This window comes from Nicotiana tabacum, chromosome 8 (assembly GCF_000715075.1).
Source record: "Nicotiana tabacum cultivar K326 chromosome 8, ASM71507v2, whole genome shotgun sequence".
NCBI classification, from domain to species: Eukaryota; Viridiplantae; Streptophyta; class Magnoliopsida; order Solanales; family Solanaceae; genus Nicotiana; species Nicotiana tabacum.
In genome coordinates this window covers 101,933,381-102,005,469 of record NC_134087.1, presented here as the reverse complement: position 1 = coordinate 102,005,469, position 72,089 = coordinate 101,933,381, and the positions used below count along the sequence as shown (strand labels likewise).

The following is a 72,089-nucleotide window of genomic DNA, read 5'->3' as shown; positions in this document are numbered from 1 at the left end:
TTATGCCGTGGCACTACCTCCTTATGCGGTGATGAACACGCGACCTTACACGCGGCCACAATATCCTACACAAAACCGAGCTCCACCTCCCATAAATGCCCATCATTACCAAGCTCCATATAATCCCCAACCAAATGTTCCTCAGTACAATCCTCGCCCAAGAGAGCCTTTCAGAAAGAATCAGTTCACCCCTATTGGTGAATCGTATTTAAGCTTGTTCCAAAAACTAATCAAGCTAAATCTATTGCAGCCAGTTGCCCCGAACCGGTCAAACCCCGAGTCCCCCTCGCACCGAGCTGATGCTAGATGTGAATACCACTCTGGAGCAGTGGGACACAATACAGAGGACTGTTGGACCCTCAAAAGGGCAGTTGAAGATTTGATTGAAGCACAAAGAATTGTTTTTCGGGATGAAGAAGCTCTTAATGTGATGAACAATCTGTTGCCTACCCACAACATCGGGCCAATAGTCAGAATAATTTGTGAAGATGAGGAATTTGATCCGGCACTGAAGGCTATTGCAGCCGTTGCCGAGACAGAAGAAAAGCCGAAAGACGGTCGCCATGCCTAAAAGTTCCCCATCAGACGGGAGTCTCGGTAGCCAGTCTTGCTATCCTTTCTGTGCCCAGATTATCTTAGGGTGTGATCTGAATGTTTTAATTTGTTGTCTTACTTTCCGATGTAAACCCTTCTATCTTCAAAAATTGAAAAAAATCAGTAAATCAAAAATCAAAAAATCAAATGAAATTAATATTTCATTGTCCAGGAATATCTCTTTTCTTAATCTTATCACTTTTCTTATTCTCTTTTTAGTTCCGTTGAAATGCAGATTTATATAACATTACATGCTTGCGGACTTCATGCCCAGATCATGAAACGCTGTTAGACCTCGGAATAATGAATCAAGAATTAGATTGCAATGAAAATAGATCTAAGGAAATAAAACAAAGAATCGGAATAGCTAAAGGAAAATTGGCTTCAGTTTGGAAAGGTCCATACATTGCAACCAGAGTATTGCCAAAAGAGTGCATTGTACTTGTGACACATCGAAGGAAATGTCCTTGAAACAACTGTCAATCCAAATGCAGTCAAAAGGTACTTTGTTGGATCATCTATATAGCATTAATGTTCTCCGATTGGGATGAAAAAGGCTTTCTTTCTCACTATCAAAATATTCAACCCTTTGCAAACTCTTTGAGCTGGCTCCCATTCTTTGATTACCCTATTTGGAACCTGGAAGTTATTATTGAAAAAATGATGAATGAAAAATGGAAAAAATTGAAAAGAGAAGAAAAGACAAAGAAAATGAAATGAAAAAAAAATGATGAAAAAAGATAGAAAAAAGGAAAGGAAAAATAAAGAGAACAAAACAAAACAGAAAAAAGAAAATAAAAAAAAAGTTCCCTGAACTACGTTCGACTTGATTCTGAAAGGATACGTAAGCAACCTCTCTTTGGGGTTCAGTCACACCAAAATAAAAATCCAAAGTCCCCCAATAAGTGAAACCAGGGCAGATGTTATAATAGTTCGGCGATGATCCCGCCCAAAAGGTTCCAAAGTTGTAACTTAATCAAAATCCTTTTTACCCAAACCTTGTTCAAGTCCTTCCAATCAATCGGTGAGAATGTTCAAGGACCAAGAATATAGTTACTTGGATCCGATACAGTAAAAATGAGAGAAATAAAATGTGAGAGTCTTATTGGTGAAAACCCACACGGGCACCTTGAGGCGGCAGTAAGCAAATAAATCAAAATGAGAGAGTCTTGTTAGTGAAAACTCACAAAGAGCACTATGAGGCGATGGTGAGAAGAGAAATGAGAGAGTTCAGTTCGTGAAAACCCGCAAAGGGCGTCCTTGAACGAAAAGAGGATCCTCACAGCCATCGGCATCGACAGAGTCCTGACAAGGTTTTCGATTTTGAGGCAAAAGTTGTGATGAATTTCTGAGAGCCGGACAGTTTACACAAATCAGGCATCCAGTCCAAAAGGCATGTCAAGTTCATTGAAGTCCGCATGTACTCCAGATAAGTCCTTCTTTCCTTTCCCCAAAAAGGGATACCTCTTGTCTAAATTCATTTATCAATTCCTTTGTTTGTTTTTCCTTTAAATCCCTTTCAGTCTAACTCTATTCCCAAACTGAGACAAAGAAGGGATGACAAGGCTGATTTACAGGGCTTTCGTTTGACATAAGCTAATGTGCAAAAAGGCACCCAGCCTCGTTAGGGGCATCAAGTCGACCTCGACTCGCCATGGCTACCGATAGTTCAAAATCAAAACTCTTCGAAGGAGAAAATCAAATTGAAGTTCCTATAAAGGCAAATGAAGTTGAAAAGATTGAGTGCCAAATGGCTAACTGTCTCGACAAAGGTTTGAAAAGCCAAGGTACCCAAATGATCTGAAATTAAAGTTTGAAGAAAGAAGCTAGAAATGAAAGGCCTACGAAGGCGAAATAAAGTTGGAAAAGGTTAAGTCTCACGCGACTAGCCATTGCAGCAAAGTTTGAAGAGCCAAAAAGTTCCCTAATACGCCAAGCCCAATGCTCCGAAGAAAAGGAAAAAAAGGAAAAAAAAATCAGAAGGAAAAGGCTACGAAGGCAAGATAGTGTCGAAAAGGTTGAGTTCCACCAACCAATCATCATGGCAAAGTCTGGAAAAGCCAGGGTTTATCCAGGTTCAGAAATGCAATCAATATTCAGGAAGCAACCAGTTGCGGTTGAAAGGGCCAAGAACAATTGATTGAAATAATCAAGGCCACAAAACCAACCACCGCTTCAAACTAACAAATTTTTCTTTGTTAAAAAAAAAACAGAAAACAGGTGCAATCCAAAATCAACCTTGCATGAAGTAGGTGCAACCAAAAGAAAGGGCGCAAAGGCTAAAAAATAGCTCTGCAGCAACACCTCCAAAAAAAAGAGAAGTCTCCTCCAAAATTCTTTCCCGCATTTACTCATTCTCTGAAAAAAATGATGATGATGTTGAATTGAAATGAAGAGAAAGAAAAGAGGAAAAATTCAAAATCATGGTAGCATAGGTTCCCACTCTCTAGCCGATACCAGCATAACCTGTTAACCTTTTCCCAACATAGGGTCTTATTCCCTAGTCGCTGCCAGCATAACCTTGTAGTCTTTTTCCAATATAGGGTCCCACTCCCTAGTTGATCCCCAACATAATCCGTGGACCTCCCCAGCATAACCGAAGGACTATTTTCGGCATAACCCGATGACTTTCCCGACATAACCCGTGGACCTCCCCAGCATAACCCGAGGACCTTTTCTGGAATAACCCGATGATTTTCCCGGCATAACTTGTGGACCTCCCCGGCATAACTCGTGGAATTCTCCGGCATAACCTGAGGACCTTTTCTAGAATAACCCGATGATTTTCCCGGCATAACCCGTGGACCTCCCCGGCATAACTCGTGGACTTCCCATGCATAACTCGAGGACCTTTTCTGGCATAACCCGAAGACTTTCATGGCAAGACCCGTGGACCTCCCCGGCATAACCCGAGGATATTACCGGCATAACCCGATGACTTCCCTAACATAACTCGAGAACCTTTTCTGGCATAACCCGATGACCTTCCCCGACATAACCCGAGGACCCTTTCCCGCATAACCTAATGACCTTCCCCAGCATAACCCAAGGACCTTCCCCGGCATAACCCGAGGAACTTTCCGGCATAACCCGAGGACCTTCCCCAGCATAACCCGATGACCTTCCCCGGCATAAACCGGGGACCTTTCCGGCATAACCCGATGACCTTTTCGGCATAACCCAAGAACTTTTCCGGCATAACCCGATGATTTTTTCCAGCATAACCTGGTAATCTTTTCCAACATAGGGTACATGTCACGACCCCGGTTCGCCCTCCGTGAACCATCGTGATGGCACCTAGTCTTTACGGCTAGGTAAGACTAACAATGCGGAATATAAACAACAATCGTGGAAGAAATAATTTAAAAACCGAAAAAGTGAAATAAAAATAGTGTTTATAATGCCTCTCGGCATACACAATAACAACTCTCGAAAATAATAATATTTCCCAAAACCCGGAATCTCATGATCATAAGCCTTTGAATGTCTACAAGCATCTAACTCTAGAATGTCTAACAAAGAAATGAAAGTACAGAAGGGCTAATACAAAAGGGAGAGTAGAAAGGGACTCTTCGGTCTGCAGATGCGGCAGATATACCTCGGAGTCTCTACAAGCGCCTCGTCTCAAGCGTGATAAGTCTGAGTGGAAGTACCTGGATCTGCACATGAAACACATGCGCAGAAAGGGCATGAGTACACCACAGCGGTACTTAGTAAGTGCCAAGCCTAACCTCGGTCGGGTAGTGACGAGGAAGGTCAGGGCCCTACTAAGGTTAAATAAAATATAAGGCTCAACAGTGTAGAACTAGACAGTATAAGTAAGTACAATAGTAAAAGTAACACATGATATAAAGGACAACAACAACTACTATAGAGGCAAAGTAAACACAAAAAGAAATACAGCTCAACACAAAGATAACAAACGGGGATCTCCCAGGATACCGTCCTGTAGTCCCAAATGTAAATATCCAGTGGATCTCCCAGGATACCATCCCGTAGTCCAACTCATAATGTGAGGAGATCTCCTGGAATACCGATCTGTAGTCCCAAATGTAAATACTCGGTACAGGAGGAATCTACCAAGTGCAGTCCTGTAGTTCCAATGTAAATGTGCAGGGGGATCTCCCGTAATACCGTTTCACAGTCCCAAAGTAAACATACAGGGGGATCTCCCGGGATATCGTCTCGTAGTCCCAAAGTAAACACACAACAACAACAAGAAGGGTACACAGTTCAATTCAAGTTCCATACCAAGGTAGAACATGTATTTTCTAACCTAGCGTGCTACACGTGATCCAAATAAGGTAGTTTGAGCAAGTAAGACAATTAAGTCAATTAGACATGCTTTCCTAAACTAACAACAAGCTTAAATTGCAAGTAGTATAAATAGGAAAAGAAACATACTATTAATTACTTAATGAAAATCGGATTTTCAACAATTAGCACAAGTACGCACTCGTCACCTCATGTACAAGCATTTCAATTATCAATAATACCAAATCCTAAGGGGAATGTCCCCCACACAAGGTTAGGCAAGCCACTTACCTCGAACCAGCTCAAAGTCAACCCGAAACCACATCTTTGCCATGAGTACTCGACTCCAAATGGTCCAAATCTATTCAATTCAATTGCATAATTTAAATAACACTTCAAGTGACTGATTCTACAAGTAAATTTTAAGCTAATAAGCATAATTAGGTAAAATGACCAAAATGCCCTCGGGCCCACATCTCGGAATCGGGTAACATTTACATTTTTCATAACCCTCACACTCTCACGTGTTTAAAAGTACCAAAATTGGACCTCAAATGGTCCCTCAAATCATCACTAAAAGGTCTTTAATTAATAAAGCCCTAACCCTCAATTTACCACTGATTTTCCTTAAATTTTCGTGCTTAAAATGATAAAATCACCATAATAACGAGTTTAGGTTCCAAGAATCTTACCTCCTCGAAGCTCCCTTGAATTCCCTCTCAAAAATCTCCCCAAAAGCTCAATTCCCAGATAAAAATGGTGAAAGAATAACCCAAATTTGCGAAGGCAACTATTTATATGTTCTGCCCAGCGAATCCGCTTCTACGGCCATGGGACCGCACCTGCCGTTCCGCTAATACGGAAAAACGACCGCACCTGCGAAACTCATTAAAGTCCCAAAAACCACACCTGCGACCTACTTACCGCATCTGCGGTCACGCAGGTGCGTGAACCCTTCCGCACCTACGGCTCCTTGCTTTTCCTCAGCTGGCCGCTTCTGCGGCTAAATTCCGCATATGCGGCCTCTCAACCGCAGATGCGGTTATGACAGTAGCCCAAAGAACTTCAGCTGCAAACTCCAAGTTCCAACTTCCCGTTAACCATCAGATATCATCTCGAGGCCTCCAAGACCTAACCAAAAGCTCAAACAAGTCATATACTAATATGCAAACTTATACAAATCTTCCAAACACCTCAAACAACATTAAATCAACCAATTAGCATCGTATTCAAGCCTAAGAACTTAAAAAACTCTCAAAATACGCTTTCAATCAAAACGTCTATCAAACCTCTTCCGAATGACCTAAAATTTTGCACACACGTCACATTCAACACTACAGAGATACTCCAACTTCCAGAATTCCATTCTGACTCACGGATTAAAATCTCACTATCGAACCAAAAACTTCAAAAATTTAACTTTCGGCATTTCAAGCCTAAATTAGCTACGGACCTCCAAAACACAATCCGAACATGCTACTAAACTCGAAATCACCCAACGGAGCTAACGGAACCATCAGAATTCCATTCCGAGGCCGTCTTTATACTATTTCGACTACAGTCAGATTTCTAAAACTTAAGCTCTCATTTAGGGACTAACTGTCCCAAAACTCTCCGAAACTCCAAATAAACCCTCCCAACTCACAATAGCAGAAACAAACACGGGGAATGCAGTTAATAGGGGATCGGGGCATTAATTCTTAAAATGACCGGCCGGGTCATTACATCCTCCCACACTTAAACATTCGTTCGTCCTCGAACGAGCATAGAGACATACCTGAAGTGGTGAAAAGATGAGGGTAACGGCTGCGCATATCCTGCTCGGTCTTCCAGGTCGCCTCCTCGACCGGCTGACCCCGCCACTAAACCTTTACTGATGCAATGTTCTTTGACCTCAGCTTTCTAACCTACCTGTCCAATATTGTCACTAGCTCCTCGACATAAGATAGATCCTTGTCCAACTGGACTGAATTGAAATCGAACACGTGCGATGGATCACCGTGATACCTCTGGAGCATTGAAACATGAAATACCGGATGAACTCCTCCCAAGCTGGGAGGTAAGGCAAGCTCAAAAGCAACCTCCCCAACACCCCTCAATATCTCAAAAGGGCCAATAAACCTCGAAATCAACTTCCCCTTCTTCCCAAATCTCATAACACCTTTCATAGGCGAAACCCGAAGCAGAACCCACTCTCCAACCATATAGGAAACATCACGAACCTTCCAGTCCGCGTAACTCTTCTGTCTGGACTGGGCTGTATGGAGTCTATCCGGAATCACCTTGACCTTCTCCAAAGCATCCTGAACCAAGTTTGTGCCCAATAATCTAGCCTCACCCGGCTCAAATCAACCCACCGGGGATCTACACCGCCTACCATATAAAGCCTCATACGGTGCCATCTGAATGTTGGACTGATAGATGTTGTTGTAGGCAAACTCCGTCAATGGCAAGAACTGATCCCAAGACCCTCCAAACTCAATCACACACACGTGGAGCATATCTTCAAGTATCTGAATAGTGCGCTCGGACTGCCCATTCGTCTGAGGGTGAAATATTGTACTCAACTCCACCCAAGTAGCTAACTCATGCTGAATGACCCTCCATAACTGTGATATGAACTAAGTACCCCTATCTGAAATGATGGAAACTGGGATACCATACAGACGAACAATCTCCCGGATATAAATCTCCGCCAATCGCTCCGAAGAATAAGTAGTACACACAAGAATGAAGTGTGCGGACTTGGTCTACCGATCCACAATCACCTAAATAGCATCGAACTTTCTCAAAGTCCATGGGAGCCCAACTACAAAGTCCATGGTGATCCGCTACCACTTCCACTCCGGAATCTCTATCTGCTGAAGCAACCCACCCGTTCTCTGGTGCTCATACTTCACCTACTGACAGTTGAGGCACCGAGCTACAAATCCAACTATATCTTTCTTCATCCGCCTCTACTAATAGTGTTGTCTCAAATTTTGATACATCTTCGTGGCACCCAGGTGAATGAAATACCGTGAACTATAGTCCTCCTCTAGAATCAACTCCCGAAGGCCATCAACATTGGGTACACAAATCCGACCCTACATCCTCAATACCCCGTCATCACCAATAGTTATATCTCTGGCATCACCATGCTGAACCTTGTCCTTGAGGACAAGAAAATGATGGTCATCATACTGACACTCCCTAATAAGATCAAATAAGGAAGACCGAGAAACCATACAAGCTAGAACCCGACTGGGCTCCGAAAGATCCAATCTCATAAACTGGCTGGCTAAGGCCTGAACATCCATCGCCATGGGCCTCTCTACTGCTGGTAAATAAGCCAAACTCCCCAAACATGCTGCCCAACGACTTAAAGCATCGGCCAACATAATGGCCTTGCCCGGATAATACAAAATAGTGATAGCATAGTCCTTCAGAAACTCTAACTACCTCCTCTGGCGCAAATTAAGATCCTTTTGCTTGAACAGGTGCTGCAAGCTCCGATGATCAGTATAAATCTCATAAGGAACACCGTACAAATAATGATGCCATATCTTTACGGCGTGAACAATTGCAGCTAGCTCGAGATCATGAACAGGATAGTTCTTCTCATGTATCTTCAACTGTATGGATGCGTAGGCAATCACCCTACCGTCTTGCATCAATACCGCTCCAAGGACAATCCTTGAGGCATCACAATAGATGGTATAATACCCCGAACCTATAGGCAATATCAAAACTGGGGCTATAGTCAAAGCTGTCTTGAGCTTTTAAAAGCTCGCCTCACACTCTTTTGTTCACTGGAACTGAGCACCCTTTTGGGTCAGCCTGGTCATAGTAGGCAAACTCCGCCAATGGCAAGAACTGATCCCAAGACTCTCCAAACTCAATCACACACACGCGGATCATATCCTCAAGTATCTGAATAGTGCGCTCGGACTGCCCGTCCGTCTGAGGGTGAAATGTTGTACTCAACTCCACCCGAGTACCTAACTCATGTTGAACGACCCTCCATAATCGTGATATGAACTGAGTACCCCTATCTGAAATGATGGAAACTGGGATACCATGCAGACGAACAATCTCCCGGATATAAATCTCCGCCAATCGCTCTGAAGAATAAGTAGTACACACAAGAATGAAGTGTGCGGACTTGGTCAACCGATCCATAATCACCTAAATAGCATCAAACTTTCTCAAAGTCCATGGGAGCCCAACTACAAAGTCCATGGTGATCCGCTCCCACTTCCACTCCGGAATCTCTATCTGCTGAAGCAACCCACCCGGTCTCTGGTTCTCATACTTCACCTGCTGACAGTTGAGGCACCGAGCTACGAATCCAACTATATCTTTCTTCATCCTCCTCCACCAATAGTGTTGTCTCAAATCCTGATACATCTTCGTGGCACCCGGGTGAATGAAATATCGCGAACTATAGGCCTCCTCTAGAATCAACTCCCGAAGTCCATCAACATTGGGTACATAAATCCGACCCTGCATCCTCAATACCCCGTCATCACTAATAGTTACATCTCTGGCATCACCATGCTGAACCTTGTCATTGAGGACAAGCAAATGAGGGTCATCATACTGACGCTCCCTGATACAATCAAATAAGGAAAACCGAGAAACCATACAAGCTAGAACCCGACTGGGCTCCGAAAAATCCAATCTCATAAACTGGCTGGCTAAGGCCTGAACATCCATCCCCATGGGCCTCTCTACTACTGGTAAATAAGCCAAACTCCCCAAACATACTGCCCAGCCACTCAAAGCATCGGCTAACATATTGGCCTTGCCCGGATGACACAAAATAGTGATATCATAGTCCTTCAACAACTCTAACTACCTCCTCTGGTGCAAATTAAGATCTTTTTGCTTGAACAGGTGTTGCAAGCTCCGATGATTAGTATAAATCTCATAAGGAACACCGTACAAATAATGACTCCATATCTTTACGGCGTGAACAATGGCATCTAGCTCGAGATCATGAACATGGTAATTCTTCTCGTGTACTTTCAACTGTATGGATGCATAGGCAATCACTCTACCATCTTGAATCAATACCGCTCCAAGGCTAATCCTCAAGGCATCACAATAAATGGTATAAGACCCTGAACCTATAGGCAATATCAAAACTGGGGCTATAGTCAAAGCTATCTTGAGCTTCTGAAAGCTCGCCTCACACTTTTCCATTCACTGGAACAGACCACCCTTTTGGGTTAGCCTGGTCATAGGGGCTACAATCGATGAAAATCCCTCCACAAAACGACGATAGTAACCCGCCAAGCCAAGAAAACTGCGGATCTCTGTAGTTGAGGATGGTCTGGGCCAACTCAGCACTGCCTCTACTTTCTTTGGATCCACCTGAATATCCTCACTCGATACCACGTGGCCTAAGAATGCCACGAAATCCAACCAAAACTCACATTTCGAGAACTTAGCATATAACTTCTTTTCCATCAGAGTCTGGAGCATTGTCCTTAGGTGCTTCTCATAGTCTCCTCGACTCCGGGAATACACCAGAATATTATCAATAAAGACAATGACGAACGAGTTAAGATATGGCCGAAACGCATTGTGCATCAAATGCATAAAGGCTGTTGGGCATTGGTCAGCCCAAATAACATAACAAGGAACTCGTAATGCCCATACTGAGTCCTGAAAGCAGTCTTTGGGATATCTAGCTCTCGAATCTTCAACTGATGGTAACATGAGCGCAAGTCAATCTTAGAAAACACTCATGCGCCCTGGAGCTGGTCAAACAGATCATCAATACGAGGAAAAGAATAACGGTTCTTTACTGTAACTTTGTTCAACTGGCAATAATCAATACACATACGCATATATCCATCCTTTTTCTTCATAAACAAAATAGGAGCACCCCAAGGTGACACACTGGGCCGAATAAAACCTTTATCAAGCAATTCCTGTAACTGATCCTTCAATTCCTTCAACTCAGGAGGAGCCATACGATACAGAGGAATAGAAATAAGCTGATTTACCGGCAACAGATCAATGCCAAAATCAATATATCTATCGAGCAGCGTGCCCAGAAGGTCAGCTGGTAACACATCAGGAAAATCCCGTACTACTGGGACTGAATCAACTGAAGGGGTATCAATACTGACATCTCTTACATAAGCTAGATACGCTTCACACCCCTTATGAACCATTAGCTGAGCCTTAAGGAATGAAACAACTCTACTGGGAGTCTGATCTAAAGCACCCCTCCACTCAACACGCGGTACACCTAGCATAGCCAGCATCACGGTTTTGGCATGACAATCAAGAATAGCATAATGGGGCGATAACCAGTCCATGCCCAAGATAATATCAAAATCTACCATGATGAGTAACAATAAATCGGCTCTGGTCTCAAAACCACTAAGAGCAACCAAACTTGACCGATAAACGCGGTCCACAACAAGAGAATCTCCCATAAGAGTAGAAACATAAACAGGGGAACTCAAAGAATCCCGAGGTACACCCAAGTGCTGAGCAAAATAAGAAGACACATAAGAGTAAATGGAGCCCGGATTGAATAGAACTGATGCATCTCAAGGACAAACCAGTATAATACCTGTGATGATAGAATCAGAGGCAACATCCTCAGTACGGGCAGGAAAGGCATAGTATCTGGCCGAGTCTCACCCTCTAGGGCGACCTCTACCTCCCTAACCTCCACCTCTAGATGGCTAAGCATGTGGGGTAGCAACTGGAGCTGTAACCATAGCTTGAGAACTCTGCGGGGCACGCTGTGGCTGAGAAGTCTATGGAGGTGCACCCCTCCTAAGTCTGGGGCAATCCCTCACCATATGGATTGTATCACCACACTCAAAACAAGCTCTGGGAGGACGTGGTGGTTGTGACTGACTCGGTCCAGGTCTGCTAGACTGACCACTGAAAGCACCCCGCATAAGAGGTGCACTAGATACTGGAGGTGCATAATAAGGCTCCTAAGGCCTAGGAGGAGCTGGAATACCACTAGCTGCTGGAAGAGCTGAATGAACGGGGCGACTCATATAACCCCTACCATGACGACCTTTAGGTAGGGCACGGGCACCAGAATAATGGCCCGACTCTCGAGACCTCTTGGCCTCCATTTCCTCTCTCTCACTAGCATGCATACCCTCAATCCTCCTAGCAATGCTCACCACCTGCTGATAAGAAATATCCATCTCCAACTCACGAGCCATGCTATACCTGATGCTGGTAATAAGCCCCTCAATAAACTGGTGAACCCCTCGCGAACAGTAGAAACCAAGGCTGTGCCATGTATAGCCAAGCTAGTGTAACAGATAACATACTCCGAGACAGTGATAGTACCTTGGCACAAATGCTAAAACTCTGCGCGCCATGCATCCCTGAGGCTCTGAGGAACAAACTCTCTCAGGAACATATCTAAAATCTGGGTCGAAGTCACTGAAGCAGCCTCATCCAGACTGTCTAACTCATAGGTGCGCCACCACTCATAGACGGCTCCTCGAAGCTGGAAGGCAGTAAAGGAAACCCCACTCGATCCTGATATACCCATAGTGCGAAGGATACGGTGGCACTCCATAAATCCCAAGGCATCATCTGATGCTAACCCACTGAATATAGGAGGATCATACTTCCTGAACCTCTCAAGTCTCCGCTGCTCATCCTCTAAAGCCACTGCCCTGTCCTCGGCCTGACCTGGGACTACAGGCTGTACAGGAATAATCTTTGGGACCTGATCAACATGCACTCACTGCTCAAGAGTGCGGGCGGCGGGAGTCTGTGCTCCTCCCCCGGCCTGAGATGTGGCTGCAGCAAGGGGAAGCAACCCTGCCTGAGCCAAAGTGGTGTACATGCACTTGAATTGCACAAGAGTCTCCTGAAGAGCTGGAGTAGTAGTAGCAGTAAGCATATCAGGTGCCTAGACTCCGGCTGGAACTGCTAGTGGTACCTCAGTGGCAGCTCGTGTGGGTGCTCTGGCTGTACCACGTGCACGTCCTAGGCCTCTACCCTAGCCCCGACCTCTGATGACTGCAGTAGGAGGCATGGGTGCCTGATAATCTCAGGTAGCACGTCTCCTCACCATCTATGAGAGAATAAAAGATAGAAGTTTAGAATTGTGACATCAAAATCTCGCACGACAAGGAAATCAAATGAAGTGAAAATTTTCCTAACAGCTACATAACCTCTCGCAGATAAGTACAGACGTCTACGTACCGATCCGTGAGACTCTAATAAACTAGCTTGTGATTCATGACTTCTATGAACCTAGAGCTCTAATACAAACTTCTCACGACCCCAGTTTTCCCTTCGTGAACCATCATGATGGCACATAGTCTCTATGGCTAGGTAAGCCTAACAATGCGAAATATAAACAACAATCGCGGAAGAAATAATAATTTAAAAACCAAAATAGTGAAATAAAAATAATATTTAAAATGCTGCTCGGCATATATAATAACAACTCTCGAAGCTAATAACATTTCCCAAAATCCGATATCTCATGATCATAAGCCTTTGAATGTCTACAAACATCTAACTCCAAAATGTCTAATAAAGAAACGAAAGTATAGAAGGGCTAATACAAAAGGGAGAGTAGAAATGGACTCTTCGGTCTGCGGACGCGGCAGATATACTTTGGAGTCTCTACAAGCGCCTCGTCTCAAGCGTGATAAGTCTGAGTGGAAGTACCTGGATCTGCACATGAAACACATGCATAGAAAGGGCATGAGTATACCACAGCGGTACTTAGTAAGTGACAACCCTAACCTCGGTCGGGTAGTGAAGAGGAAGGTCAGGGCCCTACTGAGGTTAAATAAAATATAAGATTCAACAATGTAGAACAAGACAATATAAGTAAGTACAATAATAAAAGTAATACAGGATATAAAGGACATCAACAACTACTACAGAGGCAAAGTAAACATAGAAAGAAAGATAGCTCAGCACAAAGATAACAACCAGGGATCTCCCAGGATACTGTCCTGTAGTCCCAAATGTAAATATCCAGTGGATCTCCCGGGATACCGTCCCATAGTCCAACTCATAATGCAAGGGGATCTCCCAGAATACCGATCCGTAGTCCCTAATATAAATACTTGGTATAGGGGGAATCTACCGGGTGTAGTCCTGTAGTTCCAATGTAAATGTGCAGGGGGATCTCCCAGAATACCGTTTCGGAGTCCCAAAGTAAACATACAGGGGGATCTCCCGGGATACCGTCCTGTAGTCCAAAAGTAAACACACACAAACAACAAAAAGGGTACACAATTCAATTCAAGCTCCATACCAAGGTAAAACAGGCATTTCTAACCTAGCATGCTGCACGTGATCCAAATAAGGCAGTTTGAGCAAGTAAGGCAATTAAGTCAATTAGACATGCTTTCCTAAGCTAACAACAGGCTTAAATTACAAGTAGTATAAACAAGAAAAGAAACATACTAGTAATTACTTAATGAAAAACCGAATTTTTAATAATTAGCACAAGTACGCACTCGTCACCTCACGTACAAGGCATTTCAATTATCAATAATACCAAATCCTAAGGGGAATATCCCCTACTCGAACCGACTCAAAGTCAACCTGAAACCACGTCTTTGCCACGAGTTTTCGACTCCAAATGACCCAAATCTATTCAATTCAATTGCATAACTTAAATAACACTTCAAGTGACTGATTCTACAAGTAAATTCTAAGCTAATATGCGAAATTAGGTAAAATGATCAAAACGCCCCTTGGGCCCACGTCTCGGAATCGGGTAACATTTACATTTTCAGAACCCTCACACTTTCACGAGTTCAGTCATACCAAAAGTATCAAAATCAGACCTCAAATGGTCCCTCAAATCATCACTCAAAGGTCTCTAATTAATCAAGCCCTAACCCTCAATTTACCACTGATTTTCCTTAAATTTTCATGCTTAGAATGATAAAATCACCATAATAACGAGTTTAGGTTCCATGAATCTTACCTCCTCAAAGCTCCCGTGAATTCCCTCTCAAAAACCTCCCCAAAAGCTCAATTCCCGGATGAAAATGGTGAAAGAATAACCCAAATTCGCGAAGGCAACTATTTATATGTTCTGCCCAGCGAATCCGCTTCTGCGGTCATGGGACCGCACCTGCAAAACTCATTAAAGTCCCAAAATCAGCACTTGCGACCTACTCACTGCATCTGCGGTCACGCAGGTGCGTGAATCCTTCCGCACCTGCGGCTCCTTGCTTTTACTTAGCTGGCCGCTTCTGCGGCTAAACTCCGCATATGCGGGAGTTTCATCTGCGGCCTCTCAACCGTAGATGCGGTTATGACAGCAACTCAAAGAGCTTCAGTTGCAAACTCCAAGTTCCAACTTCCCGTTAACCATCCAAAATCATCCCGTGACCTCAACCAAAGGCGCAATCAAGTCATAAACCACTATCCAAACTTATACAAATCTTCCAAACACCTCAAACAATATCGAATCAACCAATTAGCATCGGATTCAAGCCTAAGAACTTCAAAAACTCTCAAAATACGCTTTCAATCAAAAAGTCTATCAAACCTCATCTGAATGACCTGAAATTTTGCACACACGTCACATTCAACACTACAGAGCTACTCAAACTTCTGTAATTCCATTCCAACACTCGGATCAAAATCTTACTATCAAAACGAAAACTTCAAAAATTCAACTTTCGGCATTTCAAGCCTAAATTAGCCACGAACCTCCAAAACACAATCCGAACACGCTCCTAAACCTGAAATCACCTAACAGAGCTAACAGAACCATCAAAATTCCACTCCGAGGCCATCTAGTGTTCTGACTACGGTTAGATTTTCAAAACTTAAGCTGTCATTTAGGGACTATGTGCCCCAAAACTCTTCGAAACTCTATATAAACCCTCCCTACAACTCACAATAGCAGAAACAAACATTGGGAATGCAGTTAATAGGGTATCGGGGCGTTAATTCTTAAAACGACCGGTTGGGTCATTACAGTACCACTCCCTAGCTGCTACCAGTATAACCTGGTAGTCTTTTTTAGTATAGGTTCCCACTCCCTAGTTGATGCCAGCATAACCTGGTAATCTTTCCAACTTAGGGCATCCGATCCCCATTTAATTTCATTTTAGATATAGGGCTACACTACCTAATCTCTTTTCTCCCGTGGATACACAATCCTGGATTTTTATTGCTTTCAATAAAGAAGTAGTTTAGATTTTTAAAATAACTCACACAATTTTCCTAGTGAAAACTGGGGCAGAAAAATTTTGTTCGTTTGTTTGTTTTGGTGCCTGAACATGTTCTTACCTTGAGGCACAAGTTTCGAGGTAGCCAAAAGAAGAAGTCTCAATTCAAATAAAAGAAAATAATAACAAGAAAAAGAAGTGAGCTCTAAGTGTAGAAGCGAAGAAAAGATGCGGACTGCTCAAGATATGATTGAAGTCACAAGCTTCGCATGTCCCGCCTTGATCCGAAAAACTGAAGGAGAATGAACCGGCTGTTGCAGTTAATGACTATCAAGATTCAGATCAGAGTCTGCAGGAAGAACCAGTGAAGACTCAAGATCAAACTTTAGAAGGTTTATAGATAGGAATCTTGTAACTCGTAGTTGATAGACTTAGCTAGTTTAGCTTTTTATTTTTCATTTTGGTGTAATAAGGAGCTCGGCAAGCAGAAATAACAGCAACAACAGTGAAATCACAGTTTCTCGGTAGTCCCAGCTACCAAAACTTCCAGAACTACACCGACCCGATTCCTTTAAAGCCAGGATATGTAGGCAACCTCCGAAGCAAGGTTCGGTCAAACTTTTCAAAATGCTTCCAAATGGAGTTTCAAACAGGCAAAAATTGCTCGTAGTCGCTCACTTTATCTTTGCCCGAAAACTCTTCATGTTTCCGAGCAAAGAGGGGCAGCTGTGAGCACCTAATTTTTACCTTACATGAAAATAACTCCTAAAAATAGACCAAAAATAATTTTAATTAATTTTTAGGAGTTTTTCTTTATTTAGTTGCATTTCCATACATTTTTAATATTTTAAAATCATAAAAAATTATCACGTTTTAATTTCATGCCATCTTAAGTTCAATTTGCATGTGAGAATTAATTTTATAAGTAAAAATCACAAAAATGATCATTTTTACATATTTAGATTTTAGTCTTTAAAATTAGCATTTTTCTTTAGTTTTAAGTTAATTAGTTATTTTAATGTTAAAAATAAATAAAGAATTTTAATTTTTACAAAAATAGATTGATTTAGGATTTTAATTGATTAAAAAAAAGAAAAAAAAGAAAGAAAAAGAAAATAGGAAGAACATATTTTTGATCTTGCTTCTTTTAAAATTGGGCCAAATTCCTAAAATGACCCAATTAATTTTAAACACCAGCCCATTCTTGTTCAACCCAATCCAAGCCCACAACCCATTTGCCCATAGCATTCACCTAATAAAATTAGGTTTTTTTCCATCTCTAGACCTAGACCTAATTAGATGAAAGAAAGGACTCTAGAACTCTAAATAAAACCTACGCATTAGCTTCTTTCTCAAAGAACAAAAACACAGAAGCTGTTGCCTTTCTTCTTCCACCAAACATACTCCATTACTATCCAAACTTCAATTCCAAAAAGCCATGAAAATCAACCACGAAATCCATTAAAAATCAGCTCCAATTCACCTCAAATCATCTCCGAACATCCCAGAAAACGCAACTGAAGCAGCTGCAAAAACAGAACAAAAACCTAGACTAAAAAATCGGCAGCCACCACCCATCTCACCGAAAACCAACTTCATCGCACTAAATCTACACACCTCAGCCGCATACCATCAATAATTGGCGACGCACACCAATAGAAAGAATCTGCCGACTCCCACCTCCTAGAAATAAAATACTCCCAAAGTGTAGATTTCTAATTAAAAAGACACTTACATACAAGAGGGCAAAGAAAGAACTTCAAAGAATCGGAACAATGGCAGGCCCTCTCTTTTCCTTTTGGATTTAATCGTTTCAATCTCTGCTTTCCCCTTTGATGTACTATCTCAAATGGCTATTTAACCAAAGTTTTGAGTAATCAAAAATCCATCCAAATTCATGCTCGAAGTTGACAAGTTATTGCACTTTGAGTCAAACGACGAGGTTTCCGACCTGGATTCCGTTAATGAAATTTCACTTTGGCTGTCAGAACGATACTGTGTTGTACAAATTCGCCTTTTGAATATTGAAGAAAGTTTATTGATTTGAGGTTCGTTCTTATCTTCTTCTTTTTCCCCCTCTTTTCTTCAATTTTATTAAGCTACATGATTATAAGTTATTGTTAGATATTTGATGAACTGATAATTTTATAGTTTCTGTCTGTTTAAGCTTTCGAATGCGCTCATGATTAGTTTACGTAAAGCTTATGGAAATTTGGTTTAAATTGATGAATATTGCCTCTTGGTTTTGTATGCTAAACATTGGAATTCACGAGATATTTTGTCATGCCATTTTGTTTATTACATTGGTCTATGCTTATTAGGACTTTGGATTCCTTTTTTTGTATGTTTCATGGTTTTTGCTAACTACATCAACTGGACAAGATTTTATTTTTTATTTAGAATTAAGGAATTTCGTTCATATTAATGGGCTAGTATTTGATCTTGAAAATAGTTGACCCTTTTGCATTCATTAAAACATATAGACCATGAGTTAAATTAATTGGGCCGCAATGAAAACACCGGTAACCAGATGGATAAGCTAGCCCATATCTCCTCCATAAGAAACAATTGCAATTTTTTTTTTAACATGAAAAAAGCAATTCATTGTAAATAATCCTAGTAATTAAACTTCACACTTCTACACATAACTCTTGACCTTACAACAATCCCAAACCTGGAAAATAAATGATCCAAATACGTTATAATACTTTAGGCGCGATTTAATCTATCATCGTGATTGTGTACACGTTCGCGTGACATATTTTCGACTTTCAAAATAAATCGAGGTATGCGTTCGTGTAATTTCAGCCAAACTTTTCTTAATAATAATAAAGAATGATTAATTGTATACACGTACGCGTGACATAATTCTTGACGCTTCAAACGAAATGAGTACACGTTTGCGTGACTCATTTTAGGATAATTCCCAAATACGAAGAGTCAAGCAATTAAAAGCGGTTAAGGGAGGGTAGATGTACATAGGTTCTAAAATAAGTAATTAGACAATTTAATTAAGCCAAGTATGATTAAAGCGACCATGCTAAAATCATGAAACCCGGGAATGCTTAAAACATTCCTCGGGTTAACAGAATTCCTTATCTAGAATTTTTGGTTCGCAGACTTTTAAATAAAGTCGAAAATTTCCTTGATTTGGGATTTAAAAATAAACCGGTGACTTGGGGCACCAAAAAATAAATTATTCCAAGTGGCGACTCTGAAAAATAAGTAAAATAATCCCAATTCGAATAATGTCACTTTAATTGGAAAAACTCCCTTATATCCCCCTCGGGTGGTAAAAAGGATGTGTGACAAATCTTAGATCCGAAACCCAAACCTAAAAACCCTAAGTCACCAAAATAACCCCAAAATCACACCCCATACTCCTCACACCCTTTTGGACCCAAAACTACAGTCAATTTTCCTAAAATCGCTGCCAATTTCTTCGAATCTCAAATCTAAGATCCCCTGAACCCTAATTTTTCCTCTTTCTTCTGATTTCGGGTCAATGCTTGGTTGTTTGAACCCCAAACTTTCATTAGCCGACTGTTCTTGTTGAGAACAATCGATTAATGTTAGTTCAAGTTTATGTTACCTTGTGAAAGCTTGGTCAAATTCGTAGCTGGTCCGGTCTTTTAAAATGAATTTAGGTAATTCTTTTCACTCTCATGCTTGTTTTTTGTTTCTTTTCCATTTGCATGTTCAGTTTTCTTATTTAGACGCATGATTTAGGTTTTTTTTCTTTTCTTTTTGACTGTTAGTTTGATTACTGGCATCTGTCTTGCTAGAGTAACTGAAGCATGTTTAAAATCTCATCATTAGAAATTCAATTTGCTTAGGCTCAGATTTAATTAGGTTTAATGTTTAGGTTTTGGTAAATTGTTTGTTCTATTTTTCCTCTTGTGTTTGTTTCTCCTTTAGGTTTGGTTCAATGTTTAGTTAAGGTGATTAGGATAATATTAAGAGTTAATTGATTTCCTATTTAGCCGATTCCTAATTAGCTTAGCCTTAGCTTGATTCAATGTTGTCACGACCCCAGTTCGCCCTCTGTGAACCATCGTGACGGCACCTAGTCTCTACGACTAGGTAAACCTAAATTGCGGAAGATAAACCAAATTGCGGAAATTAAACAATTTAAGATAGAATTAGAGTGATAAAACAATGTTTAAAAGTGCCGCTCGGCATATACAATATTTAACTTTCAAACCAATACATACTTCCAAGACCCGGAAACCCATGAATCACAAGCTAAGGTTATTACATAGTGCTCAAACTCCAGAATACTCTAGAACAAGTAAATACAGAATGGTTGTAACTACAAGAGAGAATAGAGAGAGACTCCTCGGTTTTCTGACGCGGAAGATATACCTCGAAGTCTCCGTAGGGTCGCCTTGCCTCAAGGATGGTAAGTCTGAGTCAAGGTACCTGGATCTGCACATGAAAAACATGCGTAGAAAGGGCATGAGTACACCACGACGGTACTTAGTAAGTGTCAAGCCTAACCTCGGTCGGGTAGTGACGAGGAAGGTCAGGGCCCAACTGAGGTTAAATAAAGTATAAGGTTCAACAGTGTAGAACAAAACAATATAAATAAGTGCAGCAATAAAAGTGTCACAAGATAGAAAGGGCAACAACAACTATTACAGAGACAAGGTAATCACAGAAAGAAATACAGTTCAGCATCAAAATAACAATCTAGGATCTCCCAGGATACCGTCATGTAGTCCCAAATATGAATATCCAATGGATCTCTCAGGATCCCGTCCCGTAGTCCAACTCATTATGCGCGGGGATCTACCAGAATCCCGTTCCGTAGTCCCAAATGTAAATACACAGCAGCAACAGGAAAATATTTAGAAATGGCAAATTTCATATTAAGGCAAACAAGTAATTCTAGCCTAGCATGCTACACAGAAATTCAGGTAAGGCAGTTTGAGCAAGTAAAGCAATTAAGTCACTTAGACATTCTTCGCTAAGCTAACAACAGGCCTAATGGTGCAAGTAATACAGACAGGAAAGGAAGCATACTAGTAATTACTTAATGAAAACTGGATTTCCAACAATTAGCACAAGTACGCACTCGTCACCTCACGTACAAGGCATTTGAATTATCAAATATACCAAATCTAAGGGGTAGGTCCCCCACACAAGGTTAGACAATCCACTTACCTCGAACCGGCTCAATAATCAATCTGAAACCATGCTCTTGCCATGATTACTTGACTTTAAATGGCCCAAATCTATTCAATTAAATTGCATTGTAAATAACACTTCAAGTAACTGATTCTACAAAGAAATTCTAAGATAATACGCGAAATTAGGTAAAATGACCAAAATGCCCCTCGGGACCACGTCTCGAAATCGGGTAAAATTTATATTTTCAAAATCCTCATACTCTCACGAGTTCATACATACAAAAATTATCCAAATCTAAGGTCAAATTCCCAATCAAAAGTCGAATTTTAGGTCTAAGAACTTTCTTCCAACTTTTCCCCCAATTTTCATCTCCAATCCGAAATTAAATGATGAACTAACTATAGATTGATGGAATGTAACTAGAAAGGGTTAAAGAATTGTTACCCACTGATCTCCTCTTCAATTTCTTCTCAAAATTGCCCTCTCCCGAGCTCCAAATTGAATTTCCAACTTTAGAAACTAAGCCCTCGAAATTTCATATTTCTGCCCAGCTGTTACCGCATCTGCGGTGCTGGGATTGCTTTTGCGGTACCGCTTTTGCGGAACACTGGTCGCATCTGCGACTTCTCACTTAAAACCCATCTTCCGCATCTGCGACTCCCCATCCGTAGATGCGGTAATGCTCCTGCGGAAATCCTACCGCTTTTGCAGTCCCTGCTGAACTTCCCCGTTTCTGCTTTTGCGATTGATCCGCCGCTTCTGCTACTTTGCACCTGTGGTCTCACACTCGCAGGTGCAGTTATGACAGATAAACAGCTGAAGCTGCAACTCAAATTTCCAAAAATCTTTCCGTCAACCATCCGAAATCATCCTGAGGCCCCCGGAGCCTCAACCAGACCAACCAACATATCTCATTACTTCATTCAAACTTGTTCCATCCTTCGGAACGCTCAAAACAACATCAAAACACCTATTTTCCATCGGATTCAAGCCTAAGACTTCCAAAAACTCCAAAAATATGCTTTTGATCAAAAAGTCTATCAAACCTCGTCCGAATGACCTGAAATTTTGCACATACGTCACATTCAACACTACGGAGCTACTCCAACTTCCAGAATTCCATTCTGACCCTCAGATCAAAATCTCACTATTGAACCGAAAACTTCAAAATTCGACCTTTCGGTATTTCAAGCCTAAATTAGCTATGGACCTCCAAAACACAATCTGAATACGCCCCTAAGCCCGAAATCACCCAACGGAGCTAACAGAACCATCGGATTTCTATTCCAAGGCCGTTTTCACACTATTCCAACTACGGTCAACTTTCCAACACTTAAGCTATCATTTAGGGACTAAGTGTCCCAAAACTCTCCGAAACTTAAAACCGAACATCCCGACAAGTCAAATAGCAGAAATAAACTCGGGGAAAGCAGTTAATAGAGGATCATGGCCTAAATTCTAAAGATGACCGGCTGGGTCGTCACATCCTCCTACACTTAAACATTCGTTCATCTTCGAACGAGCATAGAGACATACTTGAAGTAGTAAAAAGATGAGGGTAACGATTGTGCATATCCTACTCGGTCTCCCGGTCACCTCCTCGACCTGCTAGCCCCGCCACTGAACCTTCATAGATGCAATATTCTTTGACCTCAGCTTTCTAACCTGCCTATCCAATATTGCCACTACCTCCTCAACATAAGATAGATCCTTGTCCAACTGGACTAAACTGAAATCCAACACGTGCGAAGGATCACCGTGATACCTACGGAGAATCGAAACATGAAATATCATATGAACTCTTGCCAAGCTGGGAGGTAAGGCAAGCTCAAAAGCAACCTCCCCAGCACCCCTCAATATCTCAAAAGGGCCAATAAACCTCGGGCTCAACTTCCCCTTCTTCCCGAATCTCATGACGCCCTTCATAGGCGAAACCCGAAGCAGAACCTACTCTCCAACCATATAGGAAGTATCACGAACCTTCCTGTCTGCGTAACTCTTTTGTCTGGACTGGGCTGTGCTGAGTCTATCCTAAATCACCTTAACCTTCTCTAAAGCATCCTGAACTAAGTCTGTGCCCAATAATCTGGCCTCACCCGGCTCAAACCAACCCACCGGGGATCTACACTGTCTACCATATAAAGCCTCATACGGTGCCATTTTAATGCTGGGCTGATAGATGTTGTTGTAACCAAACTCCGCCAATGGAAAAAACTGATCCCAAGACCCTCCAAAGTCAATCACACATGCACGGAGCATATTCTCAAGAATCTGAATAGTGTGCTTGGATTGTCCGTCCATCTGAGGGTGAAATGTTTTACTCAACTCCACCCGAGTACCCAACTCATGCTGATTGGCTCTCCAGAATCATGATGTGAACTAAGTACCTCTATCTGAAAGGATAAAAATTGGAATACCATGCAGACGAACAATCTCCCGGATGTAAATCTCCACCAACCGCTCCGAAGAATAAGTAGAACACATAGGAATAAAGTGAGCGGACTTGGTTAGTCGATCCACAATCACCCAAATAGCATCGAACTTTCTCAAAGTCCGTGGGAGCCCAACTGCAAAGTCCATGGTGATCTGCTCCCACTTCCACTCCAGAATCTCTATCTGCTGAAGCAATCCACCCGGTCTCTGGTGCCATACTTCACCTACTAGCAGTTGAGGCACCGAGCTACAAACCCCACTATATCTTTCTTTATCCGCCTCCACCAATAGTATTGTCTCAAATCCTTATACATCTTCGCGACACCTGGATGGATGGAATACCGTGAACTATGGGCCTCCTCTAGAATCAACTCCCGAAGCCCATTAGGTACACAAATCCGGCCCTGCATCATCAATACACCGTCATCACCAATAGTCATATCTCTGGCATCACCATGCTGAACCTTGTCCTTGAGGACAAGCAGATGAGGGTCATCATACTAACGCTCCCTGATACGATCAAATAAGGAAGATTGAGAAACCATGCAAGCTATAACCCGACTGGGCTCCGAAAGATCCAATCTTACAAACTGACTAGCTAAGGCCTGAACATCCATTGCCATAGGCCTCTCTGATGCTGGTAAATAAGCCAAACTCCAAAACTCTCCGCCCAGCGACTCAAGGCATCGGCCACCACATTGGCCTTGCCCGGGTGATACAAAATAGTGATATCATAGTCCTTCAACAACTCTAACCACCTCCTCTGGCACAAATTTAGATCATTTTGCTTGAACAGGTGCTTCAAGCTCCGATGCTCAGTATAAATCTCATAGGGAACCCCATATAAATAATGGTGCTAGATATTCGGGGCGTGAACAATGGCAGCTAGCTCAAGGTTGTGATCAAGGTAATTCTTCTCATATATCTTCAACTGTCTGGATGCATAGGCAATCACCCTACCACCCTACATTAACACCGCTCTGAGGCCAATCCTTGAGGCATCACAATAGACCGTATAAGACCCCGAACCTGTAGGTAGTATCAAAATTAGGGCTGTAGTCAAAGTTGTCTTGAGCTTCTGAAAGCTCGCCTCACACTCCTCCGTCCACTGGAACGGAGCACCCTTCTAGGTCAACCTGGACATAGGGGATGCAATCGATTAAAAGCCCTCCATAAAATGATGGTAGTAACCCGCCAAGCCAAGGAAACTGCGGATCTCTGTAGCTGAGGATGGTCTGGGCCAACTCCGCACGACCTCTATCTTCTTCGGATCCACCTGAATACCCTCACTTGATACCACGTGGATGCCACTGAATCCAACCAAAAGTCATATTTTGAGAACTTAGCATATAACTTCTTCTCTCTCAGAGTCTAAAGCACAGTCCTTAGGTGCTGCTCATGATCTTCTCGACTCCGGGAATATACCAGAATATAATCAACAAAGACAATGACGAACGAGTCAAGATACGGCCGGAACACACTGTGTATCAAGTGCATAAAAGCTGCTAGGGCATTGGTCAGCCTAAATGCCATGACAAGGAACTCGTAATGACCATACCGAGTCCTGAAAGCAGTCTTCGGGATATATGTCTCCCGAATCTTCAATTGATGGTAACCTGAGCGCAAGTAAATCTTAGAAAATACTAGTGCACCTTGAAGCTGGTCAAATAGATCATCAATACGAGGCAGAGGATAACGGTTCTTCAATGTAACCTTGTTTAGCTGACGATAATCAATACACATACGCATAGAACCCTCCTTTTCTTCACAAACAAGACAAGAGCACCTCAATGCGATACACTAGGCCGAGTAAAACCCTTATCAAGCAATTCATGTAACTGATCCTTCAAATCAGGAGGAGCCATACGATACGGAGGAATAGAAATGGGCTGAGTGCCTGGCAACAAATTAATGCCAAAATCAATATCTCTATCAGGCGGCATGCCCAGAAGATCAGCTAGAAACACATCGGGAAAATCACGTACTACTGGAACTGAATCAACTGAAGGGGTATCAATACTGACATCTCTCATATAAGCCAAATACGGTCATACCCCTTCTCAACCATATACTGAGCTTTAAAAAAGAAATAACTTTACTGGGAATGTGATCTAAAGTACCCCTCCACTCAACACACGGTACACCTGGCATGGTCAGCGTCACGGTTTTGGCGTGACAATCAAGTATAGCATAATGGGGCGACAACCAATCCATATCTAAGATAATGTCAAAATCTACTATGCTGAGCAACAATAAATCGGCTCTGGTCTCAGAACCACTAAGAGCAACCAAACATGACCGATAAACACGGTCCACAACAAAAGAATCTCCCACAAGAGTAGAAACATAAACAGGGGAACTCAAAGAATCCCGAGGTACACCCAAATGCGGAGAAAAATAAAAAGACACATAAGAGTAAGTGGAGCCCAAATTGAAAAGAATCGATGCATCTCGGTGATAAACTAGTATAATACCTGTGATGACAGAATCGGAGGCAAAAACCTCGGTACCATTAGGAAGGGCATAGTATCTGGCCTGGCCTCCCCCTCTAGGGCGAACTCTACCTCCCCAACCTCCACCTCTAGCTGGCTGAGCATGTGGGGTAGCAACTGGAGCTGTAACCATGGCCTGAGAACTCTGCGGGGCACGTTGTGGCTGAGAAGTCTGTGGAGGTGTACCCCTCCCAAGTCTAGGGTAATCCCTCACCATATGGCGTGTATAACCACACTCAAAACAAGCTTTGGGAGGACGTGGTGGTTTTGACTGGCTCAGGCCAAGTCTGCTGGACTGACCTTTGAAAGCACCCCACGCAGGAGGCGCACTAGATACCGGAGGTGCATAATAAGGCTCCTGAGGTCTAGGAGGAGCTGTAATACCACTAGCTGCTGGAAGAGCTGAATGAACAAGGCGAATCATATAACCCCTACCATGACGACCTGCTGCTACGGCACGGACACTAGAGAAATGGCCCAACTCTCGTGACCTCTCGGCCTCCCTCTCCTCTCTCTCCCTATCATGCATACCCTCGATCCTCCTAGCAATGCTCACCACCTACTGGTAAGAAATATCCATCTCCAACTCACGAGCCATACTAGACCAGATGCTGGGAATAAGGCCATCAATAAACCGGCAAACCCTCTCGCAAACAGTAGAAACCAAGGCTAGTGCATGCCTAGCCAAACTGGTGTAACGAACAACATACTCTGAGACAGTCATAGCACCCTTGCGCAAATGCTCAAACTCTGTGCACCATCTTGAGGCTCTCAGGAACATACTCTCTTAGGAACAGATCTGAAAACTGAGTTCAAGTCAGTGAAGCAGCCCCATCCGGACTGTCTAACTCATAGGTGCGTCACCACTCATAGGCGGCTCCTCAAAGCTGAAAAGTAGTGAAGGAAACCCCACTTGATCCTGATATACCCATGGTACGGAGAATAAGGTAGCACTCATATAGAAATCCCAGAGCATCATCCGATGCTAGATCGCTGAAAATAGGAGGCTTGTACTTCTTGAACCTCTCAAGCCTCAGTTGCTTATCCTCGGAAGCAGCTGCCCTGTCCTTGGGCTGATCTCGGACTACAGTCTGTACATAAATAATCTCAGGGACTAACTCGACATGCACTAGCTTCTTAGGAGTACGGGCGGTGGGAGTTTGTGCTCCTCCCCCGGCCTGAGACGTAGTTGCAGCAAGGGGAAGCAACCCTGCCAGAGCCAAAATGGTGTACATGCTCAAGAACTGTGCTAGATTCTCCTGAAGAGCTAGAGTAGTAGTAGCAGTAGGCGTATCAGGTGCCTAGGCTCCGACTAGAACTATTGATGGTACTTCGGCGGCGGCTCACGCAGGTGCTCTGGCTGCACCACATGCGCGTCCTCGGCCTCTACCCTAGCCCTGTCCTCCGACGGTTGCAGTAGGGGGCATGGGTTCCTGATCATCTCGGGTAGCGCGTGTCCTCACCATCTATGAGAGAATAGAAGACAGAAGTTTAGAATTGTGATATCAAAATATCGCACGACAAGGAAATCAAATGAAGTGAAAATTTTCCTAACAGTTACATAGCCTCTCGTAGATAAGTACAGACGTCTCCGTACCGATCAGCAAGCCTCTAATAAACCGGCTTATGATCCATGACTCCTATGAACCTAGAGCTCTAATACCAACTTGTCATGACCCCGGTTCACCCTCCGTGAACCAACGTGATGACACCTAGTCTCTACGACTAGGTAAGCCTAAATTGCAGAAGATAAATCAAATTGCGAAAATTAAACAATTTAAGATAGAGTTAGAGTGATAAAATAGTGTTTAAAAGTGCTGCTCGACATATACAATATTTAACTCTCAAACCAATGCATACTTCCAAGACCCGGAAACCCATGAATCACAAGCTAAGAATATTACATAGTGCTCTAACTCCAGAATAGTCTAAAATAAGTAAATACATAATGGCTATAACTACAAGAGAGAATAGAGAGAGACTCATCAATTTGCGGACACGACAGATATACCTCGAAGTCTCCGAAGGGTCGCCTCTCCTCAAGGATGGTAAGTTTGAGTTAGGGTACCTGGATCTGCACATGAAAAACATGCGCAGAAAGGGCATGAGTACACCACGGCGGTACTCAGTAAGTGCCAAGCCTAACCTCGGTCGGGTAGAAAGGAAGGTCAAGGCCCAACTGAGGTTAAATAAAGTATAAGGTTCAACTGTGTAGAACAGAACAATAGAAATAAGTGCAGCAATAAAAGTATCACAAGATAGAAAGGGCAATAGCAACTATTACAAAGACAAGGTAAACACAGAAAGAAATACAGTTCAACATCAAAATAACAATCGGGGATCTCCTATGATACTGTCTTGTAGTCCCAAATATGCATATCCAATGGATCTCCCGGGATCCTGTCCTGTAGTCCAAATCATGGTGCGGAGGGATCTACCGGAACCATGTTCCATAGTCCCAAATGTAAATACACAGCAGCAACAGGAAATGATTTAGAAATGGCAAATTTCATATTAAATCAAACAAGTATTTCTAGCCTAGCATGCTGCACAGAATTCAAGTAAGGCAGTTTGAGCAAGTAAACCAATTAAGTCACTTAGACATGTTTCTCTAAGCTAACAACAGGCTTAACGGTACAAGTAATACAAACAGGAAAGGAAACATACTAGTAATTACTTAATGAAAACTGGATTTCCAACAATTAGCAAAAGTACGCACTCGTTACCTCACGTACAAGGCATTTCAATTACCAAATATACCGAATCTTAAGGGGAATGTCACGACACTGACCCTGAACCCGGTCATGATGGCGCCTCTCGTGAAGACAAGGCCAGCCAAACCAAAAGAGAACACCTCATTTAAACAAATAAATACCATAAATAGTTCTAAAACATGATATAATAGCCATAATTTGCGGAAATAATGATAAGAAGAGTAGAAACCATCCCGACACAGCCCAAACCGAGGTGTCACAAGTCATGAGCAACTAATAAATCCGGATACCACTCTACTAGATACAAAATCCGATACAAAAGTTCAAGAACATAAAAATAGTAAGATAAGGGAGGCACGGGGGCTGCAGATGCCAACAACTACCTCGTAGTCTCCAAAAAACACTGCCTGGACTGGGAGGATCAGCACTCAGGAGCGGACTCTGCGATGCTTGAATCTGCACACACGGTGCAGGGAGTAATGTGAGTACTCTGACTTAGTGAGTAATAATCATAAATAATGGCTGAAAGCAAAAAAAACACGTAAAGGCACAAAGCAAGGTGAATAGTAATTCCGTCACTATTCTAGGATGAAGGTGAATAAAACGAGGCAGGCTCTCTCCTTCTCTCTAGGAAGAAGGTGAATAGTAATTCCGTCACTATTCACCGGGCCATAACTCCGGCATCAGGTGGTGGATTGTCGCAAACTTTGTGTCAAAAGAAGCATCTTCTCATTACGCACAGACCCCAATTGATTTCATCCTCTAATCTATAACCAATTGGTAAAGATCTTAATTCTTATTTCACGAAACTACTGTAGCACGCAGATTTCTTCATTTACAATTTCCCGCTTCTGCACGACAATGGAGATTTGAAGTATTCATGGCTGCTGCAACCTCTCCCCAGCCTTTGGCTATGGGAAAGGATATACAAAACACTACTGAACATCCAACAAATTACATTCACAAACCATCGTATGCAGCCCAGCTTCAACCAAAACAATCTGCCCCGTCCAAGATCGATTTAGTTCCTGTAGCAGTCGTTCATGGGGAGCCAACGATCGAGTTCACCAGGGACTAGGTCAATGAATTTATTAGAAAAGAAGGACTGCATCAGGCAGTAGTGGTGAAGTTTTCATATGGAAAACCAGAATTACAAGAGATTAGAAAGAATCTCCCAGTGCAATTCAAAATTCAAGGTCGATGTAATATTGGCCTGTTAGAATATCGTCACCTGCTGGTTCGTTTTGATTTATATGATGATTTTGTTAAGTTCTTGTCAAGGACAACTGGTTATATGAAATCAAAAGGAGAGGAATTCTTTTTTAGAACGTTTCCATGGACACTAAGCTACAATCCCAAGGAAGAAACGTCCATGGCACTCGCGTGGATCTCCTTTCCAGGTTTGCCGCCTAACTTCTTTGCTAAGAGGTCGTTAATGTCTATTGCTTCTGCTGTTGGTAGGGCTATTGCTGTGGATAAGGCAACGCAACAAAGAATGCGACCTAGTGCTGCTAGGGTCAAGGTTATTCTTGATCTATTAGATAAACATCCTAAAAAGGTCAGGCTGCAGATTTTAGATCGAGTTACAGGTAAATCTGTCGTGTTCTATCAAGAGATAGTGTATGACAACCTTCCTAAGTATTGTACGTTTTGCAAGCATCAAGGACATGATGAAAAGGCATGTATAATTAAGAAAGAAAAAGCTGGAACAGAGGTGGTGGCAGAGGAGAATTATTTACATAGTAATCTGCCTGGTAAGGAGGTGTTTGCTGTTGACAAGCTACAAAGGGATGCAAGGGAATACTTAAACGCTAAAAGAGCTGGGCAAATAACCAAGGATGTACTAGAAAAAGATGGAAAGCAAGGAGTTAAAGCAACAAAAGAAACAGTAGTTAGTCAGCGGGTGTTGCAAATTGAAGGAGGAAAACACATTGTTAATGAAAACAATAAGAATGTAATGCAAACTGTAGTTGATGCCTCAATGATTGATAAAGGTCCTCTTAAGCCTCCACGTGATGTCCCTGCTAAAACAACATTGGCAAGGATTTTCAATGTTGTGAATCCAATTCTGAAAGCATACGACAATTTGTCTTTTTCTAATGCTACAGCTGTTTTGTCAACTAATGAAGGCCCAAACGATGCTGTTCAACCTGGGCTGATGGATGACACTGCTTTAGTTGCAACTGTTTGAGAACTCTATGCCAAGAATAATCCAGCAATAAAAGTTGCGTCAAAAGATGCAAATTTAATGGAAGCTGCTGATCGAGATGCAATACCAGGTCAAACTGGTGCAGCTTCTACTGTTTCGAAGTTGGATGACAATGCTGGAGATAATCTTGGAGCTGCAGAAGTTAAAAATTTGAAGGCTACTGTTGCATTGAAGGGAGCTTGGGATCGAGATACTGCTGGGGTCGCTGAACCAACAACCGATCCAGCAACCAATGCCAAGAATCATGAAATAAATGTGTTTGTAGGACAGAAATCTGGAATTGAAGCAGCTATTACATGTTCAAATGTGGGGGCGACTATTGCATTGAACATAACTGGTTATCTAACTACTGTGGGGGATCCTAAAACTAATGTTGCAGCTGATATTGTTGGAAGATCATCAGGTATCAAGGCTACAGTCGTACATGTTGAGGGGCAGGTGTCGAATAATCCAAGGCAAAATGCTACAGTTCCATGCAACTCAGATACAAAGAGCAAAAAGTGGGTAGTGGTGAATAAATCGACTAACAAGAAGCAAGCTACAGGTGCGCAAAATCAGATTGTTCCATCAAATGTTATTGGGGTCTCGAACTCTTTTGATGCTTTGGTGAATGAGGGTGAGCATGTTACGAAGGAGGCTGAAAATACGGGGCAACAGATGGATGATGACACATGATCAATAGTTGGAAAAACCAGCTCTACAGCTATGCTGATGAACACAACTTCAAAAAATGGGCAACCACAAGCTCCAGGCAGTAACTCACAGCAGCAAACTTCCACAAACACAGGTGATCGTATAATTATTTCGAATGACATTATTCTTGTTGATGCGCAAAAGGCCGAAACACTGTTCCAATGCTCTTAAGTTGCTTTTTTCCAATCCAAATGTTGAAAAAATAATCAAAGATGCCCAGAATGAAATGATGATGAAGCATACTTTGCTGAAACAACCGTTGGTAACCTTGAACACTTCCGTATTTGATACTCAATCTGTGGAGTCGTTTGGGGAATTTGAAGGTGAATCTGGGTAGCTTGTGCTGTCAACTGGGAACAATAATGAGGTTATCCAGTCAAAGGTAAAGGAAATGGATATCAATTCTAAGTTGTGGCATCACCAATGAGAATATGATGATGAAGAAGATCGGGGTGATGGATTTGCTGGCTATTCATCTGAAGAAGGCGAGCAGGAGGAGTTTGATCAGGAGAGTGCAGGAGAGGACCTTGATGCTACAATCAAGACATAGTCCCATGGGAAAACTACAGCACCTCCAACGAGCAATTTGAATTGTCATGCACCTGCTTTCATTCCCAGGAATTCTCCAACTGGTGCTAAGCCAAATGCTGCAACTGGAAGTTTACCTCAAGACATAGCAACATCTTCCAAACATGTCACTCCAGGTGCTACTACCAATTCTCCAACAAGAAGTTTAAATCAAGCTGCTATAACAGGCGAGGAGAAGATTAATACAGTTGATCGAGGAAAATCTGGGCAGGAGCTAATGGTGACCACTGAAAGATTGGAGTACAATGCAACAACAAATGTTGAGAAGCCTTCTTCAATGGATATATCAAGCCAACATGCAGAACCATATTCAACTATGACGCAGCAGCAACAACTCACTTCAAACACTTCAGCTATTATGCAACTTGGAGATCGAAAAGCAGCAGCAACAATACAAGTTGAGCAGCAGCAAATTGTCACAACCAATCCAGTCATTTCAGCAGAGGAAAGAAAATTATTGGATGCAATGGTGAGTCCACATCTAGTAAAACCTTTAAATGTTGTTACTTGTAGCACTGGTCACATGAGTAGAAGAAAGAACAAATTGCAAAACACAGAACAAAGCAAGACAATGGTGACAAATACACAAGGTCAATATGCATTGGAGACAATTGTTATCGACCAAAATGTTCCACAACCAATGCACCTGGGGAGAGACTTGTATGAAGACGGAGAGGAAGAAGCAATGTTACAACAGTGTAGAAAAGAGGCAGCAAGAAAAGGAGATCTATCACCAATGCATAGCGGCAAAGGTAAGAAGACCCATACAAGGAAAAATAGTTGGGACGACAAGGTTAGTAATTTTTTAAATGTTAGGCGACCTCTAATGAGAGTTGCCAAACAAAAGATGGCTGCCCCAACTACATATACAAAGTCCAATCGTTCAAAAAGGAAATCTTGAATTTTGAATACATCTTGAAGAATTGGGATTGTGATGAAAAAAAGTTACAAATTGAAGAAATTACAAGCTCGGACAAGAAGGGGCAACATTTTAATTCCTTCATCATTTTATTCTACCATTATATTAGCATTCTCATTTGTAATATCATCACAGAGTATGTTATAAACTCTATGATGATCATTGAATATTTGGTACTTTTTAGTTCTTATTTTTTACATGCATGTTAGTAGGTGAGGCTATTTAAAGCCTCAATAGGAATAGTAAGGTAAGGTTTAGCCGGGTTGGTGTTACCTTGGTCCTATGCCTTTGGAAAATATCCACACGGCTATGAGATTATATGCCCTCGTGAGACTATGTCGGCAACTACCCCATGAATCCTCTACATGAGGCTGCCATCATAAGGCAATGTGAGGCTCAGAGGAGTGATTATATAGCAAAGGCATATTGGTAACAAAACCGGTGCTATTGTCTCCCTTATTTGTACTTATCCGAATTGTTGTATTTTATTTTCTTTTTATTAATAAAAATCTAGCTTTAGGCGCTTGCCTAGCGGATTGCCAAAAAAAAATTCTATATCAAGCAGTAAGATCACTTAAAGTAGTAAATCCATGAAGAAGTCAAATGAAATTCCTTTAAACAAAGTAAAACAGGTAATGTAGCAGGTAAATAACAAGTAGAAATCCACCCCTCGGGCGCAGTAACAATCACTTAGAATAGTATCAGCCCCTCGGGCTCACTCTCAAATCATGATGGGTACCCGCGCTCACTATGGGGGTGCAGACTCCGGAGGGGCCCCTTACGGCCCAAGCGCTATATCAAGCCACCTCGTGGCATCATCTCTCGGCACTCGGCCTCACATCACTCAAGCCACCTCGTGGCATATAAAGTATCTCAGGCCCTCGGCCTCATATCACTCGGCATATCCTCACATATGGCCCTCGGCCTCACTCAGTCCAAAAATCATCACAAGGCCCTCAAGCATATGTAAAATAGTAGTTCTCAACCCAAAATATCATTTAGAAATATCATTTAAGTTTCAAATCTAAGTAAAAGTGGCTGAGTTCGTAAAATAGTAGATACCAACAGGACTGAGTTCAAATAATAAGTCAAAATAGTGAGGAAACAGTGATAAAAATTTCCGAAGGATTCAAATAGTTGGCACGAAGCCCAAATATAGCAATCAGCCAAAATCATGATGATAACAAATAAGTTTCAGTCAAATACACGGTAAAATCATCGATCAGGACAGACTAAGTCGCAATCCCCAGTAGTAAAATACCCCACGCTAATTATCCAGTCGTGTCTCACCTCAATATAGCACTACGATGTGCAATCCGGGGTTTCAAACCCTCAGGACATCATTTACAATCATTACTCACCTCGAACCGGCTACAACTCTAGCTCGCGATGCCTTTGCCCCTCGAATCGGCCTCCACACGCATCAAATCTATCCAAAATCAGAACGAATACATCACAATATGCTAAGGGATCAAAACCCAAGCGAAAACAATCGAAAAATATCGAAAATCCCGAAATTAGCAAAACCCGAGCCCCGGGCCCACTTTTTGAAACTCAGAAATTTTCACATTATTAGATTCCATAACACCCCACGAGTTCATACATACCAAAAGTTCTCAATTCCGACCTCAAATGGTTCTTCAAATCCCAATTCAAAAGTTCAAAATCCCAAGCCCTAGTTCTTCCATTTTTAGCTTAAGTTCCAAGAATTTCTAGGTTAATTTCACAATAGATTCGAGTTTTAGGTTCGAAAATCTTGCCTCCAATCAATTCTCCTTGAATCCCTCTTTAATCACCTTCAAAAAGCTCTCAAAATACTCATTAATGGAGGAAAAATGGCTTAAAATCGCAGATAAAATGACTTATAAACTTTCTGCCCGGGGATTTTCGCATCTGTGATCCCACCACCGCTCCTGCGGTACCACTTCTGCGATAATTCCTCCGCATCTGCGGAAATCACTTAGGGGGCCAGGTTTCGCATCTGCGGTCCACGAGCTGCACCTGCGACTCCGTAGGTGCGGTCCATATGCCGCATCTGCGGTCCCTGGCTATTCTTCCCAAACCGCTTCTGCGGCTCTTCTTCCGCATGTGCAGCACCGCACCTGCGGTCCCCAATCCGCAGGTGCGGAAACACCAGAAGCAGCAACTTTTGAGATCTCTTAAGTCCAAAATCTTCCCGTTAACCATCCGAATTCACCCCGAGGCCCCCGGGACCTCAATCAAAAGCACCAACATGACCCAATACCTTATTCAAACTTGTTCCAATCATCAAAGCACCTCAAACAACATCAAATTACCCCAAACACATCGGATTCAAGCCTAGTTTTTGAGAAATCTTCCGAAATACGTTTTCGATCAAAAAACCAACCAAACCACGTCCGAATGACCTGCAATTTTGCATACACATCCCAAATGTCACCACAAAGCTACTGCAACTCTCGGAATTCCATTCCGACCCTCGAATCAAAATCTCACCTACCAACCGGAGATCACCAAAATACTAACTTCTCCAATTCAAGCCTAATTCTACATCGGACCTCCAAAACCAATTCCGATCACACTCCTAAGTCATAAATCACCTCCCGAAGCTAAACGAACCATCGGAACTCACATCCGAGCCTTTTTACTCAGAAGTCAACATTCGGTTGACTTTTCCAACTTAAACCTTCTTAAAAGAGACTAAGTGTCTCATTTCTTACCAAATCCACTCTGAATGCAAACTACTCAACTCGATCACATAAAACATGGATAACAAAGCATAATAAAGTAGAAAGGGGGAAAACGGAGTGATAACTCATGAGATGACTGGCCGGGTCGTCACATCCTCCCCAACTTAAATAAACGTTCGTCCTCGAACGAATCAAGAAACATACCTGAAGCCTCGAGTTGGTGAGGATATCTGCTCTGCCTATCCCGCTCAATCTCCCAGGTAGCCTCCTTTATGAGCCGACCTTTCCATTGCACTTTCACTGAAACTATATCCTTTGACCTCAACTTCCGAACCTAACGACCCAAAATAGCTACTGGCACCACATCATAGGCCAAACCATCATCCAACTGAACCGTGCTGAAGTCCAAAACATGAGACGGGTCCCCAATATACTTCTGGAGCATAGAATCATGAAATACCGGATGCACGCTAGACAAGATGTGTGGCAAGGCAAGATCATAAGCCACCTCTCCAATCCTCCGAAGCACCTCAAAAGGCCCAATGAACCACGAACTCAATTTTCCTTTGTTCTCAAATCTCGTAACACCTTCATGGGCGAAACCTTCAGCAAGACCTTCTCACCAACAATGTAGGACACATCTCGAACCTTCCGGTCCGCATAACTCTTCTGTCGCGACTGCGCTGTACGAAGCCTCTCCTGAATCACCTTCACCTTCTCTAAGGCATCCTGAACCAAATCTGTCCCCAATAGCATAGCCTCACCGGGCTCGAACTAACCAACTGGAGATCTACACCGCCTCCCGTATAAAGCGTCATACGGAGCCTTCTGAATACTCGACTGGTAGCTGTTGTTGAAAGCAACCTCTGCAAGCGGTAGAAACTCATCCCATGATCCTCCGAAATCAATAACACAAGCACGCAACATGTCTTCCAATATCTGAATAGTTTGCTCGGACTGCCCGTCCGTCTGAGGATGAAAAGCTATGCTCAACTCCACCTGAGTACCCACTCTTGCTGAACAGACTTCCAAAACTGGGAAGTAAACTGAGTACCCCGATCTGAAATAATAGAAACTGGAACACCATGCAGCCGAACAATCTCCCGAATGTATAACTCTGCTAACTGCTCTGAAGAATAGGTAGTACACATAGGAATGAAGTGCACGGTCTTGGTCAGCTGATCCACAATCACCCAAATAGCATCAAACTTCTTCAAAGTCCGTGGAAGTCCAACAACAAAGACCATAGTGATCCTCTCCCATTTCCACTCAGGAATAATCATCTGTTGAAGCAAGCCACCTGATCTCTGATGCTCATATTTCACATGCTGACAATTGAGACACCGAACTACAAATCCCACAATATCTTCCTTCATTCTTCTCCACCAATAGTGCTACCTCAAATCCTTATACATCTTCACGGCACTCGGATGAATGGAATACCACGAGCTATGGTCCTCCTCCAGAATCAACTCCTGAAGCCCATCCACATTGGGCACACAAATCCGGCCCTGCATCCTCAACACACCATCATCACCAATGGTCACGCCTCTAGCATCATCATGCTGCACTCTATCCTTAAGGAAAAGAAAATGCGGATCATCATACTGGCACTCTCTGATGCGATCGTATAAGGAAGACAAACCACAGACGCCAACACCCGACTGGGCTCCGAAATATCCAACCTCACAAACTGATTGGCAAAGGCCTGAACATCAACTGCAAGAGGTCTCTCCCCAACTGGAATATATGCCAAACTCCCCAAACTCACTGCCTTTCGGCTCAAAGTATCGGCCACCACATTGGCCTTTCCCGGATGGTACAATGTAGTGATATCACAATCCTTAAGAAACTCCAACCACCTCCGCTGCCTCAAATTAAGATCCTTTTTCTTGAACAAATGCTGAAGACTGCGATGATCGGTGAATACCTCACAAGATACACCATACAAATAATGCCTCCAAATCTTCAATGCATGAACTATGGCAGACAACTCCAAATCATGAACGGGGTAGTTCTTCTCATGGGGCTTCAACTGTCGAGAAGCATAAGCAATAACTCTACCCTCCTGCATCAATACACAACCAATCCCAACTCTCGAAGCATCACAATATATGGTATATGAACCTGAAGCTGATGGCAAAACCAATAATAGAGTTGTGGTCAAAGCTGTCTTGAGCTTCTGAAATCTCTCCTCATACTCGTCTGACCATACAAATGAAACACCCTTCTGAGTCAACTTGGTCAAGGGCGATGCGATAGATGAGAATCCCTGAACAAACCGACGATAATAGCCTGCCAACCCAAAAAAGCTACGAATCTCGGTGGCTGAGGACGGTCTGGGCCAACTCTGAACCACCTCTATCTTCTTCGGATCAACCTGAATACCCTCGCTAGACACCACGTGCCCCAAGAAAGCCACTGAACTGAGCCAAAACTCACACTTGGAGAACTTTGTATAAAGTTTCTCCTCCCTCAATTTCTGCAACACAACTCTTAAATGCTCAGCATGATCCTCCTGACTACGCGAGTACACCAGAATATCATCAATGAATACTATAACGAACGAATCAAGATAAGGTCGGAACACGCTGTTTATCAAATGCATGAATGTTGTTGGGGCATTGGTTAGACCGAAAGATATCACAAGGAACTCATAATGACCATATCTGGTCTTGAAAGCAGTCTTAAGAATATTTGAATCCCTGATCTTCAACTGGTGATAACCCGAACAAAGATCAATCTTGGAGAACACACTCTCGCTCCCTGAAACTGGTCAAATAAATCATAAATGCGAGGAAAAGGATACTTGTTCTTAATTGTTACTTTGTTCAATTGCCTATAATCAATGCACATTCTCATGGTGTCATCCTTCTTCTTTACAAACAGAACGGGTGCACTCCAAGGTGACACACTAGGCCGAATGAACCCCTTATCTAGGAGTTCTTGAAGCTGCTCCTTCAATTTTTTCAACTCTGCTGGTGCCATACGGTACGGCGGAATAGAAATGGGCTGAGTGCCCGGCACCAGGTCAATACCAAAATCAATATCCCTGCCCGGTGGCATGCCCGGTAGGTCTGTAGGAAACACATCGGGAAAATCCCTCATAACTGGTACAGAATCAATACTGGGAATCTCAGCTCCAACATCTCTCACAAACGCTAATATGACAGGCAACCCTTCCTAACCCTACGCTGGGCCTTCAAGAAAGATATCACTCTACTAGGAACATAATCAGTCACACCATGCCACTCGATCCGCGGTACACCAGACATAACGAAGTGACTATCTTAGCATGGCAGTCCAGAATAGCACGGCATAGAGATAACCAATCAATGACCAAAATAACATCAAAATCCACCATGCTCAATAGCAATAAATCCACTCGGGTCTCCAGACTCCCAATAGTCACCACACATGATTGGTACACACGGTTTACAACAACAGTATCACCCATCAAGGTAGATACATGAACAGGTAAAGCAAGAAACTCACGGGGCGTACCCAAATAACAAGCAAAGTATGATGACATATAAGAAAAGGTAGAACCGGGATCAAATAACACAGAGGCATCTCTGTGGCATACTGAAATAATACCTGTAATGACAGCATCTGAAGCAATGGCGTCTGGCCTGCTTGAAAGTGCATAGAAACGGGCCTGACTGCCCCTGATCAACCTCACCCTCTAGGGCGACCCCTGGCTGCTGACCTCCACCCCTAGTTGGCTGGGTGGGTGGTGAAGTAACTGGAGCAAAAGTCGAGGGCTGACCCCTCTGCTGGAACGAACTGGCAACACGACGATTACACTGCCTCTACACATGCCCAAACTCTCTACACTCAAACCAACTCCCAGTTGCTGGAGAAGGGGACTGAAGGGAACCCCTTGCACTAGCTGATGCACTCGGCATAGAAGAACCCTAAGCCGACGGGGCACGAGATGAACTCTAAGTTGGGAGGGCGCTGAGTGAAGGCTGGCCCTACTAAGACCCATGATAACCACGACCTGAAGAAGCCTCGCGTTACTCTGGACGCGCCGACAGAGCAGGCCTGAAAGAACGACCTCTACCATGCTAGAACTGGCCCCTCGAATTGGCACCACTGTAATTGTCCCATCCTCGAGGCCTCTTGGCCTCCCTCTCCTCTCGATCCTGATGGCGAACCATCTCAATCTTGCGAGTGATATCAACCACCTCCTCGAATATAGCACCCAACACTCTCTATCTGGTCATAAGAATATGGAGATGATAGTTAAGGCCATCAACAAATCTCCTAATCCTCTCATGATCTGTCGGAACCATCCAAACGGCATGACGAGCCAACTTAGAAAACCTCGACTCATACTATGACATAGTTATATCCCCCTGTCACAACCACTCAAACTGTCTACGCAGCTCCTCTCTACGAGACTTCACTATATACTTCTCCAAGAAGAGAGTGGAGAACTCCTGCCAAGTGAGGGGCGCTGCTCCCACAGGCCTACGCCTCTCATACGCCTCCCACCAAGTGAAGGCGGCCCCAGAAAACTGAAAGGTGGTAAATGCCACACCACTGGACTCAAGAATCCCTACTGTACGGAGCATCTGCTGGCACTTATCTAGAAAACCCTGGGCATCCTTGCCCTCTGCTCCGCTGAATGCCCGAGGCTGGAGTCTACCAAACCTCTCAAGACGACGCTGCTCATCATCTGGTATAATTGGCACAACAAACTCCTGAGTTGGTGCAACCGGCTGGGCTAGAGGTTCTCCTGGTGTCTGAAGTCCCTGCACTACCTGCTCAGGGGTGCGAGCAGCGGGGGTTTGATTGCCTCCCCCGGCCTACGAAGTAGCTGCTGCTCTAGTGGCTGAAACTGCCTGAGCCAGGCTAGTGCAAACTGATAAGATTTGTGCCAAGGCCTCCTAAAGACCCGGAATCACGATGGGCATAGTTGGTGCCTGATCTGGTGCTGCTGGAGCATCCATAGCTGGAGTCTGATCCGGAGCTAGGGCAGCTAGTGGATCTACAGGTGCTTCCCTCGCTGCTCTGCCTCTGCCGCGACCACGACCGCATCTACGGCTTCTGGTGGGCTCAGCTAGTGGCACTGGTGGTCGTCCACCTCATCCGGTAGCTCGCGTCCTCACCATTTGTGAGAGAATGGAATATCAGAAGTTTAGTACTTGGACCAACAAGTTCGCACGACAAGAATTTCAAGAATATGAAGTTTTTCCTAAGGGTTCTGTAGCTTCTCGAGGATAAATACAGACGTCTCCTTACCAATCCGCGAGACTCTACTAAACCTGCTCATGACTCGTACGACCTATGTAACCTAGGCTCTGATACAAACTTGTCACGACCCTGACCCCGAAACCGATCGTGATGGCGCTTCTCATGAAGACAAGGCCAGCCACACCAAAAGAGAACACCTCATTTTAATAATTAAATACCATAAATAGTTCTAAAATATGATATAATAACCATAATTTGCAGAAATAATAATGACAACAGTAGAAACCATCCCGACACAGCCTAAACTGGGGTGTCACAAGTCATTAACAACTAATAAATTCGGATACCAGTCTACTAGATACGAATTCTGATACAGAAGTTCAAGAACATAAAAATAGTAAGATAAGGGAGGCACGGGGGCTGCAGATGCCAACAGCTACCTCGTAGTCTCCGAAAAATACTGCTTGGACAGGGAGGATCAGCACTTAGGAGCGAACTCCGCGATGCCTGAATCTGCACACACGTTGCAGGTAGTAATGTGAGTAATCCGACTCAGTGAGTAATAATCATAAATAATAGCTGAAAGAAAGAAAACACGTAAAGGCACAAAGCAATTCTATATCAAGCAGTAAGATCATTTAAAGAAAAAAAACAATGAAGAAGTCAAATGAAATTCCTTTAAACCAAGTAAAACAGGTAATTTAGCAGGTAAATAACAAGTAGAAATCCACCCCTCGGGCACAGTAACAATTACTCAGAACAGTATCAGCCCCTCGGGCTCACTTTCAGTACAATATCAGCCTCTCAGGCTCACTCTCAAATCTTGATGGGTACCGGCGCTCACTGTAGGGGTGCAGACTCCGGAGGGGCCCCTTACGGCCCAAGCGCTATATCAAGCCACCTCGTGACATCATCTCTCGGCACTCGACCTCACATCACTCGACACTCGGCCTCACATCACTCAAACCACCTCGTGGCATATAAAGTATCCCAGGCCCTTGGCCTCATATCACTCAACATATCCTCACATATGGCCCCCGGCCTCATTCAGTCCAAAAATCATCACAAGCCCCTCGGGCATTCATAAAACAATAGTTTTTAGCCCAAAATATCATTTAGAAATATCATTTAAGTTTCAAATCTTAGTAAAAGTGGCTGAGTTTGTAAAATAATAGATATCAACAGGACTGAGTTCAAATAATAAGTCAAAACAGTGAGGAAACAGTGATAAAAATCCCCGAAGGATTCAAATAGTTGGCACGAAGCCCAAATATGGCAATCAGCCCAAATCATGATGATAACAAATAAGTTTCAGTCAAATATGCGGTAAAATCATCAATCAGGACGGACCAAGTCACAATCTCCAGTAGTAAAAGACCCCACGCTCTTCATCCAGTGCGTGTCTCACCTCAATATAGCACTATGATGTGCAATCCGGGGTTTCAAACCCTCAGGACATCATTTACCATCATTACTCACCTCAAACCGACTACAATTCTAGCTCGCGATGCATTTGCCCCTCAAATCGGCCTCCACACACGTCAAATCTATCCAAAATCAGAATGAATACATCACAATATGCTAAGGGAATAAAACCCAAGTGAAAACAATCGAAAAATATCGAAAATCCCGAAATTAGCAAAACTCGACCCTGGGCCCACTTCTCGAAACTCAGAAATTTTCACATCATTAGATTCCTTATCACCCCACGAGTTCATACATACCAAAAGTTCTCAATTCTGATCTCAAATGGTCCTTCAAATCCCAATTCAAAAGTTCAAAATCCCAAGCCCTAGTTCTTCCATTTTTAGCTTAAGTTCCAAGAATTTCTAGGTTAATTTCACAATAGATTCGAGTTTTAGGTTCGAAAATCTTACCTCCAATCAATTCTCCTTGAATCCCTATTTAATCACCTTCAAAAAGCTCTCAAAATACTTAGCTATAGAGGAAAAATGGCTTAAAATCGCGGATAAAATGACTTACAAACTTTCTTCCCAAGGGTTTTCAGATCTGCGATCCCACCACCGCTCCTGCGGTACTGCTTCTGTGGTAATTCCTCCGCATCTGTGGAAATCACTTAGGGGGCCAGGTTCCGCATCTGCGGTCCACGAGCCGCATCTGCGTCTCCGCAGGTGCGATCCATATGCTGCATCTTTGGACCCTGGCTATTCTTTCCAAACCGCTTTTGTGGCTTTTCTTCTGCATGTGCGGCACCGCACTTGCGGTCCCCAATCCACAGGTGCGGAAATACCTAAAGCAGCAACTTCTGAGATCTCTTAAGTTCAAAATCTTCCCGTTAACCATCCGAACTCACCCCGAGGCCCCCGGCACCTCAACCAAAAGCACCAACATGATCCAATACCTTATTCAAACTTGTTCCAATCATCAAAGCACTTCAAACAACATCAAATTACCCCAAGCACATCGGATTCAAGCCTAATTTTTGAGAAATCTTCTGAAATACGTTTTCAATCAAAAACCCAACCAAACCATGTCCGAATGACCTGAAATTTTGCACACACATCCCAAATGACACCACGAAGCTAATGCAGCTCTCGAAATTCCATTATGACACTCGGATCAAAATCTCACTTATCAACCAGAAATCACCAAAATACTAACTTCGCCAATTCAAGCCTAATTCTACACCGGACCTCCAAAACCAATTCTGATCACATTCCTAAGTCATAAATCACCTCCCGAAGCTAAACGAACCATCGGAACTCACATCCGAGCCTTCTAACTCAGAAGTCAACATCCAATTGACTTTTCCAACTTAAACCTTCTTAAAAGAGGCTAAGTGTCTCATTTCTTACCAAATCCACACCGAACGCAAACTACTCAACTCGATCACATAAAACACGGATAAAGAAGCATAATGAAGCAGAAATGGGGGAAAACGGAGTGGTAACTCATAAGACGACTGGCCGGGTCGTCACAAGGAAGGTCCCCCACACAAGATCAAATAAGTCACTTACCTTAAACCGGCTCAATAATCAATCTGAAACCACGCTCTTGCCACGAGTAATCGAATCCAAATGGCCTAAATCTATTCAATTCAATTACATAATATAAATAACACTTCAAGTAACTGATTCTACAAAGAAATTTTAAGCTAATACGCGAAATTAGGTAAAATGACCAAAATGCCCCTCGACCCACGTCTTGGAATCGGGTAAAATTTATATTTTCAGAATCCTCATACTCTCATGAGTTCATGCATACCAAAATTATCCAAATCTAAGGTCAAATTCCCAATCAAAAGTCGAATTTTAGGTCTAAGAACTTTCTTCCAACTTTCCCCCCAATTTTCATCTCCTATCCAAACTTAAATGATGAAACTAACAATAGATTGATGGAATGTAACTAGAAAAGGTTAAATAATTGTTACCCACTAATCTCCTTTTCAATTTCTTCTCAAAATCGCCCTCTCCGGAGCTTCAAATTGAATTTTCAACTTTTGAAACTAAACCCTCGAAATTTCATATTTCTGCCCAGCTGTTACCGCATTTGCGGTCCTGGGACTGCTTCTGTGGTCCTGCTTTTGCGGAACACTGGTTGCATCTGCGACTTCTCACTTAAAACCCATCTTCCGCATCTGCGACTCCCCATCCGCAGATGCGGTACCGCTCTTGCGCAAATCCTATCTCTTTCTGCGGTCCCTGCTGAACTTCCCCGTTTCCGCTTCTGCGATTGATGTGCCACTTCTGTGGCTCCGCACCTGCGGTCTCACATTCGCAGGTGCGGTTATGACAGAAAAAACAGCTGAAGTTGCAACTCAAATTTCCAAAAATCTTTTTGTCAACCATCCGAAATCATCCTGAGGCCCCCGGAGCCTCAACCAAACCTACCAACATATCTCATAACTTCATTCAAACTTGTTCCAACTTTTGGAACACTCAAAATCATCCTCTCTCAAGCTCCAAATTGAATTTCCAACTTTAGAAACTAAAGCCTCAAAATTTCATATTTCTGCCCAGCTGTTACCGCATCTGCGGTGCTGGGACCGCTTTTGCGGTCCCGTTTTTGCGGAACATTGGTCGCATCTGCGACTTCTCACTTAAAACCCATCTTCCACATCTGTGACTCCCCATCCGCAGATGCGATAACGCTCCTGCGGAAATCCTACCGCTTCTTCGGTCCCTGCTGAACTTCCTTGTTTCCGCTTTTGTGATTGATCCGCCGTTTCTGCTACTTTGCACATGTGGTCTCACACTCGCAGGTGCAGTTATGACAGAAAAACAGCTGAAGCTGCAACTCAAATTTCCAAAAATCTTTCCGTCAACCATCTGAAATCATCCCGAGGTCCCCGGAGCCTAAACCAGACCTACCAACATATCTCATTACTTCATTCAAACATGTTCCATCCTTCGGAACGCTCAAAACAACATCAAAACACCTATTTTCCATCGGATTCAAGCCTAAGACTTCCAAAAACTTTAAAAATATGCTTTCGATTAAAAAGTCTATCAAACCTCATCCTAATGACCTGAAATTTTGCACACACATCACATTCAACACTACGGAGCTACTCCAATTTCCGGAATTCCATTCTGACCCTCAGATCAAAATCTCACTATCAAACCGGAAACTTCAAAATTCGACCTTTCGGTATTTCAAGCCTAAATTAGTTATGGACCTCCAAAACACAATCCGAACACTCCCCTAAGCCCGAAATTATACAACAGAGCTAACGGAATCATCAGACTTTCATTCCGAGATCGTTTTCACACTATTCTGACTACGATCAACTTTACAACACTTAAGCTCCCATTTAGGGACTAAGTGTCCCAAAACTCTCCGAAACTTAAAACCGAGCATCCCGGCAAATCAAAATAGTAGAAATAAACTCGGGGAAAGCAGTTAATAGGGGATCGGGGCATAAATTCTTTAAGACGACTGGTCGGGTCGTCACAAATCTATTTAATTCAAACTAGTTAAGTTTGATTCTATGTTTTCTTTGCATAAGCATTCTGGATTTTGATAGTTGTTTGATTACAAGTTAAATTCACTATTAGTTTAGGATTAGTTGGTTAAAATCTAACAATTAGGTTTAAACCTTAGAATGGAAACTTAGACTTTAGTTTAATTTCAGAAATAGAATGTAAATATCCTAGGGTTACAAATTGAAGCAAGTTTAAGAAACTGTAATCATCTAGTTGATTCTAGAAAGTCCTAAATAGATTTCTATAATCACCATAGGATCAAGTTTGTTTAGAATTGAAATATCTGGCAACTAAAAGGGTAAAAATGGGGTTTCACATAAGGTAAAAAATCAGAATGTTCTAGATTTTAGACAGGTGCCCCACTCTTAGTAAAAATGTGCTGAAATTGGGTGGGAAAAAGGATATACAGCTGTCAAAGATGTTGTACTATTCTAACATTTCAGATTTTAGGTTAGAATATTCTCGTTTGATGCCATCTTTGTATACTCTATAAAAAGAAAAGAAGACCTACACTCACACAGACATTCATCAGCATTTTATGCATTTTAATTGGTTCTGACAACAAAAACTCCTTAAAAACTTTATTCCGGCTAGAACATTAGTTGCCTAACTAGAATTTCTGGGCTGCTCTTCTACTGAAGACTCTGGTTTTAAGAGTTCTGGTTGTTGGTTCTTGGTTGTTTTCCTTCTAGTTTGATTCTGGGTGTTGATGTTTGGGTTTTGTTGCTGCTCTATTTCTTTTAAATTTCAGCTAGCATTTTCATCTGTTAGTTGTTGGTTTTTGTTGCTGTTTGTTCAAGGTACTGAATTTAGCCTTTCTTCATGTAATGTTTGTAAAAAATGATATAAAATTAAAGCTGCAAAATTACATGTGATGAATGGGTGTCTTCTCATGTTAGTTTCTGATTTCATTGATATAAATCCCATCAATTTGTCATTATGTGAGTTTAAAGCTTGAAGTAATTTGGTATGAATAGCCTAGTTAATACATAAGGTAAAAAATCAGAATGTTCTAGATTTTAGATAGCTGCCCCACTCTTAGTAAAAATGTATTGAAATTGGGTGGGAAAAGGATATATAGCTGTCATGTCTTCCCTTCTTCTTATGTTAAGTGAATAACATGTTGTTTACTTGATGTCATTGAAGTTTTGTTTGCTAACCATGAGCTATAACCTGTAGATTTGGCCACTAGTTGGCCAAATCAGCAGGTTCAAAAGCTAAGAGTTGAAATTCTACTGTTGGTAGCATGATGAATCTGGTGTTGGACCAAGCTTTGATGGATAAATCACGTCCAAAAAAGGCAGGTGTTCATTAGTGTCACCTCCTTTATCTACCACCGGAAGGGGTATAAGGGGAGTTTTTTCCAATTTAAGTGACAATCGACACAGAATTATTTTATTTAGAAATTACAGTCGCAACTTGGGATAATTTATGATTTTCCAAATCACCAGTTTAAAATACCGAATCGAGGAAGTTTGACTCTTATATATGGTATGCGAACACAAATATCTGGGTAAGGAATTTTGTTAACCAGGAAGAAGGTGTTAGGCATTCTCGGATTTCGTAATTTTAGCATGGTCGCTCAACTGTTAATATTGGCCTATTTATCTTATTTTTAAAACATTCTTGAAACCTATGTGCATTTTTATTCCTTTTAAACCGCTTTTAGTAATCCAATTTTTATGCAATTAATTATTTGATTACGCATTGCGAATCATATTACGGGAACTGTATCCACGATCTACAACGTGTTTAATTTATTAACAAGATTAAATGATGGTCGGGTCACATAAATGTACCCCGGATATTAGAATTGTGTATCACAGCTACATCACAGGAAGCGTACATGTAGCTATGCTACTTTATTTAATTAACACGCCTAAAGAAAACTACGAGAGTTCAAGGCATTTTCTACATTAGTTAAGATATTGATGTGAAGGCCATAGGCTATGTGATCGGATGGCACACCTCAACTTATTAAAAGAAAGCATTCAAAGAAGTGAACTACGGATATTCATATCTAAAACTAATTTGCAAATTCGATAACATAACTACGTGCCTAAAGAGAACTACAGAATTCAAGTATTCTGAAAATAATAACGAAGTTCTTTTTTTTTAATAAGAGGCGATAGGTTAAACCCAAGATATTTAAAATTATTGCAAGCCTTTAAACCACTGAACTATTGGGCCAAATGAAAATGTGTCATATTGCTTAACAACCATATTTGGAAGTTGTTGGGCTCGAAGTTAAGACCATACACAAAGGAGACAAGGAGAGGAATTCCCAGGTATGGTCTAGACCAGACTATCCTCATTCAACTTGGATTTGGGCCCAAATGATTCTCCACTGGCCCAGAATGGAAACATACTTCAGTGATCTACATAGCCTATTTCAACAAACAACTACATGCATCCTTAGGCCCAATGGCAATCAAAAAATCCCTTTTAATTAGCCAGTTAATAAAAAGCCTAGTTCACGATAAAAATCGAGAAATGACAATGAATCAACAAAGATGTTTTAATCATATTGAAACATGGCAAAACAAAAGACAACATAAGACTAATCCCACATCGTCTCCAGCATTGCTCGAATACTAACCACATAATAAGAAGCTAAGCTTGAATCATTAACCACTTTGAGCATTGATAATTTATACCCTTACAGCTGAAGAACAAACAAACCAATCGCGATCCCATGATAAACAATACATCAAAGTAGATAGGTTTTTGAATCAAATCAGAAATGAAACTCACATTCCTAAATAGTTTCCAGTAACACCATGGCACAGTCCATACTTGGAGAAAGAGAAAAAAATAAAAGCAATCAAGCTATACTTCAAAAGATTTCACAGCATGAATTCGTACACGAGTCAGATATCTATGTTATAAGTTTAAAGCTAACTTATAACATGCTGAAAGGAAAACATGGAAGGAAAGAAAACAAAAAAAGAAAGACTTGAATCCATTGAATCAATCCACAAGCTCCAAAACAATTTGAGAGTGACAATAGCAAATGGGCCCAAAACTTCATGTACACGACTCAAATGACCATAGGAGTTTAGCCATACATAGCTGTTACAACAAAAATAATCAATAGCCTTGAAAGTCAGCCTAAAGCAACACCAAGACAACAAACAGCAACAGAGATCAACAGTGAAAGACCACAATCCAAAAAGCCTCGAAATCCAACAATTTCAGCTTAGAATCTTAGGAAATTGCCAGAAAATGTCACTCCAAACTTCTTTTTTTTTGTTTTCTTTTTGAGAAAAAGAAAAATTTCGCTCAAAATTCTAGTCTAGAAGTTTTCTGTCGTTTGCTCTTCTTCTCCTCCTCTTTCAGAATTCAAGGAAATGAAGCTTTAAAGAGGGGTGTTAGGGCAACAGAGATTGGTTTTTTCTTTCTTTTGAGTCCTCCCCCTTCATTTACTTTACCCCCCTAAGTCCCTTAAAGAAGCAAATCTGAACCCCCATTTCCTTGGCATGCAAGCCTTCCCTATTTCTAGAAACTTCCTCCCTAACTGAAAAGATTCCTCATAACAAATCCCCAAAGTACCCCTGCCATCCTAGTATTTGTTTCCCCAAAACGAGACAACCATGGGTCAAATTTACCCAAGACTCATCCCATATGAATTGGCCTATTTTACCCGGGTCAGAGATGACCCGAAACCAATGTAGAAGCTCAATCAGCAAAACGAGCATTAAACTCAATTGCAACCTAGGCTAAAACTGGACACTTAATCAAAAGAAAAGGAAGAAGAAGAAAAGAAGAAGGACCAAAGATGAAGAAGGAAGAATCTGAGCCATAAATGAACCAACCAAGCAAAAATACTTTAATAATTTGAATATTAATTCAACACTATTGACTAAACCAAATAAATCTGACCAAAATGGAAAAATCAAACAGAACAGAGAAAAAGAAAACAATATTAATCATATCATGCAATTATCCAAAACAAATTATTTTAAAAATTTAGGTCGGTCAACAAACAAATGGACCAACTGTGATGGGAAGAATAGAAATAGGCACGCAAGAAGGGGAAAAGATATGTACTATTTTTGGCCTGAAACATTTGAGCGAGTTGACGAACGGCATCATTTGACAAAGTTTTGCCGATCTTTTGGTTTTGCATGCAATCCGATGGGCTTTGAAATGAACTGAAATAGATGTTAATCGATTATTCTTAGGGAGAACAATCGATTGGCATGAATTCCGACACATTATCAACCTTGAAATCCATTTTCACTTTGAAAGAAGGATGAATTGGGGTTCTTCAATTTCTGGATCAGATTAAAAAGTTGGTCAAGTGGATGGGGATTTTGGGGAAAACTGCGACGCATTAAGGACTAGGACTAGGTGGTGGTTGTGTGGTATGAAATTGGGGTTGATGAGGGTTACACTGTCGGCGGTGGGGTTTGGGATTTTGAGGGCGGTGGGGTTTGGCTAAGGTTTGGGTGAAGTTGAACTGAAGGAATTCAAAATGGGGGGGGGGGAGGATCTAGTTTAGGACAGTTAGGTATTGGCATGGGGACCAGTTCCGTGCTGTTGTACCATAATGATCCAACGGTCGTGATGAAAGGTCAACAAAACGGGGTCGTTTGGTTTAGACGGGGCTGGGCTGAACCGGGTAAAAGGGCGTTGCGCTAAATTTTGGGGCGGGTTTAGGCAGAAATGTTTGGCCTTTAGCCCATTTTGGCCCGATAAAATCAAATCCCTTTTGAATTAAACCTTTATTTCCTTTTCTTTTTTTTTCTTTTTTTTTCAATTAAAAACTTAAATTAAAATCCTAAATTAATCTAGATTGTAAAACTAACAAATTTCCTAAAAATTATAAAAATCCCTTGATCCTAAATTAAAAAGAAAAATCGACAATCTAGCAATTAAAAGGTAAAAATGTAAAATGGGCCATTTTTTATGATTTTCCTTTTTTAATGAAACAAATAATTAACTAATTAATCCTAAAAAATGTAAGAATGAAATCTAAATGTAATGCATGGTATTTTTTGTATTTCATTATTTAAATAAAATTAAACATGCACAAAGAATGCAAACAATTAACACAAATTCCTACAAAAATCTATAAAATTTCAAATAATTGGGAAAACTTTATTTTCTTTAATTTGTAGGAGTATTTCATATAGGGAAAAAAATCATGTGCTCACAATTTCCCCTCTTTGCTCGGAAACACGAAGAATTTTTTGGCATAGATAAAGTGAGCGGATACGAGCGATTTTTGCCCGTTTAGAATACTCCATGGGAAGCATTTTTTAAAGATCTGATCGAACCTTGCTTCCGAGGTTTCCTACATATCCTTGGCTATAAAGGAATTAGGTCAGTGTAGTTGGGGAAGTTTCGGTAGCTGGGACTACCGGGAAGCTGTGATTTCATTGTTGTTGTTGTCGCTACTGCTTGCTGAACTCCTTATTACACAAAGACAAAATAAAAAGAAGCTACACTATGATCTATGAATTACAAGAATCCTATCTACCATCTTCAAACTTGGTCTTGCTGCTTTTACAGTTCTGTTGTGCATCTTGAACTGTTGACCTGCACTCTGGAGGCACATTTCTGTTGTTGCTAACGCGAATTGAATTCTGAAATGAGTTCCCTTGTTTTCCAGGTGGGTGCCTGATTGCCAAAACTTGAACTGTATTCCCTTGTTTTCCAGGTGGGCGCCTGATTTCAAAAACTTCAAACTGTATTCCCTTGTTCTCCAGGTGGGCGACTGATTACCAAAACTTGAACTGTATTCCCTTGTTGTCCAGGTGGACGCCTGATTGCCGAAACTTGAATTGTATTCCCTTATTCTCTAGGTGGGCGTCTGATTGCCAAAAATTGAATTGTATTCCTTTGTTCTCCACGTGGGCACCTGATTGCCAAAAACCCGAACTGTATTCCCTTGTTCTCCACGTAGGCGCTTGATTGCCAAAACATGAACTGTATTCCCTTGTTCTCCAGGTGGACGCCTGATTGCCAAAACTTGAACTGTATTCCCTTGTTCTCCAGGCGAGCGCCTGATTACCAAAACCTGAACTGTATTCCCTTGTTCTCCTGGTGGGCACCTGATTACCAAAACTCAAACTGTATTCCCTTGCTCTCCAGGTGGGCGCCTGATTGCCAAAACTCGAACTGTATTCCCTTGTTCTCCAAGTGGGCGCCTGATTACCAAAACTTTAACTGTATTCCCTTGTTCTCCAGGTGTGCGCCTGATTTCCAAAACTTGAACTGTATTCCCTTATTCTCCAAGTGGGCACCTAATTGCCAAAACTTGAACTGTATTCCCTTGTTCTCCAGGTGGGCGCATGATTGCCAAAACTCGAACTGCCAAAACTTGAATTGCATTCCCTTATTCTCCAGGTGGGTGCATGATTGCCAAAACTCAAACTGTATTCCCTTGTTCTTTAGGTGGGCGCCTGATTGCCAAAACTTGAACTGTATTCCCTTGTTCTCCAGGTGGGTGCCTGATTGCCAAAACTTGAACTGTATTCCCTTGTTCTCCAGGTGGGCGTCTGATTGCTGACAACCTGAATTGTATTCTCTTGTTCTCCCGGTGGGCGCCTGATTACAACAAAACAGACAAACAAAGAAACTTTTTCTTCCCCAATTTGGTATCTGGGCACATTTGTGAATGTTAATCGAATCATGTTACCCAAAATCTCTAAGAATTTAAACTAAATCTCATTATCCAGGAGGGTCCACATCATCAATTTCGGCTTCAGCAACAATCCGAAGAGATGGAATTTCTACTTCTGCGGGTATCACTACTTCAGTACCATATACCAACAAATAAGGAGTTGCACCTACTGAAGTGCGAACAGTAGTGCGATAACCCAGCAAAGCAAAGGGCAACTTTTCATACCATTGCTTGGAACCTTGCACCATTTTCCAAACTATCTTCTTTATGTTCTTGTTGGCTGCCTCGACCGCTCTATTCGCCTTGGGGCGATACGGGGTGGAATTCCAATGCGTAATCTTAAACTGTTGACATATTTCTTTCATTAAATGACTGTTAAGATTAGCACCATTATCTGTGATGATCACCTTTGGGATTCCGAACCGACAAATGATATTTGAATGAACAAAATCGACCACTGCCTTCTTGGTCACTGATTTGAAAGTCTTAGCTTCAACCCACTTAGTGAAATAATCGATGGCCACCAGAATGAACCTATGACCATTTGATGTCGCGGGCTCAATTGGTCCAATGACATCCATGCCCCAAACAACAAAGAGCCATGGTGTGGACATTGTATGCAACTCAGATGGCGGAGAATGAATCAAGTCTCTGTGTACCTGGCATTGATGACATTTATGCACAAAGCTAATGCAATCTCGCTCCATGGTGAGCCAATAATACCCTACTCGAAGAATTTTCTTTGCCAGAACATACCCACTCATATGTGGCCCGCAAACCTTGGAATGCACTTCTGTCATGATAGTCGTGGCTTGTTTAGCATCTATGCACCTCAATAGCCCAAGATCTGGAGTTCTTTTGTACAAAATTCCCCCGCTCAAGAAAAATCCATTAGCCTGTACTGGATATACCCCCATCTTGATGTATTCCTTTATATCATGGAACCATGGTTCACCATCAAGTTCTTCCTCAACCACATTACAATTGGCATACTGATCACGAACTTGAATATGTAGAGGGTCAACATAAGTTTTGTCCGGATGGTGCAACATTGACGCCAAGGTAGCCAATGCATCGGCAACCTCATTATGGATCCTTGGGATATGCCTAAATTCTATTGATCGAAAATGTGACAAAGATCATGCAAACATTGTCGATACAGTATGAGCTTCAAATCCCGAGTCTCCCATTCTTCTTGAATTTGGTGCACCAAAAGATCTGAGTCTCCCAAGACCAAGACTTCCTGAACTCCCATATCTACAGTTAAACTCAATCCCAAAATGCATGCCTTGTACTCATCCATGTTGTTGGTACGATAGAAATGAAGCTGGGCCATAACAGGGTAGTGATGCCCTGTTTCAAAAATAAACACGACCCCTATTCCGACACCTTTCATGTTAGCGGCTCCATCGAAGAAAAGCTTCCAACCTGGTTTTTCAACCTGATCTACCTCGTCAATATGCATCTCCTCTTCATCGGGAAAATATGTTCTCAATGGTTCATACTCTTCATCCACTGGATTCTCAGCAAAATGATCGGCCAATGCTTGGGCTTTCATCGCGGTCCGAGTCACATAGATAATGTCAAATTCTGTGAGCAAAATCTGCCACTTTTCAAGTCTTCCTGTGGGCATAGTTTTCTGAAAGATATACTTTAGTGGATCCAAGCGAGAAATGAGGTAAGTAGTATAGGATGACAGGTAGTGCTTCAACTTTTGTTCCACCCAAGTCAGGGCGCAACATGTCCTTTCAAGGGGAGTATACTTAACCATATAAGATGTGAACTTCTTTCTAAGATAATAGATGGCTTGCTCATTTCTGCCGGTGATGTCATGTTGACCCAGTACGCAACCGAACAAATTGTCCAGGACTGTCAAATAAAGAATTAAATGCCTCTCGGATTCCGGTGGGACCAACACGGGTGGGTTTGACAAGTACCCCTTGATCTTATCAAATGCCTCTTGGCACTCATAAGTCCATTTGACAGCATCATCCTTCTTCAGCAACTTAAAGATGGGCTCCCAAGTTGTTGTGAGTTGAGAAATAAACCTGCTGATGTAGTTCAAACGCCCGAGTAGACTCATCACCTCAGTCTTGTTCCTTGGAGGTAGAAATTCTTAGATAGCTTTGATTTTTGACGGGTCCAATTCAATGCCTCGGTGACTAACTATGAATCCCAACAGTTTTCCAAATGGAACACCAAATGCACACTTGGCAGAGTTAAGCTTAAGATTGTACCTGCGGAGCCTTTGGAAAAAGTTCCTCAAATCTCCGACATGGTCGACCTGTTGCTTTGACTTTATGATCACATCATCCACATAAACCTCAATCTCCTTATTTATAATGTCATGGAACACAGTAGTCATTGCCCTCATGTAAGTTGTCCCAGCATTTTTCAAACCAAATGGCATTACCCAGTAGCAATAAGTCCCCCATGGTGTGATCAATGTTGTCTTTTCTGTATCCTCCTCATCCATCAAGATCTGGTGGTATCCCTCATAGCAATCCACAAAAGAACCAATCTCATGCTTGGCATAGTTGTCAATCAAAATGTGAATATTTGGCTATGGAAAATTATCCTTTGGACTTGCTTTGTGAGATCGCGATAATCAACGCACACCCTGGTCTTGCCGTTCTTCTTTGGCACTGGCACAACATTAGCTAACCAAGTGGGGTATCGCGTGACTAGAATGACCTTTGTGCCCAGCTGCTTTGTGATTTCCTCTTGATCTTCACACTCATGTCAGTTTTAAACTTTCTCAACTTCTGCTTAACGGGAGGGAACGCGGGGTTAGTGGGCAATTTATAAACCACCAAGTCAGTACTTAGACCTGACATGTCGTCATATGACCATGCAAAAATATCTTTATATTCAAATAGTGCTTTGATTATTTCTTCCCTGATTTGTGGTTCTAAGTGGACACTTATCTTGGTTTCCCTGATATTATCCGGATCCCCTAAATTGATTGTCTTAGTTTCATTCAAATTAGGCTTGGGTTTCTCTTCAAAGTGACTTAGCTCTTTACTAATTTCTTCAAATGCTTCATCTTCATCATATTCTATTTCATCATCACACTCTATTTCTTAGATTATTATTTTAGAGTTAGATTGGCTTTTAAGACTTGTCGGAAGATTCCTCATACATGTCATGTCATTGAAACCAGCATAAAAAGAACTGTACAAAGAAAGAAAAGAAAATGACACTATCAGGAGAAATGGAAAAGGGAAATTGCATTTCATTAAAAATAAAGGATAGAAGGGTTTGTACATCAAAATAGACGGAAAATAAAATCTGAATTACAACCCTGGAATAATTTAGATAAACTGAAAGGAAAACAAAGCAAACTACCAAAACTCCTTCCGGGTAGGGAGAAGAGTGGCATCCCAATTTTTAATCTTCAATTTTGGCCCAACAAACTGCACATCCGCTTTGCTGGAACCTTCCCCGATTTTTTCCGTGTTCACTTCATCAAACAGACTCTGGAACCTTTTAACCAATTCCTCATCAAAATCAACCACAAGCCTTGGAACTGTTGTCACTGGATGCTTCACAACCCATGCCTTGATGAAAGACCTGGAGAGACGTGGGACTGGATTAGGGAGCGACCATGCCTTCTTTTTCAACTTTCGACCATTCTTCACATCATCCCTTGTAGGCTTGAACCCCAGACCAAATGTGCACAGATTTTCATGCAAGGACACTGGCTTCACGATACCTTGTAGAGATGCACCTAGACCTTTGCTCGGCATAAAACCATTTTTCAACATCTCGGTTGCTACCATGACGATTGCAGAAGCTAGCTTTGGACCCGGGATTTATTCCCCTTCCGGAACCTTTTCAACTGACACTGCTTCAGACACTTGATAGACCCATGATCCCTTATCCTCTTTAGCTTCAATAAACGAGATATAAGTATCATTGAAAGCACATAAATTCTCATTGCCATGTACGATGATTTCTTGTCTATCCCATTCGAACTTCACCATCTGATGTAAAGAAGATGGAACCACCTTGGCAACATGTATCCAAGGCCTACCCAACAATAAATTGTAAGAAAAACTCATATCCAGTACCTGGAATTCCATGGTGAATTCGACTGGTCCTATTGTCAACTCGAGCATGATGTCGCCAACAGGGTCTTTTCCCTCTCTGTCAAAACCTCGGACGCATATGATATTCTTGTGAATCCTCTCATCATCAACTTTTAACTTGTTTAGATAGAGAGAGGGCAAATGTTAGCACTGGAACCATTGTCAACTAACACGCTTGTGACTACTGAGTCTTTGTATTTTACTATAAGGTAGAGGGCTCGATTGTGTTCTGTACCCTTTGGAGGCAAATCATCATCAGAGAATGTAATCCGGTTAGACTCAAATATCTTATTGACAATCTTCTCTAAATGGTTCACTGTGATTTTTTCGGGGACATGAGCTTCATTTAGAATCTTCATCAGGGCCTGGCGGTGCTCATCTGAATGGATTAACAATGATAACAGGGAAATCTGAGCAGGTGTCTTTCTCAACTGTTCCACGATGGAGTAATCATGTGCCTTCATTTTTCTCAAAAACTCCTCCGCCTCTTCTTTAGTGACCGATTTCTTTACTAGAACTGGATTGTCTCTGAGTGTTTTAGCTTTGCATAACTCTGTCGAGGCAAAGCATCTCCTCGAACGAGTTAATCCCTGGGCCTCGTTAACTTCTTCTTTCACTTCCTTCCCCTTATAGGTTACTATCACTCGCTCATAGTTCCATGGGATAGTCTTGGTGTTAGCTACCGGCAGCTGGGTCACATGTTTGATAACGATAGGGTCCGTGTGAGCACCCTCCACAATTATGACTGTTTTACTTGCGACCCCCGGCACGATCACCTTTGGCTTTTCTTGCTTTGCTATAACATCACTTGGGGACCTCTTTTCAACTACCACAACTGTCTTATCATTTGGCATGCTCAACTTGTCTGTCGATCCTTTAGCTATCACAGAGGTTGCTTTTGTGACAACCAAGTCCTTGACCAACTCACTTTCACTAGACCAGATCATCATGATAAATTGTGAAGGCTTCTTGGGCATCCCATCTTTGTGCACTATCTCAATCATGTGCATTTCAGCATAGGCCGGCAATGGGTTCTGGTTGATGTTGGGTGCTTCTGGGCTTTGGACCACAATCTGGTTCGTATCAATGAGCTCTTGGATGGCGTTCTTCAGATGCCAACACTTTTTGGTGTCGTGCCCCGGAGTATCAGAATAGTACGCACACCTGAGAGAATAATCCAGGTTCTTTGGAGGGGGGTTTGGTAGTTTTGATTCAATTGGCTTCAAAACATCCAACTGCCTCAACCTTTGAAATAGGATGGTATAAGATTCCCCAAGCGGGGTGAAAGTTTTCTTTCGCTACAACCTTTTATTCCTGAATTCTGGTTTGGCCCAAAAATTTGAACCAGTAGGGTTTCGGTATGCTTGTGGAGGTGGGTAAAAGTTTCGTGGAGCTGGGGCACGCCATTACGGGTGAGGAGGGGGTTGAGCATATGATTGTGCATGATGGACATGATATTGGGGTGGCCTAACTGAGTATTGAGGATCTGGTGGCGGGAAGTAGTGTTGGGATGGACTATATGGAGTCGGGGTATAGACTTGAAGCTAGGGTGGAGGTTGGGTGAAGTGGGTAGGAGAATCCCCTGGTCCGTGCCATGATCCTGAAATGACCATAGCGACATCCTCTTTCTTCTTTTTTCCAAGCACGCCTCCGATGTCATTCTGGATTGCCTGCGTAGTTGCTTTGATGGCAGAGTAGCTCATGATCTTGCTTGATTTGAGCCTTTCCTCCCATTTTTACTACTTCATTGAAAGACTTACCTATGGCCGAGATCAAATGACCAAAGTAAGTATGCTCCAAGGCCTGAAGAAAGTATTCCACCATTTTGTTCTCCTCCATTGGAGGGTTAACCCTTGCTGCCTGGTCTCTCCAAAACCATATTCCCTGAAACTTTTGCTAGGCTTCTTCTCAATATTAGTCAAAGACAAACGATCTGGAACAATCTCGATGTTGTATTGGAAATAACGAGCGAATGCTTGGGCCAAATCATCCCAGGTATACCATCTGTTGTGATCTTGACGAGTGTACCACTCCAATGCCGCGCCACTCAGACTTTCGCTAAAGTATGCCATTAACAGCTCATATTTCCCACTGGCTCCTCTCATTTTACTGCAGAATCCCCTTAAGTGAACCACGGGGTCTCTGTGGCCGTTATAAAAATCAAATTTGGGCATTTTGAACCCAACAACTAGTTTTATGTTAGGGAACAAACATAGATCTTTGTAGGCTACACTTACTTGACCTCCCAACCCTTGCATGTTTCTGAGCAATTGTTCCAGGCTTCTCACCTTCCTAAACATCTCCTCATGTTTCGGGTTTTTAGGTGGTTTCTCAGTCTCAACAAGGCAGTCAAAACGAGGAGTGTAAGAGTAATGATCTGGGGCCTTGAAAGTAGGCTCTGGGGGATAGTACTGATTATCTTGAGGGTAATGGTTCACTGGAAGATCGATGGAGTGTTGCTGGTGGAGGTGCTACAAAACCAGGGGTAGCTGGTGGAGGGGGGTATGGGGTTGTTTTGGCTGGTGGAGCTTGTATGGTTTGGGAAGTGGTGCCATGATAGTGGTGGTAAGCTGTGAAGTTTGGTGCATGTTGTGGGGATGAATCTATAGTGGGAGGTTCTAGGGACTGAGCTAGCAGTGGTATGAAAATAGGGTTGGCGGGGTATGATGGTGGGGGATTCCCTTTCATCCATGCCTGGTACATCTCTGCCATCCGGTGTTTCAACTTATGTAACTCCTCTTTCAAACCAACCTCAGACTCCTCCACCTATCTCGGTGGATCAATAATACTTACGTCCAGTTCTTGGCCAGCTATGATCAACTTGTTTTTAGACCTGGTTGTATGGATGGGTTGTGAGAATGCCAAATAAACTAACCACCTTCCTGTTCTCAATGGCAACAACAACTTGTTAGTGTTTAAGTTTTAACAGATGGGCAACCGTACATTTGGGATGCAATGCACCTAAACAGTTAAAGCTTCTATCGTGTATTTGAATGGATGCATGCTTCATCCCGACTTTTAACTAACTCTTCCCATTTTGTGCTTTCTCTTCTCTTTTTTTCTTTTTACTTCAATCCCTCTTTAATCACTATTGGCCTTTCCCATTTGTTTTTTTTTGGCAATCCGCTAGGCAAGATCCTAGGGCTAGTTTTTTATTAATAAAAGAAAAAAAATTACAACAATTAGGAAAAGTATAAATAAGGGGGACAATAGCACCGGTATTGTTATCCATATGCCTTGGCTATATAATCACTCCTCTGCGCCTCTCATTGCCTTATGATGGCAGCCCCATGTAGAGGATTCATGGTGTAGCTGCCGGCAAAGTCTCACGAGGGCATATAATCTCATAGCCGTGTGGATATTTTTCCAAAGGCATAGGACCAAGGCAACACTAACCGGGCTAAACCTTACCTTACTAATCCTATTGAGGCAAAGAAAAGGCCTCACCTACTAACAAGCATGTAAAAAATAGGAATTTGAAACTACCAAGTACTCTATGATCACCATAGAGTTTATAACACACTCTATGACGCTATTACAAGTGATGATGCTTTGAAATGATAAACTAAGACAATGTAGAAATTAGAATCTTGCCCCTCATTTACCAAACTTGTGAGTTCTTCAATTTGAACTTCCTTAAAATACTCTTTACCTGTCTTCAAATAATCTTCAAAGTTCTTCATTTGTTGTCGTATCTATTGGACTTCGTAGATTTGGAGTGGGCAACCCCTTTTTTCTTTGCAGCTCTTATTGGGAGTTGCCTGAGTGTTATTTCTTGAGTCACCTTCTTTTTTTTCATTTTTGTTAGGAGCGAAATCTCCAGTTATAGCCGCCTCTTCCGGACAAGATTCAATCAAGTCATCCTCTTTTGCTTCTTCGGAGATGGCAACGCGTAAGTTGGCCTCAAGATTTTGATTAGCTTCATCTTGTATAACCATCCACAATGGTTCATGCCTCTTTAGTGTCTTTGCACTACATGGTTCATGTCTGTTTGTCACTGAAAATTTCTGCTTCAGTCCGGTCATTTTTTAGAATGATGAGTATGCACTTTTCTGTGGTTTTGGATTGCCCAAAGCATCCAGCAACTTTTTGTCCACCAACGAAATAGCAGGTATATCAGTTACCATTACTACAACTCCAGTTATGTTTGCGTTAGACTGTTGCTGCCCAGTCGTGTTTGCATTGGAATGCTTCTGCCCAGTTATGTTTGCATTGGACTGCTGCTGCCCATGATTAGTATTAACATCAGCTGCAGTTATTGTATGTTGCTGCTTCTGCCCAGTCGTCGTAACTGTTACTGTTTTACTATCACCAGGATGATTGCTAGTTAAAATATTTGGATCCTTTCGTTGCTGCTGCACAGTCTTCGTAGGTGTTATTACCATTTGAGTTGAAGTAGCTTGAGTCGCCTGCTTAAGAGATGTTTCTGCAGCTTGTACTGCCCTTCCAGATTCTGAATTTGTAGTACCAGCAGTAGGAGTGTTTCTTGGAAATGCAGGAGCTTGAAGGTTTAATTTCTTTTGCTTCACTGGAGGATCAAACTCCTCCCCTGCACTATACTGATCCACCTCCTGCTCTCGTTCTTCAGAAGAGTAGCTAGCAAATCCATCGCTCAAGTTATCAGTTTTGTGTGGTGAAGTAGTAACTGCATCTCCCTTCAAATGCCCAGATGTTTTAATCTTTTGATCAACAGTTAATTGCAAAACTCCAGCTGATTTTGCCTCCAGCTGAGATGTCATTGCATTTGTCCATTCCAAAGCCTCAACTCTTGCATGTCCATATCCTTCTCCGTTTAAAGTAGCATCTTTTTCACCTGCTACTTTACAAAATTGTTTAGTTGTAGCATTTGACTCCACAGCCTGTGTACCTCTCGCTACAGCAAAAGAAATATCATCTGTAATCTTGGTTGTAGCTATATTGGTAGAGACTGTAGTATGTTTCTTGGCATTGGCTGCTCGATTTGCTACTGTCCAGACTGCACCCATCGAATGTTGCACAGCTTGAGCACTAGGTTCTACAACATCACCAGTAATCAATGTAACTGCTGGTTTTTCAGCTGCAGTAACTCGATCACAATTTTTATTCAATGCAACTGTACTATCCAAATTCGAAACAGAAGTAGCTTGTTTTGTCAGCCTCTTATTAACTCCAGCTTGTTTTTTCCTCTCCACACCTACACCCTCAATCTTTTTCCCATCTTCAGCTTGCCCTGAAGCATTAGTCACAACCGCAGTAGCTTCAGGTAATCCAGTAAGGTCAGTTTCAAAATCTGAACCTTTAGGAAGTCCAGCTAAAACTCTACCACCCACAGCTTTGTAAATCGTATCCAAAGCTCTACTAGCAGAGATATCACGTGGAAAATTAGCTTGTGGCTTCTTAAAAGTTGGGGCATCTACTGCATCTGCCATACGATGACTAGACAACATAGCATTGTCTGCATTCATTGCTTTTTCGCAATTCATATCAGTCTCAGTCCTACCCCTGTTCATCCTAGCAGTATCTGCACTATATGAGCCTGACGAAAGCATCAGCTGCCCAACATGTTCCTTACATGTTTGATCAAGTGGTTGAGAGACGGATGCACCAATAGTATAAATTGCTTGTTCTGCATATTGGTGTGCCTTTTGAATTGTTCTGCCTGTTCTCACATCAACCAAGGTCCCTGTAGATTTAGCACGTTCTAAAGGATTTAAAAAATCCCTGGCATCCCCTTTTAGTTTGTCAACCTTGCTCGTCTCCTCAGCCAAAGTCGAAATTTCAGCAGGCATTACAAGATCAGTAGCAATAGTCCTCTCAATCAACGTTGCCTCAAATTGCATATTATTATTCGGTCTATTCGCATCCTCACCATCTTGATCAACTACTTGTGTATCAATCACAGCATGATCACTTTTTGAACCTGTAGCATCTTCAATTTGCCCAGCTCTTTTAGCATTCAAATAGGCCCTGGCATCTCCTTTTAGCTTCTCAATATTAGCTGCCTCACCATCACATTTTCCAGCATGCACTCCCCCTTCTCCACTTTCAATTCCATCAACTTCCTTTGCCTTACCATTCATCATACGACATGTTCTTTCTTCATGTCCTTGATGTTTACAAAAGGTGCAATACTTAGGTAAATTGTCATAAGTCACCTCTTGATAATGTTCAATTGTTTTTCCAGTAGCTGTATCTACAATTTATAACCTAATTCTCTTAGGGTGTTTGTCTAGGAGGTCTAGTAACACCTTAACTCTAGCAACACTTGGTCGTGTTTGATCTTGAGTAGCTTTATCCACACGCTTCTGCAATTGACAGTAATGATTTTTTTGCAAAACAATTTGGCGGCAGCTCATGAAACGAGATCCACATAACTGCTTTTGAAGTTTCTTTTCTTGGATTGAAATCTAGTGTCCATGGAAAAGTTCTATAGAAAAATTCTTGGCCCTTAGACTTTATAAAACTAGTAGATTTCGACACCACATGGACATAGTCCTTATACAGATCAAGCCTAACTAAAACATGACGAAATTCAAGTAGGCCGATATTACATCTACCTTTAACGTCAAACTGAGCTGGAATAAGCTGTCTTAACTCCTGCAAATCAGGTTTTCCATATGAAAACTTGAGTATTACAGCTTGATGTAATCCCTCTTCAATGGTGAATGCATTTACTTCATCAACGGTGAATTCCACTGTTGGTTCTCCATGAACGATATTGACAGGACTCAACTCGATCTTGGACTGAATTGCGGCATTTTTTTTGGTTGGAATTGTGCAGCGTATGACTGCTTTTGATTAGAGTTTGGAATTGTTTCTGTGTTGTTTTGGAGTGCCTCTCCCATAGCCAAAGGCTGGGGAGAGGTCGCAGCATCCATGAAGCTCCTCAAAACCCCATTGATGCGAAGAAGCAGAAGAAACTAAAGAAAATTTCTGCGCGCTACAGTAATTTCGCGAAATAAAATTAAGATCTGCGACAATTGGCTATATATTTGAGGATGAAATCAATTGGGGATTGTTCGCAAAGAGAATGGGGTTCTTTTGAGACAAATTTTGCAAAGTTACCTTGCCGGACGCCGGAGTTAAGCTGTGAAGGGTGGTAACCTTGTTTTGCCATTATTTTTTCCCCTCAATTTCCTTTTATTTTCTCTCATATTTTTCCTTTTCATTTTATAGTTATGATCAAATCCTATGGGAATTGCCTACGTATCATGACGCCGCATGAATCAGATCATTATGTAGTTCAGGAGATAAGTGCAAAATAAAAGAAAGATACATTTTTGGGGTTTTCAAATTTTCAGAAAATAAAATCAAAACAAAACATCCTGATTACAATGACTTCTCCTACGTAACTAACCATAAAACTAACAGACTCGAAAGGTGGACTAACAGACTCCAAAAGAAAGAAAAAAATGAAAATACAGAATGGAAAGTGGACTAATGAACTCCAACAGAAACTGGAAATACAGACTCGAACAATAAAATCAGAAATACATGAGTGCCTCAACTACTGCTCCAGGGGCCCGCGGGACATCAGTCGGTCTTGCCGCGAGCCATGCGCCATATCTTCTTGGAGGCAAAATAGGTCATCCATGATTGTCGGACAAAAATCATAACGGAAGCGAAGAACATGGACCTGGTCATGTTTTCACATTCGTTGCACTTCATCACAATGTAGTCCGCGATCCTCCTAACCCTTTTCCCTAATAATACCCTTCTCTTGTAGCAACCATCCGATCTGCTAGGATCTGGCCCCCAAAACTTGTTCGGCTGTATGATTTTACTCTTGAAGCTGCCGCAGATCTTTTTCTAGCTGCAATATCAGGGCATAGCAGTGTTCTCTTTATACTTTGAAATCTCTTGCCTGCTTGGTCATTTCGTTCTCAAGGACGGTGATCTTTTTCTTCAACCCCATGGTTCCATTGTCATATATTCCTTTTAACTGTTGAACAAAGCGTTCCCGTTCCTCCACATTCTTAGCCAATTTTGTTCGAGCCTTTGCCAGTTCACCCTCGGTCTTTTTCAGATCAAAATCATATTCACCCACTTTCCACCTAAGGTTATCTATAAGCTTTTCATCTTTTGCACTTCTGACAGGGTTTTCGGCTGCTATTTTCATTTCCTGAATTTGGGCTTGGAGGCCGTTATTTTCTTTGTCTAACCTTTTCTTTTCACCCTCATCCACAGTGGCTTGCAAACCATTCTTAAATTAAAGATCCCTGGCTTGTTTTTTCAACTTGCCTATTGTGGCCCTCTCCTTGGACAACCAGGCCCACTGTTCCTGCAACGCTTCAACATATTCCTGGATGTGGGGCCTTTTGGTTGGTCTTTCAGGTTTGGCCTTTGCAGTTTTCTTCTTTCTATGCCAAGCAAGATAAGCAGGTGAGACCTCGCCTTTAGACAAGTCACGCACTCGGGTGTTTGCTGTCAAATACTGGCACTCGTTCCAAATATGACGAACTGTTTCTTCATGAAATTGGTGGTCAAAGCTGATTTCGACCGCATAAATACTAACATCTTCATCCGGGTGTACCACCTGGCGTCTTCTCAACTGTCTCATCAGCCGTTATGGAACATAAGGCTGAATGCCTCGAAGGCCCATTAGGAGGAAGTAAAGACCGGTGGCAGGCATATACACAACTTCTTCAACAGGAAGCCAACCCAGTGTCCACTCTATTTGTCTTGCCGTTATGGAGCGAAGGCGGGATACCCAATCTCCGAAGCCTTCTAGAAATTTGAACCCTGAGACCCTTATGTCGAACTCTTCAATGCAGCTCGTCCCCGTAGATCCGTAATTCATATATCGAGGGCGGTGACACAGATGCTCAATCATCCACATTTGTAGTAGCAAATTGCACCCCTCGAAAAAGTCTACCCCAGCTTTACAAGCCGTGAGAGCTCGGTATATATCAGACATTATCATATGGGCGAGGGTGCTCTTGGAGTTGGTAATCAAAATATTGACGACTCCAGCTACAGACAAATCAATATTCCCATCCTTCCAGGGAAACACCACGAGACCTAAGAAAGCTACCATAAAAGCGAAGCGCCTATGCTCATCCCATTTTGATCGGTTCCCTTTGCTACAAATCCCACTTTCCTGGTTGTCAAATCCTCCTACATGCCCGTACCTCTAGTATATGAAGTGTAGAGTGGAAAAACCAACTGCCAAATCTGCATATTGGACCCCCTGCTTATTTTTAGCAAATCCAGAAACTTGTGAGGGGTAACGACCCTTGGAGCGACCAGGTACTTATGCCTTAGACCTTCAGTACTTCCCACATAACCCGCTATCTCTTCCAAGGTGAGTGTGAGTTCAAAGTCTAAGAAATGTAGGACGTTGTGAGCTGGGTCCCAAAAAGTTACCAGTGCCCTTATTATGTCTCCTCTAGGCCTGATCTTCAGCAATCCGGTGAGCCCTCCCAAATAAAGGTTGACCACATCTCGTCCTTCTTTACCCAAATCTTCCCACCACATGAGTAGATCCAACGGAATCTTGGACATGACCTTCATTGGTAAATTTTGACTCGTGCTCATTCTACACATTTAGATTAAGGAGATTGGTTTAAAAACAAAGTGGATCTTATTTGAAAACTGACAAAAGGCATTTTTTTTTTGCAAAAAATAAAAATAAATTAGGGCTACTTTTGCGAATACGGCCTTTCATTACTTCGGAATGGAAGTTCTTAGGGTTGTGTTCGCTAAATGGCCAAAATTAACAAAGAAACCGTCGATGGCTATTTTTGCAAAGCATCCTTCCGGCGTCCCGCTGGGACATTTGGCTATTTAGACAAAAAGGCATCACCCACTTATTTACGACAAGAATGACGACACTTTATATATTTTTTTTCAAAATTTTTCAAAAAGCGGGGCTGGACCCGATGAGGGTTGCCTACATATCCCACGTCCAGTGAGAATCAAACCCGCGTAGTTCGGCCAGTTTTGACACGAAAAGGAAAAACATAAACCATTTTGGACTAACTCTTTTCTTCCTCAAGAAACCCCACTTTTTTTCCTTTTCTTTCAAGAAATCTTTTTCTTCTCTTTTTTTTCAAAAATTCGTAGAGTTTTGGGATATTTTGGGCACCATTTTTGGAAACGAGTGAAATCCTCTCTCATACCTCAAACTTGGTTTTTCTTTTGATTTCCTCACTTAATCTAGAAGCCGGTCAACATGCAATCCGAAACAAATTAAATGCATAGGTAGCACATAAAGTGCATCAGGTTGGTCTTTTTATTTTCGGGTACGCCAGTCATAGACGGACTCAACCCCTGTATTGAGTCCCCAAAGTCAAATGCACATGATGCAAACAAGTGTTCCTACTAGGGATCCGGCATGAGGCTGAGTTATTCTAGGTTTAAAACCTGGGTGTATTGTTCTAGACCTGGCTTACCCGAGCGGACAACTCGAGCCGGGGGGAGCATACCGGTAACCAAAAGATCATCTGGCTTTGCAACTTGTCCAAACCTCGTTCTAAATTAGGATATGACACTAACAGAAAGAAGTCACGCCAGCGTGCACTTCTCTGAAGATTAGAAGAGAGGGGTTTCATAGCAATTTTTATACAGTTCAGATAATATCAAAACGGTAAAAATCAGCATTTAGCACATTAGGCCCGAACATGTAAATAAAATCAGATAATAAATAAAGCCAAATATAACATTTATTCTAAGCTCGAAATCTTGAACCCAGAACCAGAGATTTTGGGTTCTTGTCCCCAGCAGAGTCGCCAGAGCTGTCACACATCCTTATTCTACCACTGGAAGGGGTATAAGGGGAGTTTTTTCCAATTTAAGTGACAATCGAAATGGGATTATTATATTTAGAAATCAGAGTCGCCACTTGGAATAATTTATGGTGTCCCAAGTCACCGATTTAAAATCCCGAATCGAGGAAGTTTGACTCTTATATATGGTCTGCGAACACAGAAATTCGGGTAAGGAATTCTGTTAACACGGGAGAAGGTGTTAGGCATTCCCGGATTCCGTGGTTTTAGCACTGTCGCTCAACTGTTAATATTGGCCTATTTATCTGATTTTTAAAACATTCTTGAAACCTATGTGCATTTTTATTCCTTTTAAATCGCTTTTAGTAATCCAATTGTTATACATTAATTATTTGATTATGCGTTGCAAATCATATCACGGGAACCGTACCCACGATCCACAATGTGTTTAATTTATTAACAAGAATAAAAGGTGTCTGGGTCACATAAATGTACCCCCGTATTTTAGAATTGTGTATCACAGCTATGACACGAGAACCGTACCCGTAGCTATGCTACTTTATTTAATTAACGTGCCTAAAGCAAACAACGAGAGTTGAAGCCATTTTCTACATTAGTTAAGATATTGATGTGAGGGCCATAGGCTATGTGATCGGATGGCACACCTTAACTTATTAAAGAAAAGCATTCAAAGAAGTGAACTACGGATATTCATATCTAAAACTAATTTGCAAATTCGGTATCACAACTACGTGCCTTAAGCGAACTACGGAATTCAAGTATTCTGAAAATAATAATGAAGTTCTTTTTTTTTTAATAAGAGGCGATGGGTTACACCCAAGATATTTAAAATTATTGCAAGCCTTTAAACCACTGAACTATTGGGGTAAATGAAAGCGTGTCATATTGCTTAATAGCCATATCTGGAAGTTGTTGGGCTCGAAGTTAAGCCCATACAAAAAGGATACAAGGAGAGGAATTCCAAGGTCTGGTCTAGACCAGACTATCCTCATTCAACTTGGATTTGGGCCCAAATGATTCTCCACTGGCCCAGAACGGAAAAAAACTTCAATGATATACATAGCCTATTTCAACAAACAACTACATGCATCCTTAGGCCCAATGGCAATCAAAAAATCCATTTTAATTAGCCAGTTAATAAACAACCTAGTTCACAATAACAACCCAAAAATGACAATGAATCAACAAGGAAGTTTTAATCATATTGAAACATGGCAAAACAAAGGACAACATAAGACTAATCTCACATCGTCTCCAGCATTACTCGAATATTAACCACATAATAAAAAGCTAAGCTTGAATCATTAACCACTTTAGGCATTGATAATTTATACCTTTACAACTGAAGAACAAACAAACCTATCGCGATTCCATGATTGACAAGACATCAAAGTAGATAGGTTTTTGAATCAAATCAGAAATGAAACTCACATTCCCAAATAGTTTCCAGTAACACCATAGCACAGTCCATACTTGGAGAAAGAGAAAAAAATAAAAGCAATCAAGCTATACTTCAAAAAACTTCACAGCATGAATTCGTACACGAGTCAGATATCTATGTTATACGTTTAAAGCTAACTTATAACATGATGAAAGGAAAACATGGAAGGAAAGAAAACAAAAAAAATAGACTTGAATTCATTGAATCAATCCACAAGCTCCAAAACAATCTGAGAGTGACAACAGCAAATGGGCCCAAAACTTCATGTACACGACTCAAATGATCATAGGAGTTCAGCCATACATACGTGTTACAGCAAAAATAAACAAAAGCCTTGAAAGTCAGCCTAAAGCAACACCAAGACAACAAACAGCAACAGAGATCAGCAGTGAAAGACCACAATCCAAAAAGCCTCGAAATCCAGCAATTTCATCTTAGAATCTTAGGAAATTCCCAGAAAATGTCACTCCAAACTTTTTTAATTTTTGTTTTCTTTTTGAGAAAAAAGAAAATTTAGCTCAAAATTCTAGTCTAGAAGTTTTCTGCCATTTGCTCTTCTTCTCCTCCTCTTTCAGAATTCAGGGAAATGAAGCTTTAAAGAGAGGTGTTAGGGCAGCAAAGATTTATTTTTTCTTTCTTTTGAGTCCTCTCCCTTCTTTTACTTTACCCTCCTAAGTCCTTTAAAGAAGCAAATCTGAACTCCTCTTTCCTTGGCATTCAAGCCTTCCCCAATTCTAGAAACTTCCTCCCTAACTGAAAAGATTCCCCATCCCAAATCCCCACAATACCCTTGCCAGCCTACTATTTGTTTCCCCAAAATGAGACAACCATGGGTCAAATTGACCCAAGACTCATCCCATATGAATGAGCCTCTTTTACCCGGGTCAGAGATGACCACAAAACCAATGTAGAAGCCCAATCAGCAAAATGAGCATTAAACTCAATTGCAACCTATGCTAAACTGGACACTTAATCAAAAGAAAAGGAAGAAGAAGAAAAGAAGAAGGACCAAAGATAAAGAACGAAGAATCTGAGCCATAAATGAACCAACCAAACAAAAATACTTTAATAATTTGAATATTAATTCAACACTATTAACTAAACCAAATAAATCTGACCAAAACGGAAAAATCAAACAGAACAGAGAAAAAGAAAACAATATTAATCCTATCATGCAATTATCCAAAACAAATTATTTTAAAAATTTAGGTCGGTCAACAAACAAATGGACCAACTATGATTTGAAGAACAAAAATAGACATGCAATAAGGGAAAAAGATATGTACTCTTTTTGGCCGAAAACATTTGAGCGAGTTGACGAACGGCATCGTTTGACGAAGTTTTGTCGGTCTTTTGGTTTTGCATGGAATCTGATGGGCTTTGAAACGAACCGAAATTGATGCTAATCAATTGTTCTTAAGGACCAGGACTACGTGGTGGTTGTGTGGTATGAAATTGGGGTTAATTAGGGTTACGCCGTCGGCGATGGGGTTTGGGATTTTGAGGGCGGCGGGGTCTGGTTAGGGTTTGGGTGAAGTTGAACTGAAGGAATTCAAAATGGGGGGGGGGGGGGATCTAGTTTAGGACAGTTAAATATTGGGATGGGGACCAGTTCCGAGCTGCTGGATCACAATGATCCAACGGTTGTGATGAAAGGTCAACAAAACGGGGTCGTTTGGTTTAGACGGGGCTGGGCTGAACCGGGTAAAAGGGCGTTGGGCTTAATTTTGGGGCAGGTTGGCAGAAATGTTTGGGCTTCAGCCCCTTTTGGCCCAATAAAATCAAACCCCTTTTGAATTAACCCTTTTTTTCCTTTTCATTTTGTTTTTCTTTTCTTCTATTTTTTTCAATTAAAAACATAAATTAAAATCCTAAATTAATCTAGATTGTAAAATTAACCAATTTCCTAAAAATTATAAAATTCCCTAATCCCAAATCAGAAAGAAAAATCGATAGTCTAGCAATTAAAAGATAAAAATGTAAAATAGGTCATTTTTATGATATTCCTTTTTTAATGAAACAAATAATTAACTAATTAATCCTAAAAATGTAAGAATGAAACCTAAATACAATGCATGGTATTTTTGGTATTTTTTACGATTTAAATAAAATTAAACATGCACAAAGAATACAAACAATTAACACAAATTCCTACAAAAAACTATAAAATTGCAAATGATTGGGAAAACTTTATTTTCTTTAATTTGTAGGAGTATTTTGTATAGGTCAAAAATCACGTGCTCAAAATTCGGTTATTAATTACATGGAAGTTGTAATAGGTTAGTTGTTAATATAGTAGCTTATGTATTAATAGGTCAAAAAAATGTAATGTCCTGATTTTGAAAGCTTTTTATTTTTATCTGGAGTATTGTAATAAGTTAGGTCCTGATTTCATGTACTGAGGTTTAAAATCACTGTTGCGAGGGGTGTAATTATCTTGCTATTGTATTTTGTAATGCGAGTACAGTGATGCAAGGGCCAAAGCCATGGGCCAGATCCGTAAAGTTAAAGTGCCTGTTTTCTGATTCAAATTGGGACGGACTCGTGGATAGGCGCATATGGGGAAACAACCTAAACAAGTCTAGGCCTAGGCCATTGGGCCTGGGCATTGAACCCAATAGCTTGGCTCAGTTGTAAATGTTTCTCTTGTGAATTATAGTATAAATGCATGTCTTATATGTCTTCCAAATCATGTGTAGTATAATTAATTTTCAAACTTGAATGGTATTTTGATTTTCTAGATTCTGATTTTCCTACTTAAAAATGAATTGATTTACAACTTTTGACTAATGTGTATACTATGTAAGTTTGGCTTAAAATGTATAGGTAGATAGGCCCAGTCAGTATACCTTCATGACTGGGCCCGCTTAATGTAAGCCCAATGTGGGCCAGCCTTGGTTAAAATCGGACTCAGCAAGAGCCCTTGAGTTTCTTCACTTTTGGACCAAATTCTGAGCTCAATGTAGTTTCAATGCTGATTGATCCTTGACTAAATAATCAATGGACTACTGCTGGCCCAAACCCCTTATAAAAATGATTAAAGGTCCAATACATATGTCCCCAAATATGTATATAATTAATAGCTTTATATTAAGTTCCAAAGTAGTTTTAAATAAGAGCATCCGTTTGTTTGCTTTAATGGAGTACAAATCTTTTAAAATAAATCGAGGCATGCCATCCAAAAATGAAATCCCATAATCTATGGCCCTCAT

General features: G+C 41.7%; 1 protein-coding gene and 1 long non-coding RNA gene across 2 annotated transcripts; one reads left to right on the top strand and one right to left on the bottom strand.

Annotated features, from left to right (window-relative positions):
• Positions 1-17,289: 17,289 nt before the first annotated feature.
• On the top strand, positions 17,290-47,646 carry LOC107797536 (uncharacterized). Its single transcript, XR_001650709.2, has 2 exons — positions 17,290-18,037; positions 47,180-47,646. It is a non-coding gene; the product is annotated as an uncharacterized LOC107797536 (long non-coding RNA).
• Positions 47,647-56,433: 8,787 nt separating this feature from the next.
• On the bottom strand, positions 56,434-60,734 carry LOC142163231 (uncharacterized). Its single transcript, XM_075220496.1, has 3 exons — positions 60,471-60,734; positions 56,881-57,944; positions 56,434-56,650 (listed from the first exon to the last, which is right to left on the bottom strand). Exons 1-3 carry the CDS (start codon positions 60,732-60,734, stop codon positions 56,434-56,436), a joined length of 1,545 nt encoding a protein of 514 aa, XP_075076597.1.
• Positions 60,735-72,089: the final 11,355 nt, after the last annotated feature.

What these genes read in the sequence shown, in the direction of transcription:
- LOC142163231 (XM_075220496.1), bottom strand. Translation starts at nt 60,734, where the DNA reads ATGACCGGACTGAAGCAGAAATTTTCAGTGACAAACAGACATGAACCA. An exon ending in ACTCAAGAAATAACACTCAG is followed by an intron (nt 57,945 to 60,470) that starts GCAACTCCCAAT and finishes AGGTTGAGGCAG; the next exon opens with TTGGATGTTTTGAAGCCAAT. An exon ending in GACTCAGTAGTCACAAGCGT is followed by an intron (nt 56,651 to 56,880) that starts GTTAGTTGACAA and finishes ATTGTTGGGTAG; the next exon opens with GCCTTGGATACATGTTGCCA.